This window comes from Sprattus sprattus, assembly GCF_963457725.1.
Source record: "Sprattus sprattus genome assembly, chromosome: 2".
NCBI classification, from domain to species: Eukaryota; Metazoa; Chordata; class Actinopteri; order Clupeiformes; family Clupeidae; genus Sprattus; species Sprattus sprattus.
Window position 1 is genome coordinate 65,284,138 of NC_137921.1, and position 72,089 is coordinate 65,356,226.

At 42.1% G+C, this 72,089-nt stretch overlaps 4 protein-coding genes across 4 annotated transcripts in view; 3 read left to right on the forward strand and 1 right to left on the reverse strand.

The window, feature by feature from the left end:
* The first annotated feature begins 3,631 nt into the window (after positions 1-3,631).
* mthfd1a (methylenetetrahydrofolate dehydrogenase (NADP+ dependent) 1a, methenyltetrahydrofolate cyclohydrolase, formyltetrahydrofolate synthetase) lies at positions 3,632-26,939 on the forward strand. The gene is made up of 28 exons (XM_080832286.1): positions 3,632-3,755; positions 4,011-4,120; positions 4,217-4,301; positions 4,997-5,056; positions 5,640-5,693; positions 6,782-6,918; positions 8,013-8,113; positions 8,903-9,039; positions 10,148-10,259; positions 10,754-10,881; positions 11,583-11,680; positions 12,861-13,034; positions 13,349-13,485; positions 13,683-13,729; positions 14,008-14,115; positions 14,531-14,605; positions 14,693-14,788; positions 15,068-15,208; positions 15,801-15,869; positions 16,739-16,850; positions 17,777-17,916; positions 20,150-20,250; positions 20,909-21,086; positions 22,782-22,889; positions 23,444-23,590; positions 24,600-24,685; positions 25,133-25,150; positions 25,605-26,939. Exons 2-26 carry the CDS (start codon positions 4,020-4,022, stop codon positions 24,669-24,671), a joined length of 2,718 nt encoding a protein of 905 aa, XP_080688412.1. The 5' UTR covers positions 3,632-3,755; positions 4,011-4,019; the 3' UTR covers positions 24,672-24,685; positions 25,133-25,150; positions 25,605-26,939.
* Positions 26,940-34,820: 7,881 nt separating this feature from the next.
* On the reverse strand, positions 34,821-38,349 carry zbtb25 (zinc finger and BTB domain containing 25; the record flags this gene model as incomplete). The annotated part of the gene is made up of 3 exons (XM_080860795.1): positions 38,233-38,349; positions 36,285-36,482; positions 34,821-36,027 (listed from the first exon to the last, which is right to left on the reverse strand). The coding sequence occupies exons 2-3, from the start codon at positions 36,455-36,457 to the stop codon at positions 34,821-34,823; spliced, it is 1,380 nt and encodes a 459-aa protein (XP_080716921.1). The 5' UTR covers positions 36,458-36,482; positions 38,233-38,349.
* zbtb1 (zinc finger and BTB domain containing 1) lies at positions 38,158-41,723 on the forward strand. Its single transcript, XM_080860793.1, has 2 exons — positions 38,158-38,287; positions 39,626-41,723. The coding sequence occupies exon 2, from the start codon at positions 39,630-39,632 to the stop codon at positions 41,667-41,669; it is 2,040 nt and encodes a 679-aa protein (XP_080716919.1). The 5' UTR covers positions 38,158-38,287; positions 39,626-39,629; the 3' UTR covers positions 41,670-41,723.
* A 16,158-nt stretch (positions 41,724-57,881) lies between these two features.
* LOC308382845 (carotenoid-cleaving dioxygenase, mitochondrial-like) overlaps positions 57,882-72,089 on the forward strand; it is a gene marked incomplete at both ends in the record, with an annotated part of 18,271 nt that continues 4,063 nt past the window's right edge. The window contains 4 exons of the mRNA XM_080860367.1: positions 57,882-57,954; positions 71,175-71,361; positions 71,464-71,675; positions 71,930-72,045. Of these exons, the coding sequence (XP_080716493.1) occupies positions 57,882-57,954; positions 71,175-71,361; positions 71,464-71,675; positions 71,930-72,045 (588 nt within the window). The remainder of the gene's footprint in view (positions 57,955-71,174; positions 71,362-71,463; positions 71,676-71,929; positions 72,046-72,089) is intronic.

Consider the following 72,089-nt stretch of genomic DNA (forward strand, 5'->3'; position numbering starts at 1 on the left):
CAGAATGACGTTGATACTGTCGCAAAGCGGGTGGCATGTGTGTTAGAGGGGTTTCAAACTGTGGCGACTCTGGCTCATTAATTCAAAGCTCCCGACCTGAAAGGTCAAGCAACCACATAATACCATCAAACGAAAATATCTGGCTACATCTCAAACTCAGGCACGTGCACAGATAGACCCCAAGTGGTGCTCAAGCACCAGCCCTTGTGCCCTGGTTGAGAAAAAGTGCCCTTTTTGGCTGGAGCCCAAAACATTTTTCATTCATCAATATTTTTAGAATACAAATTAGTCCCTCTGTCATCAATTTCCCCAAATGTGTTTTGATATCTGAGGGGGGCATTTATTTTAGTTCTTGTGAGATCTTCGCCCCGACATGCTCCGCGGCATAGACGTAGAATGCGTATTCTATGCCTACGTCCACGGTGCTCACAATGACGGTGTTTGTGCAATCCCCCGACGTTGTTTGTTATAAATTAACAACAACATTAGTGCCGCTGAAAAGATTACGTTTTAAAACATAACTGGTCTGACGTTTCCTAAAAAAAAAAAAAACTAACTTGATTTCAAAGCATTGTCCAGCTGTTTACTGACGTTTGTCATGTTTAATGGCATTATTTGTCTGAAAGTGCGTATTTTGTGTTGTATAAATTCCGTTTAGACAATTTCGAAAGTATGTTGAATTTATGTTTATAAATTTCACGAGAATTCACAGCTAGAAAATAGCAGGTAAACTATGCTAGCTCTCGGTGTCATGCTATCCTTGTCCCACATTGTATAACGTGATATTTATGTATCTCCTCGTTTTGCCTGTTTGACAATGATCAAACTTGTATGAGTAATTGCAGAGGGTGAAAAAGAGTAAAATAAGGGAAATGTAGCTGTCTAATCCTGCCAAAAGGAAACACAGGTTGAGAACAGCATAATTAGTGTAATGCTTCTTATGCTTTAACAATTATTATCCACAAATTTGATCTATCTCATTTACTAAATTTGCAGCATAATGCCAAAAAAAGACAGACTTAAGAAGCAGAAGGACAGGGAACTGCAGCAAGCAACTCCCTTAAACTTGGATCAGGCCATCAACGAGCCAATCAAATGAGGGAGAATCAGTTACCCTACCTGGTCCAGAGGAGACCATCACAGATGAGGAAGGATAGACAAAGTGTAGGACTAAGTTATGTTCAGGGGCAGCAACAGAAACAGTGTTGCCTGAGGAGATGAGTGAATAAGAGGGTGGAGTGACAGCAGCCCTCTCTACATCACAGCAAGGGCATGTGGAGGAAAGAGCTGAAAGTGAGGATGCGATTTCCAAAATAGCCACCATGCCATATCTTATAGATCCGTCCCATGTTGACGCATTTAACCTCAGGTGCAATGAGAGCTAGATAGCTATGTGCTGCAGTGTAGGGCCCTCTCAACCAGATCCCCCCCCCCCCAAAAAAAAAAGATGAAGGGGGGTCGTTCCAAAAGCATTGGTTTTCTGGAAATGGGTGGCTGGAGTATTCCCTCCACAATGGCAAGGATTTCTTGCAGGTTCTTCGAGGGAAAGCTGGAGTGGAACACCTTTACCTCGGTCTTCAGCTGGTCCTCATTTTAATTTCATAAATCATTTTTGCGATGGGTGCCCTTTTTTTTGGTTTGAGCACCTGCCCCCCAAAATGTCTGTGCACGTGCCTGCTCAAACTACATTTATAATGTCTGTAAAAGACGGAAATCTGTAGGCTAGACAATGGCTAATCTTTAAATTACACATAACACAAATTCCAGATTCAACAGAATCGAGGTCCCAGACGCATAACGAATCTTCAACAAAGAACAAAGACATCAGTCAGCATCTTACCAGTCTTGCCTGATCATCTTGACTAAATTCGTTTTGGCGTCCCGAGTTTCAAGGCAATAATATGGAGCACTACCTCCCTCTACTGGTCTCCTTCTCTCACTCAATAACTAGCTCACTAACTACAACAGGCATACTTGATTTTGTTTTCTTGGAATAAAAGATTAGTTTGTTTGTTTACTTGTACTTATGTTGCTAATTGATAAAGTCTCTAAACTCGTGCAATATATGCACATATGGATATGTATGTTTTATATGGATAGCTTTATGTTTTCCTAACTCTAAACATGGTAATACTTTTTATGTATTTAGTCTTTTCAAGCAGTACATTACTGTAAATACAAAATTGACAGCAACTGAAAGATCACATAAAACCAACAGAAAATTGCACTGCACTGCTGCGAAGTGCACAGTTAAAACCTGACATCTTATCTGCGCAACACATAGTCACGGGGAGGAAGTTGCCAAAAGCAACCTGTCACCAATGACCACCAACTAAATGCAACAGACCGTTGACTCTCTGTGCTGCTATACTATGTGACAAATAGTTTCCATCTGTTCTGTTTTTTGTAGTTTATGTAGATTTCCTTCCCAGAATATTAGAACCATATTTTGAGAAACTCTCTGGTTATGTGTTTATTTTTATGAAAAGTTTGACAGTAATGTTGTCTGTAGGTATTGCATCACTTCTAAAAGGAACCGTTACAACGTCAGTTTATGCGACAGTGTTGTGACGCAGTTCTTGTCACGTGCAGATTCTGCACATAATATGGTCAGTTGTTCACTTCACATCTTTACACGTTTTGGTCTTGTTTACAGAGAACGACAGACTCAATTGGCTTTTTCACATGGAGCTTCTGAAATGCTGTCCAAAAGGTGGGTCAGTCTGACCTAGTTCCGTAAACACACACACACACACACACACACACACACACACACACACACACACACACACACACACACACACACACACACACACACACACACACACACACACACACACACACACAGGTACCTTTGACATTGAAAAACACTGAGAAACTCCTCCCTTATGCCTGGACTCCCGCCAAGAGCAGGAGTTTGCTGGAGGTTTGTAGAGATTTGATTGGCCCATTGGGTAAAGGGGGAGGAGTTGCTTGTGCAGAGTTCACAGGGGTGCAATAAAGTACTCCATACCACAAAAGCGTCTCAACTCGATCGAAAAATCAACTTCTTTCACTGTCTCTCTTTTATCTTTCTACTCTCTTTCTTCCGCTGGACCTTCCCCACTCACACTCACAACAGAAACAGTCTCTGCTCTTTCTTGGAGGAGGCTGCCTACTACTCGCAGTATATTCGAGAAGGAATGTCACGAGAGACAGAGAGAGAGAGAGAGAGAGAGAGAGAGAGAGAGGAAAAACATGTTTGTCTTCAGCTCCAAGAATTCTACACTCCCTGCACTCCTAGCAGGATCTTGTGATTGGCTGCTGGGTAGCCTTGCAGCGGGACGGCCCACTTCCTGGTGAAGTCCAGCGGTTCGCTGTTTAACCTCTCTGCCCCCACCCCACCCCCTTCGGGCCTCCCCCCACCCCCACCCCTGCCAGAGGGAACGCCAAACAGTGTGCCTTCAGCCTTGCTTGGGAAGTGCTATTCCAAATCTACCTGGCTCATGTTCCGGCCAGAGCCGGCAGGAATGCTATGGGAAAAAAAACACACGTCATGATAAGATAGCGTCTGGGATCGCCAAGCCTGTGCGAAAAAGTTTGCCGTCAACTTTGGAGGAGGAGGAGGTGGAGAGGAGGAGTTTGCAGCTGTGCAGGAACGGCAGTGTGCAGTGTGCAGTGCAGAGCCAGAGCAGGGGAGAGGAGGACAAGGAGAGAGACAGCAGGACCGAGAGACACAGCAGGAGTCCAGAGCCTATCTGAGGCTGTGCTGAAAGGTTTGGGCTCCCCTCCCTTGCTGGCCATGTCTTGATTGCACGTCTTGCACGTACAGCCTTGTGGTGCTTTTGATGCCTTTCGAAAGCTTTTTGATCTCTGCTGATACAGTGATAAACATGTGACCATCTGTCTGCTGGCCTGTTAGCCAATTCATTGTTGTTCTCTCACTTCAACCAGGCATTGCATTTCTTCTTCTTCTCTCTCTCCCTCTCTCTCACCCCCCCCTTTTTTTCTGCATCTATTTCTCTCTCCAGAAACTCAACATGCTCTCTATTGCTTCCACCATCCTCCGGCACAGGGCCGTGAGAGGCTGGAATGGCCAGTGTGCCATGGCAACGGTTATCTCAGGCAACAAGACGTCACAGTGAGTTGGAGTGCGAGGGTCCCCTGGGTGCCTATACGGCAGAAGCATGACAGGGCCTTTACACAGAGCCTCATGTCTTTCTCTCCCCCTGTGCAGGCTGGTGAGGGAGAGGTTAAAGAAGGATGTGGCAGAGATGAGGAGCCATTTCCCAGGCTTCAGTCCAGGCTTGGTTGTGCTCCAGGTGAAGCCTTAAGTCTTCCTCATGACTTTCAGAGCTCTCAACACTCTTTTTTTTTTGTACTCTAACAACTCTTTTTTTCTTCACACAGTTATCTGGTAATGTGAACTTTGTGATGAGTTGATATTTGTGTTTTGGTTTGTGTCTTCTATATTAAATTGTGTGCGGTTTTGTGAATTGGCAGGGCTCCTAAAAACACACCTGCACTGTGTGTTGTGTGCTCACTGGGGACACACAGCTATGCTAAGAGGGACCTATCTGACATGCATTGTGCAAAACGTGTGTCGGTCGGTCGGCCTGCTGCCCTAATTAATTGACCCACGAGTTTCTCCGTGGTATCCCAAATGTTAGCTTTCCCTGATACAAATCTCAAAGGCTGTCAGGAGGAGATTAGACATGTTTGTCATTGGTGAATAATAGGTCTGACACAATAATATATTTTCATCAATCATAATTGACATAATTAGAACGCTGTCAGAGGAGTTGAGGGCACAGCATGCAGCATTTCAATCTCCTCAGGTGGACCAAGTGTTCTTTAATGATGATTGACAAGTCAGATTACGGATATTGTTTTGATGGGTTCATTCATTTCTGTAATTGTAGCCTACTCCTTTTGCCTTTCAATTATCGCTTAATTGCCTCATTCATTCATTCACTCACCCACTCACTCACTCACTCAAAGATGTTGAATGTCCTAGGTGGGCAACAGGGACGACTCCAATCTCTACATCAGTATGAAGCTGAAGGCCGCAGCAGAGGTGAGAAGGACTGAGAGTCCGATAAGGCTATCCACACATCATTGCCGTGCTTCAGCTGTTCAATGTTCACACAGGCGATGCCAAGGTGAAGGGTCTCATTTCTGCCGTCAGTGCCCAGATCTACTCGCTTTGGAGGAATGTGTCAGCAGATATATGAGCTATGAGATATATTTTGCCTTTCTAGCAAACACTGTAATTTAAAGCAATATAAATAATGAGGGCACATATTTTATTATTACATACTCTTAGTTTCAGGAGCAAAATGATCCAAATGAATATTGACAAATATTGTGATCTTGTATTTTGTTTACTTATGTCAGTTGCTGACTGGATGACTGGTTGTAATGTTATGTATTTTGGCACAGCAGACAAAATGGAACCATCTTATGCATTTTTTTATGTGATCATATATTTTTAGCCTATTTTTTTATCAACAGTGTATACACTTCTTAAAACTTGTATGAAAACAAGCTGCATGCTATACGGGTTGAATTGCTTTAATAATATTCCTAAACACAGAACCTTTCAGTTCAGCCATTCTCTCCCCATTCAATCTGCGGCTCCTTGTCTGTCTTTCACCCAGATTGGAATCAATGCCAACCACATCCGGCTGCCCAATACAGCATCAGAAGAAGAGGTAAGGAGCAGCGGCACAGTGCCCCCGCTCACAGAGCCCCCGCTCAAGCCACTTCATTATACATCATCCAGTTAGTCACAAAGTTAAATGTGGCACCAGCCAAGGTAATTCGTGCCAATCATTGCTCAGTGGAAAAAAAAACACAAACCTGACAATCTGATTATCTAGTGGTACTTTATTGCAAAACAAACTACATATTTGCAGTTTCTGGGGGAAAAAAAGCTTGTTTGATTGGATTTGGATTGGAATTTATTTATTTACATATAACCTGATTTGGTCACAAATGTTAGACACTGTGGCATAGGTGAATCAATAATCCAGCAAAAGCAAAAGATAATCCAGAAAGCAAAAGATGGTAGGCAGCCGAGTTTCTCTTAATAAACACTATAATATGGATGACTGCATTTGTATGCTGTTTAAGGCATACAAATGCCCTCATCCATATTATGCACTAATGGGTACTTTTGTTATGTTGACCTCCGTAATATGCAGCTTGAGGGACACCCCGACTTGTCTTTTAAGCAAATCTATTCAACTGGACAGGCTTCCATTTCTGTCTGTTCTGTTCTATGTTTCTCACACCTGTTGAAGGTTTCAGTTATTTCTGGAAGGAAACAAAGTCCTATATAAATTCCAATCCAAATCAAATCAAACAAGCTTTTTTTTTGCAAATGTGTAGTTTGTTTTGTTAAGAAGGCCTCTCCCCCAACTGTGTTCCCCTGAGGAGACTCACAGTGTCATACATTCAGGCTAGGAGCCATCAACTGAAATAAGGACCTATGTGGTTTTACTGAAATAAGGACCTATGTGGTTTTACTGAAATAAGGACCTATGTGGTTTTACTGAAATAAGGACCTATGTGGTTTAACTGAAATAAGGACCTATGTGGTTTAACTGAAATAAGGACCTATGTGGTTTTACTGAAATAAGGACCTATGTGGTTTTACTGAAATAAGGATCTATGTGGCTTTACTGAAATAAGGATCTATGTGGCTTTACTGAAATAAGGACCTATGTGGCTTTACTGAAGGGACAAACCCATTCAGGTGTGGCGTACTCTGACTGGTGGCTGTGTGTGGGTCCTGCAGGTGGTGCGTAGCATCGTGGCGGTGAATGAGAACCCTGCTGTGCACGGCCTGATCGTGCAGCTGCCCCTGGACTCAGTCAACCCCATTGACACAGAGAAGGTGACCAACGCTGTGGCCCCAGAGAAGGATGTAGATGGGTAAGGAAGAAAATGACCTCTATATAGTTCACCACGACAGCTTGTCTTTACATGACTGCAATTGTTTTTACTTGGTTTTATTTTAGGGAGAAACGTTTTTAAAAAAACGTACACAAGATAAACAATTTGTGGAAAATCACAGTTGAACATCATGTAACGCTGATTCAAAGAAGCCCTTCATTAAAGGCTTGTAACAGGGATGCTTATGTGAATATGCTCTCCTCTATGTGTACAGGCCCACTGTTAGTGTTAGTATGTGCTCTTCTTATGTGGATATGCCCTCCTCTATGTGTACAGGCCCACTGTTAGTGTTAGTATGTGCTCTTCTTGGCCTTGGATTGCCCCATGTGTTCCCCCCTGCTATTCACCCTATCAGATAGTAGTCCCGGTCTCTTCTAGTTGAGGCCGACTCCATTTAGTCTCCCCTTATCGACTGCTCAGCCATGACCAGATGGCCAGTGGCCGCGGGTAAAGACCAACAGGCGCTCGACATGAGACGCCCACAGCCTTCTGATTCATCCTCTGTTTGGTGAAGGATATTACTGTGGCAAAAAAAAAGAAGGAGACCGAATCATGTTTTTTGACGAGACAAAAGGCCCATACACCAGTCACGATTCACAACAGACAGACGGTTGCCCCTCTGCTGAACAGCAGCTGTGAATAACTGAATGCGTGGCTGTGAAGTGAAATCAGTAAAAGAGTGTTAATGTAGCATAGTATCATGCACTACACTTGTCACACTGGCGCAAGCATTGTGTTATGTAATATGTCATTTGACTTTATAAGCTTCTCTTAAAGGGGCATAAATAAGTCAGGGAGTTATAGGCCTGCTGCCAATTTACCTGGGTTAATCAGTTGGCAACACACACACACACACACACACACACACACACACACACACACACACACACACACACACACACACACACACACACATAGTAGACATTCCAGTTTTGACAGCGTGGTGAAAAGTAGACCGTGTTGACAGTTTGTCTAATTTGCTTGTGCTTATTGGCTTAATGTGCTTCATGATCTTTTTTATCATTCATATTGCCATGCCATGGATGTTTACCCGTTGCTCCCTGTCTTTACAGTCTCACCAGCATCAACGCCGGGAAGCTGTCCCGTGGGGATCTGGGCGACTGTTTCATCCCCTGCACACCCAATGGCTGCATGGAGCTCATCGCCCAGACAGGTGTGTCGAGTCACGCACGCTCCACCTTTAAAGCACTCCTAATAGCCTTGATCAGACTTCGTAATCAATTCAGTCCATGATTATGTAAATGATGCACAACATAGCACCAACATAAGGGAAAAGGCCCAGTGTGAAAATCTGGATGAAGCCAAAGTCGTGCTATGAAAGCAAAGCAGCTTACTTAAAGCAGGTGTCTTTCTTTGTCCTTATACAGTAATGTATGCTGTACTTCTGAGATGTCTATGAAGTATACTGCAGTTTACAGCACCAATCCTCAGTGCTATTGCTTCATTTGCATATAGATTGCAGATTAATTCACTTAACAGATGTTTACCCTAAAGAAGCTTAAAGCAACACTATGCAACAATTTGCCTTTTTTGAGTTATGTTTTCTTGTGAGCAACTACTTCTGGTATCATCTTCAAAAGATGTAAGATAAGCCTTCTCAGCATGACATTGCAGGAAGCATGGCCAAAAGACACCATTTAGTATGTTAATAGGTTTTTTTTCAGTGCCAATAACAGTTGGTGGGCTTTTAGAAGGCTTTTCAGATACATAGCTGGCTAGTTTTAGACCAAACTCCATAGTGCTTCTTCAAAATGCATGCAAAGGTAGCATAAAGGCTTCATCGTTTGCTTCCCATGAACTGAATCCTTGACCTTGGTGTTGCCATCAGCCTTATATTATTACACTGTAGCCAAGGGAATACCAGTATGACGGTGAATGGGTTTGTTGCTACCAAGAGAAGAATGAGGGGACGGTGATCATGGTGTTTTGTATTGGTACACAGGTGTGTCTGTGGCGGGGAAGAATGCGGTTGTGATCGGGCGGAGCAAGATCGTGGGAGCCCCCATGTATGACCTCCTGCTGTGGAGCCACGCCACCGTCACAACCTGTCACTCAAAGACCCGGGATTTGGCAGCACAGGTGATCAAAAACGGTCATTCTTTTCATCTACCGGTGTCAGTATATCCTTCTCAGTCTGGTCCTCTTTTTGTATTGCTTAAAAAACCTATATTCATCTCCCCCCTTTGTGATCTCACAAACCGCTTCCTCTAATTAAAAGATAAAACGAGAGGTTGTGAATAGTCAATGGTTCTTTGGAATTAGTTTCCCCTTAATGTCCCTCTCTCTCAGTCTTTTTTTCCTCCTCGTGCCACAAAACTTCATAAAGATTAAAAAAAACAAAAAAAAAAACAGACTTGTGCTGTAAGTACTGCTTGACATCTTGACCATTAATTAGAGGAGGGGAGAACAGAAGCTAATCATGCACATTATTCCCTGGCTGCTTGAGTCGAGGAGACATTTGACATCTGCAACGCCACCTCATATGTGCACTCTGCCCATTCTAGTACCTAGTGGTGTGCAATGATTTTGTTCTGCCATAATTACATGATGAAAAATGATGCAGTTTCAGCATACTTACTTTGTCACATTGTTGGATTCTCCACCTTTGAATCTGTTGTCAATGAATACTACTCTTTTTATCTCTTAATGTGCTTCACTGGTGCGGAATGATGGTACAGGCCAAGGTCAGCCGAGCAGGCAGAGATTATATAATATGACAAAATGGACTACATATTAAAAAGCAGGATAGATATAGGGGTTATGTTCAAATTATTCAATGGATCCTTTAAAATTCACATTCATAAACACACACACACACACACACACACACACACACACACACACTCCCTTGCACACACACACACACACACACACACACTCCCTTGCACACACACACACACACACACACACACACACACACACACACACACACACACACACACACACACTCGCGCACCAGTGTTGACAACTGCTAGACTATCAGGCAGTCTTGAACAGCAGTAAGCAGAAGAAGAAGCCTGAGGAGAAGATCACTCCTTTGATCACTCCTCTGCTCTACCCACTAACCACTACAACACCGAACGTGCCGCTCGCAGTGCCATACGGCTCACTGAGGGGCTGGAGGGGGGCTGTCATAGCATGTGTCATAATGACGCGGTGACGACTAACAGCACTTGCCTCTTCACAGGTGGGCCGGGCAGACATCCTGGTGGTGGGCGCAGGGCAGGCGGAGATGGTGAAAGGAGAGTGGGTGCAGGAGGGCGCCGTGGTGATCGACTGTGGGATTAATTACATACCAGGTCTCCATCCGTGCTCTTTCTCTCTCTGTGTTTTTTGACAATCAATCACATCAACCCTACCTGCTAATGCATGTCTGAGACACGTTCATCTGAAAGCATTTGTTGTTCGTTGAACTCATATTTTGTATTCATTTATCAATATTGCTTTGTGGGAACTGAAACCATTACCTTGATGTAGTTCACCACAGCTTTTCAATCTCCCTGTGTTGAAGTGTTTGAGTGCTCGTTAACTGTTTGAGTGCTCGTTAACTGCCTAATATGCATTTAAAATAACAGTGTGATATAAACAGTACACTGTCTAAGCATCACATACTGTATACCTACAGTACATCAGACACCTCTTTCCATTATCCTGACACCAGGAAAAGATTTTAACACAGAGTCTAACTATTGCCCCTTTTCTTCTCCCCCGTGCTGCTCCTGCCCCCCCTCTCCCCCGTGCTGCTCCTGCCCCCCACCTCTCCCCCCGTGCTGCTCCTGCCCCCCCCCTGCAGACAGCAGTAGGCCCAGTGGGCAGCGTGTGGTGGGGGACGTGCACTACCCCTCTGCTAAGGAGCGGGCAGGGTTCATCACCCCAGTGCCAGGTGGTGTGGGCCCGATGACTGTGGCCATGCTAATGGAGGTATGATAAGCAATACCAGACTGTCTTAGTCATCTTTTAATGTAGGGCCTGTGTATCGTCTCACTCTAACGTTAGCAGGATAGCCTAGCTCTCAGGTTTTAGCTTTTTTTTTTTTTTACCTCTGATGAAAAAAAAACTAAACAAATCAAGTGAAGAATATAGCAAACAAAACCAAGAGTAGAAGATTAAATTAACTCACACAGGTGAGAGTGTTGGAGTACATTCAGAAAACCAAAATGGTAGAATAAAGGGCCACAGTTTCTCTTCCACAGGCAGGTTGTCTTCAAGCCTCAGAGGTTCTCTGGCTGTGCTGTGACAGACGCGGCTGTAATTAAACATGACAGGGTTTTTACGGTTACCATGAGTCATCGGAGTGGCTAATCCAGCGGGAATCTTATTTAGTAGGACGCTTGAGAAGAAACAACATCCTTCAGGAACAAAATATATTCACCAGAGCTGCAGAAGTCAATGATCTGTCCACTGCAGTTCTCCAGGAGGCCTTCAATGAATTTATTTTGTGATTGATGAGCCTCGCAGAGTTCAGATGTCTCTTAAAAATGTTCACTCTCATACATGCTTAAAAATTGCATTTCTGTAGCCGAATATGCAAATGTTTGTTATTTCTGTTGATGTAAAAATTCATTTTGATGTGAAACTTCAAAAATATACAGTGTACACCTAAGTAATTTTCCTTTTGCTAGAACACAGTTCAGAGTGCCAAGCGGTTTCTGAAGACGTATCATCCAGGAAAATGGACCATTACATACACCGAACTGAGACCAGTGCATCCTAAGCCAAGGTTTACACATTTGATCCCATGACACTCACATTGCTCCAAGATATTACATCTGTTGAACAGTCAGCATTTCATTTTTGATATATAAATATATATCACACCTCTCATGACATGATGAAAAGAACTGCAAATACTAAGTTCACTGCAATAACTCTTGGTTTTCATCTTCATGACAAAACTGATATCTTCTGCATGTGGGTGGTTCAGCACTGTCACAAGAGAAGATATTAATCACAAGATCACTTTATTTATATAAATATATATACGTCACAGAGCAATGCTCTGGTCATGGCCATGCTGTCGGTTCAGTACATGCATAATTGTACTGTCTAGAGCTTAATTAGAGTGTTGGACTAATCACATTAGTGTCATGGGGTCAGTTTACTGGATGGTCCGTGTCAGCCAGATAGGATATTTTTTTTAATTACATTTTAGTATTGGTCAAAAAAGTATTGGTTGGGGACTTTCTACAGCAGCCAAACCTCTCACTGTACCACATAAGTACTCAACAATCTACTAGTATTATAACACAGCAAGGTACACTATAACCATCATAACGATAATTAACAGCAGCAGCAGCAACGACGATGACAAAGCTGCCTTTGTAAGCATTTCACTGGGGTTATCAGGATTGTACCTTCCTTTGTTAGTGTTTCATTGGATTAGGCCTAAGACACCCCCAGAAGGCTCAACAGAAGTGCCCCCCCCCCCCCCCCCCCCCCCCCCCCCCTCATGATGAGTTAGGGCATATGTCAATATCAGAGACAATAACAGACACAGCTCAATATACACTCGCACATTACTGAGAGACTTCCTCACAACATGATCAACATGATCATGATGGATGTCTCCATGTGGGTCAAGCTAGTTTTACAAACAGACAGGGTAGGTTCCAGTGAGCCAACACCTGACGTGCAGCTTCTGCCTACATCCACCCACTGATTAAGGTTCTGTGGAGTTCGCCGTACATCATAACTGGCTCCGACAACGAATTAAGACGGTTAACATCCATAGTCCACAATTACCTCCAACTAATGTCACACACACACAATCTCAACATTATTACATTACATTTTCTTGCTCTCATCCTCTTTTGAACCAAATCTAATACTGCTGACATATTTCCATTTCTACTGTGCTCTATATTGGTTTTACGTAATGACACTTTGTTTACCTCCTGCAGTGATGCCGCAATTTCCCAAGCGTGTGCAGCCAAACCCATCGTGAACCTCGCGAGGGAGGTGGGCCTTTTCTCCGAGGAGGTGGAGCCGTACGGCCGACACAGAGCCAAGGTGCAGCTGGACGTCCTGACGCGCATGAGAGCACAGCCTGATGGGAAATATGTGGTGGTCACGGGGTGAGGCAATAACCGAACTGGGAATCAAATTGGAATGCTCAGTCCGCATACAACTGATTATTCAATACTGACCGTCAGACAGCAGTAAGCCGTTCAGTTGGTCCCATGCTGAGCGGACTATGTTAAAATATCAGCTACATGCACATCCGATTCCTATTGATGATGGGATTTACCCACTGTAGAATATAAAAGTGTAGAATATAAAAGAATGCTAAATCTGCACTCAGAAAATGGTTACAATTGGGTGAGCACAAGGTTTACCTGAGGCTATTATTTGGCTGGTTTTTTATTTTGATAATTAATGTCCTCTGTAGAATCACACCAACTCCATTGGGAGAGGGCAACACCACCACCACACTGGGACTAGTTCAAGCACTGGGGGCCCAGCTGAACATCAACAGCATTGCTTGTGTACGGCAGCCAACTGCAGGCGCTACATTTAGCATCAAAGGTCAATAATTTCGCTTTTTCATCTTCAACATGGCAGATAGACTGTTTAATGACCAAAGTGTTTGCTTTCCTTGGGTCAGTATAACTCAGTATATTAGGGTCACCATACATTCTGTTTTTTTGTGAAAGTGTTTTCAGTTTCAGTATTTTGTCGTGAAATCACAGAAATAATAATCATTTCTCCTTCATTCTCCACAGGAGGGGCTGTCGGAGGGGGATATTCACAAATTGTTCCCATGGAGGAGGTATTCGACACTTTACCTGGAATAAATGGTGTCATTTGGGCATTAGTTCATGTTGTTGTTTGGGTTTTTGATGTTGTACATTTCCCCTCAGATCTTAGGCGAGCCTGCACCCACATTAACAACGTTAGTCTCATAAGGGCATTAGCTCATGTTGTTTTGGTTCTTGTTGTTCTTGTTGTACATTTCCACTCAGATCTTAACCACATTAGTCTGATAAGGGCAACAGCTCATGTTGTTTTGGTTCTTGTTGTTGTTGTTTATTTAAACTTTGATTTCAGGCGAGCCTGTTCCTCACCAGTGACTCTCAGGCAGTCTCCACAGCGACCAGCCTTGTGCTGGATGCTATCAGCTCTCGCCTACACTGGGAATCCCAGCAGACCCACGAGGTGACTCACCTTTAGGTTCCTGTGGGGTTTTCATGGTTGTGTGTGGCCGGTGTGTGTGTGTGTGTGTGTGAGTGTGTATGTGTGTGTGTGTGTGTGGCCGGTGTGTGTGTGTGTGTGTGTGTGTGTGTGTGTGTGTGTGTGTGTGTGTGTGTGTGTGTGTGTGTGTGCTCACATGTGCATGTTTTAATGTTTGCAGTGTATGTTTGTCTGTGTATATAAACTATATGTGTGTTAGCATGTGGAAGCTGAGTGTCTCCATGCATATGCCTGTAATAGTTTTTTAAGTGTGAATATTTTCTCAGAGCGTTTTTGCCTTTGATGTCTCGTTTACACAAGCGTGTCCATCTAAAGAAATTTCTTGTTGAATCCTGTTTTTTCTGGCTTGTGTTGGAGTGGCCTGAATTTCCTCTCACAGACTCTGTTTGATGTCCTGGTCCCTCTCCGAGACGGTCAGAAGGAATTTTCCCCTCCTCAACTGAAGAGAATGGAGGCAAGTAAACGCATGCGCCCAAAGCCTGTTTGACATTATTAGCATCTGCATTGACCTAAACTTCTCTGTTTACTCTGTGACCTTCAGAAACTTGGAATTGACAAATTGGACCCTCTGACACTAACCGACAAGGAGATAAGACAATTTGTGAAACTGGATATTGATCCTTTCAGAGTGTCTGTGGTATGTAGCAAACAAGAGCTAGATTTAGAACTCTCTGACTTTTTCTGACCTTTGGCTGTATGGGGCATGTGTGTGTGTGTGTGTGTGTGTGTGTGTGTGTGTGTGTGTGTGTGTGAGAGAGCGCGTGCGTTTGTGTGTGTGTGTGTGTGTGTGTGTGTGGTTTGCATACATGCTTGCTTGTGGGTGTAAGTGTATGTTTGTGTGAGTATATGTGTTTGTGTGTGCCATACAAACCACCACTCCAATTAAGTCCATGTATGTTTGGGTCTCTTACAATAGGACAAGCTGAACTTCTCCATAGGGAATGAAATCATGGCCATCTTGGCTCTGAGCACAAGTGTACAGGACCTGCAGGAGCGGCTGGCTAAGATGGTGGTTACCAGTGATCGCTCTGGAGAACCTGTCACCACAGAGGACCTGGTTAGTGTCTGAAGAAAGCCTGTGTATGTGTGTGAATGTGTGTGTGTGTGTGTGTGTGTGTGTGTGTGTGTGTGTGTGTGTGTGTGTGTGTGTGTGTGTGTGTGTGTGTGTGTGTGTGTGTGTGTGTGTGTGTGTGTGTGTGTGTGTACACATCATTGTAAGATTGCCTCTATTTGATTTTGCACACACAGTGGTTGCCTACAGATGAGTTTCCTTGCATGAGAGCAAGCATGTTTGGTAAAAACAGAAATAGCTTGCAGTGCTGGTCAATCGGAGCAAAACATTAATTAGATTTTTCTCATCCTTTAGCCTTCAATTACAATAAAGCCCATTCAAAAATGATTAATACTTAGGGAGCAATCTTTGTTGAGCATGTTTACCAAAGAGCTTGGTTTATTGCAAAAGCTTATCCCAACAGGCTACTTATATTGCACAAAATAGCACTCGTCGTTCTTTTATTTGTATGTTTAAAAATCTTTTTCTGTCTTTACCTTGGGCCCCTTGTTGGTTGTGGACACCATGACCCAGACGCAGGTCTCGTATGGTTTTGTTGTTATGGTGTACTGGTAATAACCTTCACTGTGTCCCACAGGATGTCACCGGTGTGTTGACCGTCCTCCTCAGAGATGCTTTGAAACCATGCTTGATGCAAACAGTTGAGGTGAGAGAGTCCTTGTTCGAAACCTTCCGTCTGCTTTCAAGAGTTCAATTTCAGCACGAGCTTCCCTGCAGGCTCGGTGCCCTGGGGTGGCCTGACTGAACAGATGTTGAATTATGCAAATCTGTTGCACTCTTTAGCGAGAATAAACACAGCGGTGATGACATCTTCTGGAAATAGGCACAGAGACGTGTGTGTTCGTGTTGATGTCTGTGTTTGTGTTTCCCTGTTTCGTAAGCACAGCAGTATGAATCAAATGCTGTCAGCTCGTAGTGGAGCTCAGTTCGTGGCTGTGGTAATTCAACTCACGACCTCTGATCTAAGACCAGGCTGTAACAGATCTGCCATAGCTACTAGATAGCACCTGAGTTTGGAGTGAATGATATACATCAAATCAGGATCAAATCTTCCACTGATCTGATCCTGATTGCATGTAGATCTTCCACTGATCTGATCCTGATTTGATGTAGATCTTCCACTGATCTGATCCTGATTTGATGTAGATCGTCCACTGATCTGATCCTGATTTGATGTAGATCTTCCACTGATCTGATCCTGATATGATGTAGATCATCCACTCCATCTCAGGTGCTTTCTAGTAGCTATGGCAGATCTGTTACAGCCTGGTCTTAAATCACAGGTTGTGAGTTGAATCAAATCAGGATCAGATCAGTGGATGATCTACATCAAATCAGGATCAGATCAGTGGAAGATCTACATCAAATCAGGATCAAATCAGGCCTGATCTGTACCAGAACTGCTAGAGTCAAATCTTCTATTTGACTCTTGTTAATCCTCATATTGTTATAATACCTCTCCATGCGTTTGTCTCTTGGTTGCTCTCTGCTCTGTCCACCTCTCCAAAACCCCAGGGGGCTCCGGTGTTTATTCACACCAGCCCATCTGTCGACACCGCCCATGGCAACTCGTCCATCTTGGCTGACAAGATGGCTTTGAAACTGGTGGGGCCTGCGGGCTTTGTAGGTGAGTCATCTTCAGTTCAATATGTCTTCCTCGAAAGGGTGCGATGTTGGCCTCTGGTTGATTTTGTTTGCTGCTTGCTCTCTCAAGTTGTCCACGGTTTGATTGAGAGGGATAATTTCCCTTCATCGTATTAGTATCGAGCAGAGTCGCAGGACAGCCGCAGGTGGACAATGTCAGAGTGACATTTTGAGTCCAAAATGAAAAAACTAAATGTTGTGGGTTATAGGAGCAACATCAAGAGATGTCTTTCATTTTTTTTCTTACATACACATATGAAGACTGAACACACTGTGTAACCAAAGCATTGGCGTATGACATAACTATGTATATGTACAGTATGTATAACATACGTAACAATATAAACTGCAGAACTGACACAATAGATATGCACAGCATCTTGCTGGCTCTCCTGTGTAATAGTCTATAGACAAGAGAGTCTGTTCGGATTGTTAGTCAATGTACTTACCTGTAATGCAGCATGATGGAATTTGATCCAAAACTAGCGAGCTAACTATCTCAAAATCTAGCAAACACCACCAACTGTCCTTCCCTACAGGCCAACTGGTGCAATTTGGCAATAGAGTTGACAATGCCATGCTGTTAAGGCTTTTCCTGCATTTTCACTGGGTGTTCCAACCCAGACCAGTTCATAGAGCATATCAAAGGCAGCTAGTGGGAAGGAAAGGTGTGTTTATCTCTCTGTCACATGACCATATGACAGGTGTTTTTATCCGTCCGTCATATGACCAGATGCCATCAGAATTAATTTGAGAATAATGCCAATAGTAGTTGCCTATAGAAACATACCTAAAAAATTGGAAAAATTGACAGTGTTGCTTTAAACTAGGTTCAATCAAAGAAACCACTCAACTGGATCGTTGTGAGGCCCTCACCGTCAGTGACTAACTCCTCACCCTTTCCCGCAGTGACTGAGGCAGGATATGGTGCAGATGTGGGTCTGGAGAAGTTCTTCAACATCAAGTGTCGATACTCAGGCCTGCAGCCTGATGTGGTGGTGATGGTGGCCACTGTCCGGGCTCTCAAGAGGCACGGGGGCGATCAGCAGGTAGGACACCTATTTAAATATTTAACTCCTGTACAGTTCACTTAATGAGGTATCATAAAATGGGCCATGAGAGCTAATGCTGTTTTTTAAGATCAGATATAATGGATCGAAAACGACATGGATAAGTTCTGAATGAAGCAACCATTTTGTCCGTCCATAAACTCGGGAGACAATGAGAAATATAAACAGATTCAATTTAATTCAATTCAATTTTATTTGTATAGCGCCATAACAATACAATTGCCTCTAGGCGCTAAACAGAGCCCAGAGCCTAAACCTGCTTCTCAGAGACTCCTCACCTCACCTCACAATGAGACAGTTGAATTTAGACACATGGTATGGGCCTAGTCAACAGTAAGGCCTTGGTTGGTGTTTATATGAGAAATGGTTTAATGGTAATGGTGAAGTTATGGTTGTGGTTAGGCTATGTTGAATTGACAAGTAGTTAGTTTAGGTCTCGAACAAGTTTGTTGTTGTTGAATACACATCTAAAAATAGACTCTAAGGGGATGAAGCAATACCACAGCTTGTATTTATATTTGTAGTGTTCTGCTTGTTTTGGTATGGTGACGCAGTTGTCCACGATGCTGGTTGTTATTAATAGTTGTTGTTTGTGGTATTGAGGTATGTGGAGCACATAGCTTGTTATACTTGCAGGCTTGACAGGGTGCTGCTGAGATATTCCCAATGAGAAACCTGCTTCTCAGAGACTCCTCACCTCACAATGAGACAGTTGAATTGACTTGTTACCCGTTTTCGTTCGCACAGTAGACCATTACTCTCCTGGAGCAAAAAAGGTAAAGCACGTTTCCTTAGGTCATTAAAATCTCTGCCTACCTCCAAGCCTACCTATCTGTTTCTCTGATGCCTGCTGCACTCTGGAGGTCTGTTGTGTGATGTGTTAATGTATGCCGGTAGTCAGTGCTGCCGGCCTCCCAGAGGGCTGTCAGTGGCGCTGAGGCTGCTGTAGGCACGCAGACACACTCATTATGGGGTTACTCACATGAGGATTTCTGTTTCTGCACAAAAACATTCATAAGTGTCAGAGATGGAGAGATGGGGGAGGGGGAGAGAGAGAGGGGGAGAGGAGGGGGGGGGGGGGGGGTGATACATAGATAGTTCTGTACATAGAAGTACACACTGCAAAAAATGCCCCTCTAGATTTAAGACAAATAATTACATATTTAAGCAGGATTTTGCTTAAAACAAGCACATTTGGCTGCCAGTGCGTTAAGCAAATTTGGCTTGTTAAGATTTCTTAAAATAAGTAATATTTGCTTGAAATAGGTAAAAATAACCTTACCAAGGAAGCACTAGGTAAGTACAATTTAGCTAGAAACAAGACCAACTAGATTTTTCATCTCAATATAAGAGTAATAACACTAGGTTAGAAAAGCATTTTTTGCAGTGCAGATCACAGGGACAGATTTCCTGGGTGAGCGGGACCTGAGGCACTTGTGAAGGCTGATGTGAAGAAGTCGAGTCACTCAAGGCAACCACAGTGCATCCTGGGAAAACTAAATACATTCAACCGTTCTCATTTCCAGGGTTAGTGAACGAGCAAGCGAGCAGGTGTGAGAGAGAGAGAGAGAGAGAGAGAGGAGAGAGCGAGAATGCGAGAGTTCGGTGTCGCCAGGGCATATTTACTGTACGGTCTGGCTTTGCATAGTTAAGATGTCTCTGCCACTGACCAGTGCTCCTTGCTAGAGGTCACAGCCTGCTTGACCTTACACAGCAGGAGTGCACAGCAGGGGTCATCCCTCATGAGTTTCTATGAGCAGACCTGATGAACTCCATAGTTGCCTGAGCTCTGTATTTCCATGAAGCATCAACACATTAATATGACATAAAAAGACTGGAGTTTTATCAGCTGTGATATTATGTATTTGTGCTTAATACAACATGAATGTTTGATGATAAATAATAGAAGTAAAAATGTAAATCACCATGAAGCACATATCAACATACTCTGAGATAATGTAATGGTAATTTCGCAACATGGTTTCAAATTGGTAATCAATATTTGTAGCCATGCAGTGAAGCTGACATTGACACAAACATGGAATTCATATTCAACATAAATCAGTTTAGATGTTGTTTTTAGAAATACGTAGAGATCAAGATTCACTTGAAGCAGATGTAAAGAGTAGAAAACTAGCATAACATTAGGACAGGTATATGTGTGGATTACACACCACAATGATGATGACATTTAGCTACATCTTTCCTGTAGAGTATCAACCTCCTTGAGTTCGGCTGTAGCCATTTAAGAGGGCAAATAGAACATGCAAGAGCTTATGGATTACCGGTGGTGGTAGCCATCAATACCTTTTGGTAAGTGTGAGTCATTTAAATATACCTGGAATAATACACACACACACACACACACATACAACACACACAACACACACAACACACACACACACACACACTTTTGCTAAAAATGGCACAGGTCTGCCTGTGTGAGAGTATGATTCACTCTTGTTTATTACTCATATCATTGGCATTTTTATTAAGTTTGCATGCCTGATTCTTCTGCTGTATTTAAGGGGGAGGTTCAGTTGAAGTTCAGATGAAATCTCATTAGCTGCTGTATGATATGCGTATTCTGTTAGTGTGACACAAGAGGTTTATGTCTTGAGGGCTGTGGTCAGGATCTGGTGAAACTGCCATCCTTGTTATTCTCAACTTCTCTTTAGCAACACATTTCATATAGTATCTGCTGTTATACTGTGTGGTAGAAGGCACTGGTAAAACTTGTCTTAGGCTATATTGGGTTTCGATGAAATCTACACCTATTTTTGACACAGGTGTGACACAAAGTCTACTCGTATAAACGAACTCTGTCATAATCCATTTTTACATTGTAAAAATGTGGCTCTTCTATATGATTTTTTTTTTCATAAGGGTTTATAAGGGTAGTCAGCTAGGACCAACTCTGTGTGTATTCCTGCACATGTGGAAATAAACATGTGTTTCTGTGTCCACAAAGCTCTGACTCAGAGGCTGATCTGGAGATGGTCTGTGCCCAGGCAATGCTAGCCGGGGCTTTTGATGTTGTGCGCTGCACTCCTTGGACTGAGGGGGGCGCTGGTGCTGTGGCACTGGGACAGGCTGTGCAGAGGGCTTCAGAGATCCCCCACCCATTCAAGTACCTCTACCCCCTGGAGGTGAAGAATGCCATGGCTTTACTTTTCTTCATTTCTCTCATATACTAACAGATGTGTGCAGTGAAATGAAAGAGAAACTTCAGAACTTCAGAGAAACCTGGTCTATCTCTGTAGGATCCTTCCCATGTAGTCAGACCCTTACTTGTATAATTACATTATAAACCTGTTTACTTTATCGCAGATGCATGCCCCAGGGCATTACATTGTAAACCCGTTTTTGCCGTTATTAGTTTTGCCGCATTCTTAGTCAATACTGGACTTCTATAGTTTTTGTCCCAAGTAACAATATGGACCCAAAAAGATGGGAAAATAGGGCAAAGGTAAACAAAACCTGAAGTTTCCCCTTAATTATCACTGATATGTAATGTCATATACTGACTGAATAACATATCTCAGTTGTCAATTCAACTATTGTATATTTTTTACAAGGTCTAAATTTCATTTGGTCAAAAACGACAGCAAATATATAACATGATTGACTGCATATTCAACCCCGCCAGGAAAGGACAACAATTATTTAGACCTCTGTTAGGCCTTGTCTAGACTGCCAGCCCAAATCCTGTTTTTTTGGCAAATCCAGAATGTATCCAGATTGATTTTTGAAAGTCTGGACAGCAAAAAATACACAATATTTGCAAATCACATCCAGGCCATATTTGGAGGTGGTTTGCAATGCGATTCTAAACGGATATCTACAGATGCCTCAGAGTTCGGCCAGTCAAATTGGATGTCAAAGTGTCTTTTGCGTCACAACGCAACGTACAATGATGATGTCAAATCTAGAGTGACGTAAGTGCTGCTCATGCAGAGTTCATGCTGCTATTTGCAGAGTGCCAAAAAACGTACTGACGTTGCCACTGTTTGTCGTTACCACAGCAACCCATGCAGATAGGTTGGTCATACACAAATCCAATCTGATCCCTTGCAAATAACAGTGAGGCCAGTCGTCTCAAAATATCTGGTTTGAGAAACAAATCTGATTGGCCTGCAGTCTGAACATAGCCTTGAAGTCTCTGTGTGTGTGTGTGTGTGTGTGTGTGTGTGTGTGTGTGTGTGTGTGTGTGAGTCTGTGTGTGTGTGTGTGTGTGTGTGTGTGTGTGTGTGTGTGTGTGTGAGTCTGTGTGTGTGTGTGTGTGTGTGTCTGTGTGTGTGTTTGCGTGTGTGTGAGTGTCGTGCATGTGTGTCATTGTGTATCTTACACTGTGGGGGAATCAGCTACATGCTGTCTGCATTGCAGGGTTGGTTACTTAACTAATCCAAAGCCATATGACCCTCACACTGATTCCGACTATACACCTGCTTCTCATTCACTAATGGCCTGGCAGACACAGCACCCACTCCTACTCACACAACCGCAGCTGTTTCAACCCCTTAGCTCTTAGCGCACACATGCAATTAGCACTCGCCGACTAAAACTACCGCGGCACCTTAATACACCTGAGTGTGAGTCTCATCAACTGAGCCTGGCACCTGTTATGGCTGATGAAGACAAAATACAGTTATTAAATCTTAAATGTTTAACCTGGGGATATGCCATCTACAACAACTGGTTATTCAACCGTTGTCCCTTCACGGCTGTGATGCAAAAGAGTGACACTGAATATGTACATCGAACTGTTCAAGGGAACCTTTGAGACTTTAGGTTTAAAAAGGCCTATTACTCAAAGATCCTAAGAGGTTCTGATCATTTTCTAGATGCCCATTGAAGAAAAGATTCGAACGGTGGCCCAGAAGATGTATGGAGCAAAAGACATACAGCTTTCGGCTGAAGCACTGGACAAGATCACACTATACACTAAACAAGTTAGTGACCATTTTGGAAATAAGCTTAACACTATTAACATGTATCAGTTTTTTCTAATGTGTCCATTTGATCTAAGAGGTTTCTCTTCCAGTCCTCGTCTTATCACTGGTGTGCTGGTTGTCAATGCTCTGCCCTACAAAGCAAAAAGGCAGTAACTGCATTTTTTGGGCGAAAATGAGTTATTGTGTTTTTCGTAACATTCAAAACATTCTTTGTCATGTAACAAAACATCTCATCTCAAATGTATGTCGTTGTTGGGTGTTTGTACAGTAACTACAAAAACTGCTAGTAAAGCAAAGCAAAAAAGCAGTAAACGCCATTACTGTAAGGGGGTAAAATACCAAAAAAATAAAATGACTAATATCTGAAAAGAATAAGGTTATATGGTGTAACAATACTGCCTCATGTCCAATAATCTACCTACAACTACTTGGGCTGGACAACAAGATAACTTTAAGGTCATTTTTCTCAGTTTAGTGCTCTGTGCAGTTACTGCCTTTTTGCTTTGTAGGGCAGAGCTGTGCTCTTTAATGACTTTTTTTCTTTCTTAAAGGGATTGGCTAATTTGCCAGTCTGTATTGCCAAGGCCCACCTGTTTCTGAGCAATGAGAGGGCGGGCGTGCCCAAAGACTTCACCTTACCAATCGTGGACATCCAGGCCAACGTGGGAGCTGGTTTCCTTTGCCCTGTGGTGGACACCGTGAGTGCACTGTCTGACACTGTCAGATAGATAGATAGATAGATAGATAGATAGATAGATAGATAGATAGATAAATACTTTATTAATCCCGTGGGGAAATTCTGGGATCTTGCAGCTCTCACATATTTACAATAATTACAAACAATATATACAGACATTACAAACTATACAATTCACCTATGTACATTGTGTAAAGTGCATAATAATTAAAGTTTCATGGCAGCTGGGACGAATGACCTCCTATGTCGCTCAGTCCTTGCAGCGCACATGTGGATAGATGAAGATTAATAAGCCTAGTGGGCTTTATGAAATATGTTTTGGTATAGGTGACACATTATGAAACATGATACAATGATACGATTTTTTTTAAATTTGAGAGTATTTTTTTCAGTATTTTTCAAGTATTAACTTTATGAATTGAATTTCAAAGTGAGCATCTCCTTTGTCAGCCATGTGACATGTAGTGGGTATGGAAAAATGGTTGTGAAAAACATCCTGTATACCTATATGGTATGGAATATGAGAAGGTTGTTTGGGAGACATCTGTGCGATAGGAGTGGGCATGGTGTTTTCCATACTGAAAGTAGTAGTTGCTAGGTTGCAGAGCTTTGCTTAACATAAGTGTGAATAACACATGCTTTGGTTTAATCAGGTGCTCACCTTGTTTGCCTGTCTTGTGTGTTCATCTGTGTGTGAGTGAGTGTGACCGAGAGAAAGAGACAGTGAAAATGGACTCACTCACACAAAGAGAAAGAGAGAAAATATCATTGAAAATAATATGGCCCCAAGCCATGCTGTTGCATTGCATTTTTTTCAAAGGCTTTTTTCTTGTGCACTTTTGTGTCTTGTTTTATCTTTGTTGAGTTTTTTTTTGCCTACATTTGATCACATATTTGTGTTTTTCAATTGGTGTGAATTTGAAGCTATAGTTGAACAGAAGTAATCACTTAATCCTCACTGTCCACTACCATCTTCTCCCCTCCGCCCTCTATCGATATACCTTCTCTAGACAATGGCACCATCGCACAGACCAGTATGGCCCTGTTACCATGACAATGACCTCTATTCTGTCATGCAATAGGTTCACATCCCGAGGTAAGTGAGGGAAAAAGTGTGAACTACCGACTTGTTTAACTGTGAAATAACATCACACAAATTAGATCCTGTTATTCTGTCCTGCCTCAGCTTGTTTTGAAATCTATCCCCTCATTTTCATTTGAAAAGGACCTGAGCCTTTACATAGTAACCTCATCAGTACACCATAGAGCCATATGGCGAACCTGCAAAGTAAACACTCAATGCCGGGGACCTTTAATCTTTATCATGGATCAGATTGCGCTTTTAAAATTGTTTTTAAATTGCTTTTGCCTTATCTAGCTTTTCTCTCCTTCTCTCTCTCTCTTCATCCTTCCTTCTCCTAAATCTTTTCTCTCTCTTCATCCTTCTTTCTCTCTTCATCCTTCTCTCTCCTCGCTCGCTAACTCTCTTCTTCTCTCAGTACTCACTTGATGCTGTATACTCATTCAGTCTCTTTTCCCCTAGGTGTGGTCAGCCAGGGAGGTACAATTTTCCCACAGACACACCAGGCACACACACACACACACACACACACACACACACACGCACACACACACACACACACACACACACACACACACACACACACACACACACACACGCGCACACACACACCAGGCACTTAAAGACAATGGATGGATCAGCACTATCATCTGTACCTTGATTGATTCACAATGAGCTCAGACCTTAGCAAGCAAGCATGGCTCATGCTTTTGGAAGGCTGGAAGACCTTTACCGAGACAAACGCATTCAGTGTGATTTTGTGAAGTCACCATCCCCTACCGGCACATTTTATACGTTCAAAGTTCAAAGTACTTTACTGTCATTGTCATTATAAGCTAAAAATGTGGAAGTAGTTGAGAAAGAAAACATATTTTGCCGCATGCATTTGGGTAATAGAGAGCGGTCCTACTATTCCCTTTTGTTTCCCCCTCAGTGAGCATGTTTGCTTCACCGGTACGTCTTCCTCCAGACTACGCAAGATAGCCTGTTGTCATCACATGTTGGAACCGACTGACTAGCCCTCAGAGGTTCCCACTCCCAGAATAGCAGCAACATTTCTCCAGAATCAGGATTCTCCACCGTGGATCTAGCTGCTTCGATGTAATACCCTGCTTGTCTGTTGCTGTTTCAAGTGGAACTGAAAACTGTGAAGGTCAAAATACTATGTTACCCTGTTTTAAGAGGAAACTGATTGCTGTGAAGGAATCCATTTTGGATCATGCTGTGTTCCTGTCATCAGTGCAAAGCAACAAAAACAAGTTTCGGTTAACTCAAGTCTGCTTGTTTTCCATTTGATGGATAATAGAAAACACTAGTTCAAGGAAGATGTATCCATGGCTGTGATGAAGCCCTGCTTACCTCCAATAGGCAAAGGTGAACATAGCCAGGGCACAAATTGTGGTCTTATACTTGATGACGATTTGTAAGGTCCCTCTTGCAGCCTAGGGTGATATGATTATTAGTATCTGAATCGAACAAGGTTGCTGAGTGATGTGTTGAAATAGATGGACTCATCAGTTCAACACATTGATTAGTGTTGACTTTTCAAGAAGACAATATTGCAACTTCTGTGAACAAAATGAAGGTACTGTTCACAAAGCAAAAAAAAATGTCTAATTGGTCTTCAGCGTAGGTCACAAAACACCCTTTGTGGTGTCATCTTCTATCGGTAGTGTCTTTTTTTCCCTCAAACTAATTCTGTTGGTGACCTTTGATGAAAATGATTGCTGTTGCTATGACTACAAAGCAAATGGTGTGATTGTATTATTAGACCCAGTTCATTAGTGTCAGTGTTTATTTAAAGATTGCTTACAAGAACATACTGAGACCAAATGCACAGCAGATGGCGAGTTTTAAAGACCCTTGGGGAACACACATGTGACATGACATGGCATGATTATAAGTTAAATGATGTGATAACCCTGAATATTGAGAGGGATAATCACAGATTCTTTGTCTCTTGCAATAATTATCAGACCACATGAAGTGGTCTTTCTTGTTCCTTGTTAAAGCTGATGACAAGTAGCTTTTATAGTTTTGCTTTCATCAAATCTAAGCACACTTGCGTTGTAGAGTATTTTTGACTTGACTTAAAAATAAATGAGAGTTACTTGTGTGGTGCCTTTTGTAATGACAGATCTCTTAGAACATGTCTTAATCCATTTGTTTACAACTAGCTTTTGTGAAAAGGGTTCTGGGGACTTGCCCAAAGACTCGCTTTTCCAAATGAAAATAGATATCATAACTAAGTTTTGTCTCCATTGCCACTCTCGCTATATTACTGCTCCATTTTAATAATAAAGACATCTTCCAAATGAAATGTTTTGACTAAATCTTTATCAGAGGTTCAGCGTCTGTTAGTGGGTTTCTAACCGTGTGCTAGGTGAAAAATCCCTCTACTCTATAAGCCTCTCGACACTTGCAGTGCAGCCAGGGAGCACCAGCTTCACCGCGTATGTGGGGCACTCATTGGCCAGCCACTGGGATTTCATGTCACTTCACATTTAGCTGAGTGTCCTGAAGCCAGAGTTAGTGTTGCATATGTATCCTATTGAGATGTATTCTCATGCAGCAGTAGTAGGGATAGGCGCGCTCTACTTCAAAAAATATATATAAATACGTTTTCGGGTGCGAGTAAAAGAATGTTAACTATTAGTAGAATAAAAACCGCACTCTCAAGCTTTTCTCTTTAGAAATAAGACCAGTTTATTTTCGTACAGACGCGTTTCGGCCTTACGCCATCGTCAGTGTTGATGGCGTAAGGCCGAAACGCATCTGTACGAAAAATAAACTGGTCTTATTTCTAAAGAGAAAAGCTTGAGAGTGCGGTTTTTATTCTTCTCATGCAGCAGCACACTTTGTCTGTTATTTGTCAGAGTCTTTTCAACAATTTCAGGAAGTATCTGGTGAATTGATTTCAAAATGAATGCATAAAGAAGTGATGTGTGCTGTAATCCTCTGAAGATTTTTCTTCATTTAAGTAAGATATGACAGAGCCTGGTTGTTGAACTGATGAACATAGACATCTGCTCCTTGTTAACGGAATACAAGTGTGAAAAAAATCCTCACAGCTAAGGCTGCACTTTATATTGATTGCTTTTCTCCTGTGGCATCAATCTCTGGGTGCTTTGGTGACATAAGTCTATAGGCGTGAATGAAATAGCCAGTTTAGGCAGGCATGTCTCTGCAAACAATAGCAAACCTCCAGTCAAGACGTGGTATAATTATGACAAGGAGAGCACAGTCTAAATTGGTTTGCCGTGCAAAAACACTGTAGGTGACCCATTCTAATTTGGATCACAGTAGGAACCCAACACCACAGCTGAATACTAAGAGGTTCATCCTTCTTTTACCCATAAACCCCTGCGACCCACTACACACACACACACACACACACACACACACACACACACACACACACACACACACACACACACTCTGTTTACTGGATGTGAGGACATTTGACAACAATCTCAGTTTCAAACACTGAATGTCTATAAGCCTCATACCAGACAATACTGTGGGGATGGTTTGAGATCCCCATGAGATCAGCTATAACCCACCTTGCCATCTGGAAATCATAACTTTGAAATATTTCTGACGCCCGTGTCAGATGGTGAATTTAAGGCTTACAGCACGTCACGGTTGACGTCAGGTGCCATATCCTTCCCCATCTTACCCTCTGTCATTTTTATTCGACAAATAGGGAATGAAATCAGTCTCTGTGCAATACAATAAAGGAAAAAGATGAGTTGTGCAGTACTCTAGTATCAGGATGAGTTATGTGGTCATAGTAAATTGGATTCATTTAAAATATACGTTTCAATAAAGTTATGATAAGCTGGAAAATGCTGGTTATATTTTTATTTAAAGTGGTTTGTCTGACTGTTTACATTGTAGCTGACGTAACAACCTTTTGGATCAACATCACACATCCCTGTCTGGAGTGCATCTTTTTCATAGTTTTCTCAAAATAAAGTGCCAATCAGCAGGTTACTATGGAAACTGGGCAAGATGCGACTGCATGTTGGCGGCAGCGACCACTTGGGTGTAGACGTGCTGGTGGAGGGAGAACATTCCCCACCTCCCCTGGATATTCATCTTATCACGAACTTCAGTACATTAAGGTATGTTCTAGACATTTAAATCGAGTCCAAGAGTTTTCATGTCAAGGGATGTTTTTCATACATTGGTATATAACTTCGAAAATATTTACTCAGATGCGCTTGCACTTTTAAGGTCAAATCCGGTGCGAATGATTGAAAATCTTCACGCGCGTGCTGAGGTCATCGGTTGAGAAATGTAATACTGTAAGGTGAAGATTTCTCTTCAAATAGACTATTCAAACCGTCAATATATATATTTTGGATACACGAGGCTGCCAGATATTTCTACCATTTTTATTGTATTCGGAAAGTATTTGAAATCTACTAATCTCCCGAACTATTTTGTCAGTTAATATTAAATTTTCAGTTGGGCAATTTATGTTGTCATTTTTCATAAGTAGCTACTTACGTGTAATAACAATAATATCACGCTTCATGACGTGTTGCACAGTAGTAAGAACTCAAGTGATCAGTCTATGCTCTGGTCATTCACCAATTTTCCCCTGTAATGTCAACTGCTGCTATAAAAGTAGTCGTTATGAGTTTTTATGACTTTATATACTGCTGTACAACCTATACTGTTGTGTGCTTTGTCAGTCATTTACATTTGCATGTACATTTAGTCATATAGCAGACGCTTTTATCCAAAGCGACATACAATGGAGAGAACAAATGATATACAGACTATACTTATTATAAGTTATATAACTTATAAGTATTTTAAAAGTGTAAATAATAATGCATCTGTTTTTTCACATGAAATTATTTGACCAGCATGTTCAGAAGGTCCCCAAAAATGCATTTATGTGCTTGTGCAAACTATCATTTCTCAATTATGAAACTGTAATGCTTAATTTTTTACATGCAGGGTACCTTTGACGTGGGTCCAATTTAGAGCCATGGCAATGCATGACACCGACACTGGCCAAGGACAGCATAAGGTTGTCTTAAAGAGGAAACTGACAGGTCCACCAAGACTTCTCCTTGGCAAAACCAAGACCGTGAACCAAACCGGAGAGAGGTCAGACGCACGAGTACTGAGACACCAAAGAAGAATGGACATCAATGGAACACCAAAGGATTCCACTCCTCAGACATCCCAGGACACATTGGGTGAGGAAGGTATAACGTTGGGGCTGGCTCCTGAAAATCTTCAAACCAATATAAAGGAGGAAACTGGAGGAAGCCACCATACAAGGCTCCAAAATGACTGTTCTGCCTGTGATGAGGAAGATGCAGTAAAGAAGCAACACGTTGATGTCAGCAGGAAGACAAAACAGACCACTAAAGATGGATTGGGATTAAAGAGGCTTTTTCCGCATGTGTTTGGGTGTGTCAGGAAGAAGCGTGACAAACATGGTGACATTGAGATGCAAAAGGAGAACGCAATGACTCCAAAGTTTACGGAATGTACCAGTGATGACACACCAGGTGACACGTGTCACTCTGCCTCTGATACTGATCCAGAATCTGGAACTGGAACTGGAACTAGACTAGAGAAGAGTAGGACCAGAACATTTTGGTTCCCATTAGCTGGCTGCCGTGCAGGCAGATGCCTGAACAAGTCTCAGTCATTATCGAAAGACCCAGAGGCACGAAAAAAAACATTTCGAAAAAGAATTCAAGGTTTCTTGACCAGACGAAAGAAAACAGTCTCCTCGAACCAGTTTGAATGTGGCAGCACACAGACACCACAGCCTGAGCGTGTTGAAGGACAGGTAGACCGCCATTTGGCTTATAATGAGGACCTGCCCAGAATCCATGAGGAAGACGTCTCAGAAGGAGATGGTGATGGGCAAGTAGGGTGCCCAGAGACCATGACTATTAGTGCCGAGGTGACTGCCGCCAGTGTAAAGGGTACTGAGTGTGAATCCAAAAAAGAGACCAGTGAAGCTAGCGGCCAGATCTCAGAGGATTTGACCTCAAAGGAGGATGAAAACAAGCTGGAGAACTGGGTATGTACACAGGAGCCTCCCGAGCTGGATCTGAAAGAGTCCACAGGTCTCTCTGACGGTGTTGTCACCTTGACCTGTGTTGTTGAGTTGGACGCAGGCTTTAGACCACAAATTGATATTGCCATCTCCATGGATGAGGTGTTCGAGAATGGGCCAGATGAAATTCAATTGTTTGAGAACACAAACAAGATGACGGGTCCTGACTGTGACAGCCTTGCATCTTGCAAGAACCCCAGCAACATGTCGTTCCTAACTGTGCCAGTTGATGGTTGCTGGAGTCCGTGTGAGGCTAACAGCACAGACGTGAAACCCTGTTGCAACACATTTGATTACAGCCTGCCACCTGAAGACACAAGCCTGGTAAGTGGTGAGAGCCTACTGATACTCACCGCTAACTCCCTGGTACGAGCCGCCATCAAAAGTGCCCTGTGTCAGCTCTCAAGGGAAATACAGCCTCCCCTAACAAACAGCCACAGTGATGAATGTTCACATGTGGAAGACGCCTGACTTAGAGTTAGTTTATGGACATGGATATTATGGATATTCAGTTGTAGGATATTACATATCCAGAGATATTTTTTCCTTACCTTGTGGACTTTATATGGATTAATTTGTGTTTGTGTCATTTTACAGCCCTGTGGATCTAGATGTCTAGTGATCACGTTTATCGTGCTAAACATTCATAGTAAGAATAAATAATGTGATGTTTTGTTCTAACACACAATATGAATTATTAACACTCCAACATGACATTCAGAAATGATGTTACATTTTCAAAATATTGTGTGTGATGACTTTTGAAATAAGGTCAAATGTGTTACAGATTGTAATTAAAGAACAAAACTTTCCCTATGTGGTCTTTTTCCTCATTAAAAAAATATAAAATGTGACATATGTGTCCTCCCACAGTAGGATATTTTTAGCTCTGATTTGTGACATTATCTCCTGACTAGAATAAGATCTAGTTCCTATAGCAATGAAGAACCCACACTTACATGAAAATCACACAATCTCAAGGCAAAACCTTCCCCTTGTTTTTGACTGCTTTTCTTTCTGGCTCGCATCTCTCTATTTATTTTTCTTTCTAAAGAAATGCATAAAGCTGTACCTATTTCAATTGAGACCTTCTAACACTTCTTTAAATTACAAAGGATTGCTACAGATTTAGCAAATTCAGTAAAATAAGACGGAATAAAAAATACATTATTAACATGAAATGCTCCATCAAGAAGACCTTTAGTGTCTCTCAGTGGATCTGATTAATCATTAAGTTTGAAATGCCACATAGGAATGCATAATACATTCAGCCTCACGGTTCTGTAGCCGAGGACTAGAACTAGTGATGCTTCACCTAAAATGCCATCTCTATCAATGTTTCACATGCTCTTAAAGGCACCCAGTGCAACATTAGGGCATCAAAATGGAAATATTCTGGATAGGACAATCTTTATGAAATTGAGATCTACTTCTAGCCGCAAGAGCGTAGCCCTTTATTTATTGGTGCCACCAATAAATAAAGCAGGATTCCAGTCAATGGAAAAATGGCCTCTCCCCACCGGCGATTGTTGTTGTTTACAATTTTCTATCAGTTCTCATCTTTGCTCCTTGAATGTCGATATGTAATGGTATGGAGTTATTGAAACTTACTACGTGTAAAAAAGACTAGAAATTGAATGTTTATTTTTCGAGTCTCAAGCCTATAAAGTTGCCCTGTGTGCCTTTAAGGATCTCTAGTGTGGCACAGAACTCCATAGCTCTTGCCCATCTGATCTCTTCTAGCCCAAACTGGGTTTGGGAGATTAGCTAACTCAGTTGGAGGTGGGCCTCCTAGATCAGAAATCAGACGCTCTGACCTCATTTTTAGTATAGGAGACAGAATTCAAAATGATATTCTAGAGCTGTAAAGCCATTTGTTAAATGGTTCATGAATAGAGCCAGATATCCAAACTCACAACACACTGCCATCTAGTGGCATGCAGGAGCAAATGCTTTTCACATACAGTTTAGCAGATATGCTGTTCACTGTCACTTTCAAGTAAGGCAATATACAGTACACGACTGACTCAGAGACAGATATTATTGTAACTATTGATTAAACTTGATCAGAAGTAACATTTTAAAAAGAATACTGACCGGGGCAGGGTGAATTTTGGTAAGGCCTCTTACTGAAATAAAAGTTCTTAATTGAGATGAACATATAGATACATATCGTGTGTAGATATTTCACAAGATTCACAATAAATCACAAGATATTTCAGCAAAGACATTATTTCAGGTGGAGTGCCTTGGACTTTGCATTCATTTGGACAAGTAGTGCTTCCTACCACTTCATCCACACCCTACTTACTAAGAACATAAGATACTATAACATAACATAACACAATATTTTCCATTTTGCTGATGCCATATCATTTTTGGAAAAACAAGTTTATTACCAAAAATATTCTGAAAACGGGTGCCACGTAATGATGTATACTTTATACTTACTGGCAAAGTGAAATTAATACAAACACACCATACTGGTCACAAATTACACAGATGAAAAGCACATCTGTAACTGTTACACAGGTTCTACAAACCAATCACAGCACACTAAACATGAAACTGACAAAACTGCAGAAACCAGCACATTCCAATAGCATGGACCAACCAGTACAATGGATTATTTAAGAAACGGAACTACTTATATTGAAATCTGGAACCCAAATATGCTTAGCACCATCAACGCATGTTGTCCTTGATATGATGGGGGTACTGTAGTGCCACATGATTCAAATATACTGTGGATTGAAAAAAGAAGTGGTGTGTAGAATGATTTATCTACACTAGGCATGCTGGTCTCAGTTACTGCATCATACAGTCAATATGGCTCCAGTACGGTCATCTCTGGCTGTCGATTATAAATTACTCATCTGACACCATCTTGAAGCATCCAGGGGGCATGACAAATGAAATTTCACCAGCTATCAAATTAGGCCATAATTTCAAGGCTGCTCTGTCTAGCACAAATATCAAGCTCTTCTGGGTCAATGAGTTCAAAACAAATTGAAAGTTGACATTTGAGACGAAACATTGAGACTAACGCCCAGTATAATTAACGCCCAGAAGAAAAGCTAAAGCTGAAGTTTAACTCGGGTTTCATTTTGTGTCAAGTTGTACTACACCAAATAGGTGCTATACTAGCTCTAGGGGTGTGTCAGATCAGTTTACAACCTGTCTTCTGACATTTGTGAGAAGCATATCGTGGGTTTTAGATTTGTATCGTGACTGCTGTGTCTTGCAAACACAGCAGCATTAATCTCAGGTGAACAAGCAACTTGTGTCAGGTCAAAAGGCTGCATTACGATGATTAAAAATATATATATTGTTTTTTTGACAAAACATGCATTGTACGACTGTTTTCAAAGAAATGTTTTCACCAAAAGCTTTGTTGTCAGAATCTTTTGAACATCACATGAATTACAAAACATTGGCCAAACTTGCTAAGTATTTGGTCGAGCTTTAGAAGCTAGTGCTTTTGTTGGGGCAGTATGAGTTTTATTTTATTCTTTATTCTTTTTTCTTTTTTATAAAGTATGAGTGCAGTATGAGTTCTTGGACTAAACCTACTAAGGCACGGCAAACTTGTTTCATTTCCATATTCGTTAGCAAGTAGGAAGCACTCCATCCAAAGTGACGCAAATATTATTTAAAGATTTAAAGATCATTTGTATTAGGAAAACAAATGGCGTAATCCAAAGTAAATTCATGTTTTGGGATAGCATTATATGCCGTTTTTAGTTATACATCAAATAAAACATCACAACTTAGACAATGCTGAAACACAAATACTGTAAGCACTAACAGTCCAACATACAGTATGAGGACCTCCGACATCATGATGATACTCATGATTATACTCATACGAGAAAAGATATTCAGGCTACTGGAGACAGCCAAAAAGAGACAGGAAAAGAGTGAGAGAAGGCGCCATTCATTTCCTTGAACAGATCCTGTCTGTGTGTGGAAAGAGAGTGCGTATGCTGTTTGTATTGTCTTTTGTCTTTGTTCCCTACTCTACATTCATAAATGTATTATTTGTTTTATTCGCTATTCAACAGCGACGGCATCGACACTCTCCCGCGACACCTCCGAGTCCAGCGAGTAGCAGGAGCTGCCGTTGTCCTGTGTTGCCCCGCTCTCCTCCGCCGACCCCTCCCCCGGTCCTGCCCCCGCACCTTGCGTGCCGTCACCCATGCCCTCGCACGCCACCTGCAGGAGCTGGTTGCAGAAGCGGCTGTAGCGCGGATGCTGGTGGCGCGGCGGCTTGCCCACGTGTGAGAACATGTGCTCCTGCAGCTGGCTCTTGTGCGAGAACCGCTGGTTGCACACGCCGCACGCCATCTTCCTCTTCCGCGTGAACAGACCCACCATGGGGGGACTGGCGGTGAACCCCCCGATCCCGACGCCCCCCGCACCCCCTCCACGTCTCAGCTCGGCCGCGATCTCGTCGGCCAGAGCCTGACTTTGTCTTAGGGCCTCCTCTAGGCACCCGGAATCCAGGCGCTCCCTTGTGGTCCGAGGCTCCTCTGCCCCAACCGGCCCCCCCAAATCAGTATCCTCAGAAGGGGTCCCCTCCATTAGTGGGTCTAGGGAACAGGCTGCATGGCTGATTAGGTGCTCCTGAAGTCCCTCGGGAGACAGGCAGCGCTCTCCACACCGCGGGCACAGAAGAGCAAGGGTGGGCTGGCAGGGGTTCCCCTGCGCCGGGGAGTGTGAGGAGCGAGGAGCCGGAGGAGGGAGCGACGCCATGTCCCCTTCGGCCTGCTCCTGCTCCTGCTCCTCATCATCCAGGCGTTCCTCTTTGATCCTGGTGGAGATGTCCGAGTCATCCCCGGAAGCCACAGAGGATAAGGGCCGCATGCCGCAGGGCGGCTGGTGGTCAGAAGAGATGCCCTCCAAGCCGACCGCCTGAGAGGATCGTGCATGGGAGTGCTCAGCCCAATCCACCCGTCCGCTGGAGCGTGATCCCTCAGGGTCCCGCTGCCCGCCAACCTTCAGCCCTGTGCCATCCTTTTTGGGGAGCTGGGAGGATATCTGGATGCCGTAAAGGTTGGACATGCGCAGGTCAGAGTTCGCATCTGGACCTGCATCGCCCGGTTTGTGGCACAGCTGGTAGGCATGAAGAAACTTGATCCCCTCTTGAAGACGGCTCCTGTCCACGGGCTGTTTTGGCCCCATTCCAGTGTACATGATGTGGAGCAGGTAACTGAACACATCGGGCTGGATGTCTGTCGGTTGAATTTTGATGCACTCACTGCAATCATTCACAAACACAGATGTAAGTTACATGTTAGCCATTTGAAAATCATTATGTCATTACATCATTCCAAACTGAATACAGATCTCCTGAGGTAGCAAATGGAAGTACAGAAACAGTAAATGCAAACCATGTCACAAAGCACAGAAAAGGATGAGGAAGCTCTTATAAATAAATAATAAGTCTTCAGTAATAGTATCGTATTCTGCTGCAGCCTAACTTGTATGGGGTAGTGATGAAACTGATATTTGAACCTGGTCTGATGGATGAAGATCATCTTGAAGTAGTTGGAGAAGGCCGCCAGAACTGCCCGGTGGGCTTTGAAGTACACATTTCCAATGGCAACAGTGCAGTCACACAAGAAGCCAAACTCTCTCTGAACATTCAGCTGCTGTAGGAGGTACAGGCTGTGGCTGGACACATCCATGGCGCCCACTCTCAACCTGTTACACCTACACACAACAAAGACAGGCAAAGAGATAGACAGAGAGATAAATGTTTAGGACACCAACATAATTCAACACAATAAAATGAAATAAAATATAGCAGCTATTGTTGCATTACTTGGTCTTTGTTCTTCACCCTCCAGGTGAGTGAATCAAATACAAAACATTATCTTCACACAACAACTAAGAGAAACTCATTTTACTGAATATGGTGACCTCTAGTGACAAACTACATTTTTCTTTTCCCTTCCATTTTTTGGACAGTGTTTGAAACCAACAGACCTGAGGTTTGCCTCTGAATAGAACAGCAGCCTTCTAAATGTGCCCTGCCATAAATCCAACAGACTGATGCAAGACCTGTGTGCATGCAATTACTGTATACATGGCTTGCATATTAGCTCTTTTAACATGTCTTGCAACATCTCACAGCAAAGACATACATACAGCTAACTCGAAACCATGTCAGACTATGGAACATTTGACAAGAAATAATGTTTACTATTCGATTACCTTGATGCAGATTTCACAATAGCCGATAACAGTATAAGTGCATTGTTATGCTGAGACTACAGGTCCCAGCGGACCTAGACATTCGCTTACGGCACTGTAGATTTCTGAAGCTGACGAGACAATACCTGGGATACTCCATTTGCTACATTACCTGTATTAAATGACGATTTGGACGTATATTACTCGTTAAACACTATGTGAATTTGGAGAAGCATTCTATTGCATATGCACGATATTACCGACTCGTTTTCTTTAAATTTGCCTTGGCTAGCCTACGTGACAATCACAGTTCACGACAGCATCATGTTAATTCGCACTCGTTTTAGCCCACCGAGTCAAGTGGGCTGTCGATTTTAAATCTAGAATTTTGGTTAATGCAATCTGAGATAAACTGCGTGCACAGCTATTGTAAGTACCTGTGCAATCAAGTCAATCTGAAACACAATCGAGGAGTGGTTCCTTACCATTTAAATGGGTGAAATTGTTTAGATTTATATTTGTTGCTGCGGGTAAAAAAAATCTCGTGTGGTCTCGCGCTCCTTCCTATGCGATTGTCAACTAAGCTTGTTATACGTCACGTGACCATACTGTACATTTTGCTGTCTCAAACTGATTGTTTCTTTTTCTTAAGGTCTGACTACTCTTGTAAAGTAGGTAAAGAAATATCCGCTCTTGCGGAACAGGGTGGAAAAGTATTATGCTGGTTTGCACAACAGTTTATTTTATATTATACTATACCACTCATATGTATGAAGCCTATATTGTGTACAACTGGAAGAAGCTTGCACGAATACCGTAAACCTGGCCGCAGCTGCCCTGTGAGGTCATGCATGAGTTAACATGCTTCACCTCGCAGCTTTAAAATGGTCTGCCTTCTGTACTGTGCTGCAACCTCTTCCAAACGAAATACAGTTTCCAAAGCGTTGTCCCTCAGGAAACTGGTTTAATATCTTACGTTTTTAACTTATATGTTAACGCTGGTCTGTTGACGCTGTCGTTTCAGCAAGGTAATGTGCATATTTTCATGTACGGTTGCATTCACACTGAAGAGCCCCGTCCTATGGAGGGTTGGATTTGCGTGAGTGGGGCTGGATCTAGCGCAGGCAGCCTCGGTGCGGTGATAGAGCTCGCAGAGCGGCTGTGCGGAAGTTCTTTCATCCGTGTAGCAGAAGGGGCTTCGCCCTCGCGATTATTCTCGACTCAACTTCATGCTTAGATAAAGGCAGAAAAGGTGGAACTTCTTTACCAGTGCTCCTCAACTTGAGTTTTTGTTCATTAATTGGCAGCACCCGTTCTTTTCGGTGAGTATATCCTGTGGCTTTGAGTATAAACATTACAGTGTTAAGCGCGAAGACCTTTTTTCCCCATAGCGTGAATGCGGGAAGCAGCGCGGGGGTGGCAGTGCGTGCTTGCGTGAGATCAGAGACAGCAGAAGCGGTTGGTCCCTTACACTTTCGATACCGACAAAACCGTGTACAACAGCAGATAGTTCATCAAGTCGATGAATATAATGCTCACAAATGTTACTTTTATGACATACACAGTTTAAAATACTTTTGAGGGTATGATTGACAGCCACAACGCCCGCACGCTTCTGTCTCCGAATTAGGCCAATGAAAATGCGTGGGCGGGATGTAAACCTCCTAATTTGAGATGACGACGAGTCTCAACAAAAGGAACTGCTTCAGCATGACTGTAAATTTAGCCATGCGGGCAATCGTACTATGACTTGTTTTTACACGTTGACAGTCTTCTCGATGTTTAAAGCTTTGCTTTCACGGAAATCGAAAACAGAGTTACATGCTCCTCAACACTACTATTATGTTTGGGAATGAAATAAGTTTGGAAGTGATTAATGTTTGCGATGTTTATGTGCCTGGCCCACCTTAATAATTCGCTCATTTTTGTAAACGAGGTGAAGTGACTTTTCACTTTGAAAAGAGAACACCCAAAAACGTTTCATATTCATGACACCTGTCCGCAGAGCTACTGACTTATGGCCATCTTAAAGTCACAGTCCATGAATCGGTCTCGGTTTCGCGAACGGTTGTTGATATGTGAGCTCAACAGCCAATCAAAATACACGTTTCCCTTCCGTGATCCTGAAGCACTGTGTTGATTGGTTTATGATTCGGTCCGAGCCACTAGGTTAAAAGAAAAAAACGCAGGTGTACATATACAGCCCTTGCGTTGCAAACAGGAAACAAACACTAAAAACAGACCGCGAGGACCAATTTGCTTAATTTGACAACCAGTGTAAGGGTCTACGAACGTGGAATGTGCCTTTATTTGAAGGACTATTTTCTGTATTTAATTTGAAATTTAAATTAATTTTTACTATAATCACATTTGGAGACAGACACTCCTTTGAAACTGATACTCAAAATGTATATGCAGTTATCATTCATGTTTGCAGTGTTTTTATAATGATTCGCCTAATATGTATTGTGTTACTGTGACTACTTACCACCAATACTACTACTACCACTACCACCACTACAGAGCCTGACCGTACTTTCACCATTTTAGAAATTAGATTTTTGTCTCCTTACATTTCAACCCAAAAAATTCCCATCCTCATTTTCAGTTAGCTTCGAGCCATGATCTAATGTATCTTTTCTCCATTTACACATTTCCAGGGTGATGGCGAGGCCAAGTCACAGTGAGCATGTCCTGCAGCAGCTCAACAACCAGCGTGAATGGGGCTTCCTTTGTGACTGTTGTATCACCATTGGTGATACATACTTCAGGGCCCACAAAGCCGTGCTGGCTGCCTGTAGCTCCTACTTCAGGATGCTGTTTATCCGGGACCAGCAGTCCACCGCTCGTTTAGACCTCAGCAACATGCAGATCAGTGCGGAATGCTTTGACCTCATCTTGCAGCTCATGTACCTTGGCCGCATCATGGTGGGCCATTACGAGTTTGAGGAGCTCAAGGCCTCCATGGCTTACCTGCAGATGTATTACATCCCAGACTCGCTGGAGGATCTGCGGGACATCAGAACCTCGAACCTGACCCCGTCATCTTGCGCCTCATCCTCGTCGTCTTCAAGCTCATCTTCATCAGCATGCGTGGCGGCAGGGAAGATGATATTTGGCGTTCGTATGTTCGACCAGAACAACAAACCCGGTGCATCCGAGCCTGAGCTTCCATCCAAGGTTCCTGCTGTCACCGCGAGACAAAGCTTGAACGTGTCAACCGTCAGGCCAGTGGAGGATGTGGCTCCACCTCTGCCTCCGCTACCTCTGGACAGTAGTGTGAATGAGCAACCATGTGACCTGCGGAAGAGGGGTTCCGGCAGGAGCTCCACCCTGAAGGAGCGACCTCGATTTGGGCGCACCTACACCTGTGACGACTGCGGTTTTGTGTTCAGCTGTGAGAAGCTGCTCATTGAGCATATTCTTACCTGTACCAACCGAAAAGCCTTTCAGCCTCCCAGGGTTAATAGTGAGGTGGATAATGACTCCAGCAAAGCAGAGAGCTCAGCCTCAGAAGGACCAGAGGAACACAGAGTGATGTGCAAAGGAGAGGATGACTGGCCAGACCAAAAGTCTGATTCGGAAACTGTGATCAGGTCTGTGGGAACGGGGACAGACAACGAGGCTATCCCCAGCCAGAATATAACAATCAAAGTGGAACAAGATGACGATTCAGAGCCCGAGATGGCAAGCATCAGAGTGATCAAGGTGGGGAATCACAGCATCAAAAGCTGCAGTGTACGCCTCGGATCTTACAAAGACATAGCCAGGGACACAAAACGCTTTGACAAAGAAGCAGCTGGTGTTTCCGCTATGGAAGAAGGCACAGAGGGCTCGCTAGTCAGCGGAGATGAGACTGGTGCTTCAAGTTCAAAGGTCCTCAGGATTAAGGAAGAGAAACAGGATGAGGACTCATCACCCTGCGAGCTTTGTGGGGCTATGCTGACAGAGGAGGAACAGTCGGCCCATTACATTTCCAACCATATGGGCCACATCTGCGCGTGTGGGAGGTGCGGCCAGGTATTAATCAAAGGCCGGCAGCTGCAAGAGCACGCCGAACGCTGTGGTGAGCCCCAAAGTGTTGACCTTGACTCACCTGAGGAAGACTCCCCTCCTCCAGATGATGCTCAGGCAATGGACGAGGGGCTCCTGGAGGGCTACCGTTGCCCTCTCTGTGGCCTTGTATTCGAGAGTGAGAATTTAGCGGTGGAACATACGCTAGTGTGCCCTGAGCAAGAACCCTTTCGTCCCACCCTGCTTGATGAAGGGGGGGAGCTGGACCACAGACGGAAACACTTCTGTGCCATTTGCGGGAAGGGATTTTATCAGCGGTGCCACTTGCGAGAGCACTACACAGTGCACACCAAGGAGAAACAGTTCACCTGCCAGACATGCGGCAAGCAGTTCCTTCGCGAGCGGCAACTACGGCTTCACACCGACATGCACAAGGGCATGGCGCGCTACGTCTGCCCAGTCTGTGACCAGGGCACCTTCCTGAAGCACGACCACGTTCGTCACATGATCTCGCACTTGTCAGCAGGTGAGACCATCTGCCAGGTGTGCTTCCAGATTTTTCCCAGTGGGGATCACCTGGAGAAGCACATGGATGTGCACCTGTATATTTGTGGTGTCTGTGGCGAGAAGTTCCGTCTCCGGAAGGACATGAGGAGTCATTATAATTCAAAACACACCAAGAGACAGTGAATAGCTACCGCCATGTGTGAATTGTATTATACTGACCAATGAAAAAGAAAAAAAAAAAAGAAAAAAAAAGCCATACTGTAAATGTGAGAACCAATCTATGCACTTATTTACACCAAAAATAACCTATTCAACATGCACTTTCAAACTGTATGCATAGTCTCAGCGTATTTGGGTTTTGTGGAGGGATATAGTGCCTCAAGCTTACAAAATGGGTTCAAGGCCTCTTTTTCTACCTAGCAAGTACTGTATGTGCACGATTAGAATGATGGAAGACATAATTATAAGTGTCAAACAGGTCAAACGGAGTATGTCAAGCACCTTGGGTTTTTTCTAGGTTTTAAAATGTTGTAAAAACATGTTAAATTTGTACGGTTTTCTTTCCTGGATATTCGTTTCCTCTGTGGCCAACATATGAGACCTCTGGTAACCTTTATGTCATTATTAATTCGCTATTTGGTGCTTGTCTTTTGTAGCAGTAAGAGGTCATGTGTTGAGACGTCTTTTCTGTAGTTGCGATGTCTTGGTTAGCTGAACAGGTCAATTTAGGTACTGGAGGACTCCAGTAAAGTTGCATTACAAGGTACAGGCACTAAATGTAAAACACCAAAACACTAGTGTGGTTGAACTTAAGTAGGCTAAACTATGGAGAAACACTCTACTCTACTGTTCTCCACCAATTTCTAATTTTCATATCCATCATAAGCACCAGTGATGTTGTTTCTGAACACAATTAGAAGTTCATATTTAACTATGCAAGCGTAGAAAATCACAAATCAAGCTGTTACCTATTTGGTCTTTCACATTGTTGTTTTGAAATGTGTCAGTCATTGTGTCAGGCATCAGTCATTGTGATGTAACAATGATCAGGTGAAATGGTTTAATATACATTTGATCCCCTAGGCGCACTTTTGAGCATGTTTGATTTTTTTTTAAACAAAAGACAATCTCAGTTGCCTCTTCTATGTCTTAACTTTTGAATGTTTGTCTAATGCGGGATAGTATTACTTGGGAAGTTATTTTTGGAATACTTTATTTGAAATCTATTGTGTTTTTGGTATTAAGTTTTAATGAGTGCAAAACTTATACTGCAGTGTGTCTATATTCAGGTCAATATTAAACAGCCTACCTTTGTATTCAAACTACCAGTGAAAGGGCTGCAAAATTGAATACTTTTTAATCTACATTTAGTATTATTAAGAAGTTAAGGTTTTTCAAGCAAACTTCACGAATAGGGAAAGCAGTCATATTCTGAATGCTTGACACATTCTAATCAGATTAGATTTAAATGCAGGTTTAGGATTACCCTCAGATAGTCAGGGGGAGTGGATTATTACTGTCAGGACAATATCACAATCTGTTTTGATGCTTTTTTTTAGTCATTACTGTTGATTCTCTCTTATTGTCTTAAGACTAAACTGAATTTAAGTACATACTCTCCATTGAAGGTAACGGTTCAGAAACGCTGGGCGGGGGCCACACTAGATTAGGTCGTTGGAGATCGGTAGATACGTTGGCTCCAATGCTGTTAAAATTCAAAATGCAACGATGCAGTATTTAAAATGTATTTCTTTCTATTGGGCTTGACAGCAGTGTTTTTCTGTTCTGATCTTCACATCCATAGCTTTACAGATGCGCCCCACCATGGGTTATTTAAAGCTAATGGTGTTATTGGTGTCAGCCAATTCCATGTACATAACCTTTTTAATGTGGGCTGTTCCAAGTTTTTTTCAAGCCATCCCTGGACAGTTAAGTTATTGGACAGTTCAATTCTTGGACTTACCAAACACTTTCAGTCATTTATAGAGAACTCAGGATTTAGCTGTTTTCTATAGGGAGCACCACAATTAAATATTTGTAAGTCTTGACTACAACTGTGTGGCTTATCAAAACAATCAGGTTCCATCTAAAACACATAGGTTGAGAGAAGAGTTAGTCCTTAAAAAGGTATGAATCCATGTGTTTGTTGGATATTGTTTAATTTCATGCTGTTTGTAAGTCATACTATGAAAATAGGCATGGATATTTCTGTTGCCAAGACAATGTAACATCCTATTATTCTAGCGTAGACATACCGTAGAGTAGCTGTGTGGAGAGAGTGTAATTTAACAGGGTGATTGGACGATTTGAGAAATTTCACACAATTAAGATGATGTCTACATTGCAGTAATTGTTAATGTCTTGTTTAATCAGTAATTTTCAAAATGTTGTCAAGTAACTCCAAATGGATATGGAATGGAAAGAGTTCTGCATCATGATGGTTGTATGGCTACAGGCCAAGGGTCATATGCTCTAACAACAACAAAGATGTCTGTTAATGTTGACCTTTTCAATAAAGCTTTGTTTTTCAAGATATAAAATAAAGATACATGGATTATCTTGGGATGAAATCTATAGAGTTTATTTGCACTTGTACTGAGTATGAATTCATTCACTTGGGGAATTTGGTGCAAAGATTTTGGGTCGAATTGTAAACTGTTGCAGTGACATCTCAAGGCCGTACTATCAAACATACCACTCTTAACAGTTACTCGAGGTAATGGAATGTTACTTGTGTTTGTTCTGTACACAACGGCCAGGCTCATGGCATCCTGGTTCACTGGCTCATCTCTTACCCCAACACACAAACTGACAGAATTTAAGGGTGTAGTACTAATCTAGAGTATTGCTATTTAGAAGGCAACAGCTCACTCTACATAGGCATAATCCCCGCAGGATTAACTCTGATTGGAGTTAATTTCCTCTGTCCATGTGCACACAAGACAATACTATAACACTATAATGGCTCAGCTCCATCAAAAGTAACACAATCAAATATAAATGAGTCCACCCATACACAGCAATAGCATTCATGTATGTACTTTTCCCTTAAAGTACATCTGCCTTTCAGGCCACATGCTTCGCAGGTAGTGCTGTATGGGGGTTGGTTTGTATCCCTGAGGTTTATATCTTACCTGTCCAAAGGTGAACTATGCTGAATCAAGCTCCTTTGAGGGAGGATTCTCTTAATCCAAGACAATAATTTCTAAATGTTTTAAGCATATTGTGACAAGGTAGACAGTGCTAGTTAAAATAGTATGAAAGGCATAATCATTTATTGTTATTTTCCTGTCACAATGATCAATGAATTAATAGCTACATGCACCATTTGAGACATGAAGTCTGAAGTATGCTTTCAAGAGTGGCAACATGCTTTAGCTCTGGATTTAAATACTGTATGACCTTTGACCTTTGTGTATTTGCATGTGTTTGTGTGGTCAGCCTGTATAATCCATGCTCAGTGGAGGGATTAGACCAAAGCCATGACGGAAACATGTTTGCAAGGCAAATATTTTCAGGTGAACTTTCTTCTGCCACATAACATCTTTTGCTGTTCATTTTAAAATACCCATATGCCCAGACCAATTTTTACACAACGAAGGGTGGATGATACTCGTGTCGCTTTGTTTTCACATTTTCTGTACTGCACTTCAAAACTATTATATTGCTTAATTTCTGCTGTAGACATGTCTTATGCATTCATAGTCTATTTAAACATAACTTCATGTTACAAAGGCTACAGACTTAAATCATATTTTGAGTGTAGCCTATTCCTGTTTTCCTTATTTAAATCAGGTTCACTAGTGTCCATCTGACAGATAGAAGTAACTTATATATAAATTAAGCAAATACACAAATTAAGGCCTAGAGCAGTGGTTCTCAAACTGTAGTACGCAGCTCCCTTTTGGTGGTACTTAGACAGTTTTCCATTTTTTATGGCTAGGATATTAATCATTAAATATGTATAAAAAATAATAATTTAAACAACAATTTAAGTTTGTTATTTATCTGAGCCATGCTCATTCTCCTGATCAGGCATTGCAGTGAGGTAAAAACACTTAGCCTAGTTCCTATCGCGCGGCATGCTACCAAAGGTCAATGATAGTTACAATGGTGATACTTTGAAAGCCAAATATTTTCTGAGGTGGTACTCGCAGTGAAACGTTTGAGAACCACTGGCCTAGAGTATACAGGACCTGTGTGCTTGGTGGTTTTGATTTATGTATCTTCATCGGTCATCCATGATTTGACTCACTCTAATTGGATGCCTAACAGCCAATCTTGACTTGGAAAAAGAAACGTGGGAAACAAGAACACATTCAAAATATGGATGTATTTAGAGAACATTGCCAATTTTTTGACTCCCTTGTGTAGTTGTGACAAATCCAAGAGCCTTACACGTAGGAGAAGACACAGCGTGCAGCGTGAATTAAAATAGTCCTTATATCCTAAAAATGGAGTTCTGTGGAGGTTAGTTCTAAACAATACAACTTTTGGTTTTGTAGGCTAGATGACTATCCAGCTAACTAAATATACGACCTCTAAACAAAGCACTATGCTGTCTCGTCATTATTTTTTGGAAGTTACAGTTCCTAACTATTGCGCGATTGCTGTTTGCTCTTTTCTGCTAACTAAATTTGGGTATAACAAAATACAATGTGGTTAACCTAAGTTGCAGTGTGGTTGTGGCTTGCTGGCTGCTAGTTCTGGTTAGCTAGCTGACATAATGTTAGGTTCAGGGAGAGGGGCTTAGCTTTACAAGTTCGTGGGAAAACATTATCTGTGAAGGTTATAATTAATGTAAGCGAGTTTCATTCTTCTGTCAAGGTTTGCTTCGAGTTTTGAGTGTATGATGCTGTAAGCCTGCACACGACTGTCTATGTAGTTAGTCAGTTAGAGTAAGGTTTGTGTGTGTGGCATTGGCAGTTCACTTAAAGGCTTTCCCCCCTGCCTTCATAGTCACCAAGAATGGATCGCAGCGAGAGCCGTGTTCGTGCATCCTCGCAAATATGGATGAAGACGATGTGGTCATGCATGATGTTGACTGCAGTTACTGTGATGGAGGCTTTTTAGAGGTCAGTATTACGCCACGGGCAAGGCAAAAGTGTGGCTTACCTGGACAGTTTGCAATGAGAGCTGTGAGTTTGTTCAAAATTGCATTACAATTACGCATTTTATGATAAAGGCATCAAATTTGGCAAATAAATAAAATAACAAAGGGGTCAAATCAGATTTAGAAATGGAGGTACCTGAAACAGGACTCATGGGGATTGTATCCCGTGTTAAGCCTAATGGGATATGAAAATAGAATCCACAATAATGGAAAAAGAATACACAATAAAATAATGGTATTCATCCATGATCAAGCCTATATGGCTATAAGAATAGAACACACAAAATCATTAATTCATGTTTAAAGGTGAAGTGTGTAGGTTTTAGTGGCATCGGGCGGTGAGATTGCAGATTGCACCAACTGAATATCCCTCCCTTTTCAAGCGTGTAGGAGAGTTTACAGTGTGCCAGGAGCAACCTCCAAAATGATGTAGTCATCTACAACCGCATCCAGTGGCCATAATATGAGATGCAATCAAAACATTCAGAGACTATGCCTATAGAGAGCGATTTACCGTACCTGATGTAAATTTGGCTGCCATGACCCCTGGAGGGCTTGTCGGATCAGGGAGGGGTCGGCAGGACAGTTTCAGGCCCTATTGCCGTAGCGTCAGGTTGTCATGTTGTTCTATAGAGCAGTACGTAGTAATGGATGTACTAGTACCTTTCCCACAAATGACTGTAAGGGAAACTATTAGACCTCTGTCCACATTACCTGATTGTGTCTGTGAGGATAAGAGAAGCAGACAATGGCAAGATACTCAAAGACCTCCATGCCTTGAGCAGCACAAACATCTCTGGGTGGTACCGAACTGCCTACACAAGGTCCAGACCTCTACCTGCCAGTGTCTCCATTTCTTCCATTGTGGGGAGAGGGGTAGCACACAAAGAGCCCCTGAGATGGACAAGCCCACCCCATGACCAAACCCCTCAAAGCCCATTCCAACCAATGGGAGGAATTGAGAAGCAGACAGCTTACTACCCTCAGTAGGCATCCAGAAGTCCAAAGGAAGACAGTTTGCTTCCTACCTAACCTCAGACTTAAGGGAGTATTCTAAACCAGAGGGTTTGTTGTAGGCTTAAAGGCACCCAGTGCAACTTTCGAGGCTTAAAAATAAACATTCAATTTCTAGTCTTTTTTACACGTAGTAAGTTTCAATAACTCCATACCATTAGATACCGACATTCAAGCAGCAAAGATGAGACGTCGTTGTGTGGTGAGAACTGATAGAAAATCGATAACAACAACAATCGCCGCCATTTTCTTTATTTTTTGTAACCTACAATAAATAAAGCCGGCTTCCAGTCAATGGAAAAATGGCTTCTCTCCACCGGCGATTGTTGTTGTTTACGATTTTCTATCAGTTCTCACCACACAACGACGTCTCATCTTTGCTCCTTGAATGTCGATATGTAATGGTATGGAGTCATTGAAACTTACTACGTGTAAAAAAGACTAGAAATTGAATGTTTATTTTTCATTGAATGTTTACATAAAGTTGCACTGGGTGCCTTTAAACTATTGCATTTTTCTTGCACTTCCTCTGTGGATGGTCGGAGTTCCCTAACAGTTTGTTGAGGAATACCAGAGTAGACCTAAGAACCCCTTTTTTTAGTTGTTCTGCCAGATATGATGCTTTTGTCATAAAAATGCACTATTGTTATGCTGCCTCACTTCTAGAATGGTAAGGCTGTTCCAGATATCATGAAAAGTTGTCTGCAGTCTCTCTTTGTGTTCTCAATCTATTCTTGCTGTCTAAAAGCTGGGAGCTGAAGTATTCATATTTCAGAACATTGCAATGCTATTGAGTTCAATGACAGTACTAAATTGACCAGTGTATACACAAAATCATGCTCTTATAATACAGGCATCCTGGCAAAATCATCATGCATTTAATTAGTTACAGATTAAGAGCCTGTCCTACATAGTGAATTCAACTTGGGTGGGGGAGGTATACTGTATAGAAACAGAATATAAATAGTGTCTCTTCTTTTTGTTTTCTAGACTGCTTTTCTTAAAGATAATGAGTGTGACGATGGCTCTTGCCTGTCGTTACATGATGTTGAATGCACAGCTGAAGAAGATGATGCCAAATTCAGGACTGAGGAGAAAGGGAGTGTGAGGTGTGAGGTTTTGGAGGGGAGGGAATCCCAGCTGGACAAATACATAGCTTCACTGCAGACAAACAATGTCAGAATAATACAGCGTTTTTACGTAAGTCTCAATGCCTTTTCTTAAAAAAAAAAAAAAAAAAAAAACAAACAAAGAAAAAATGAACTTGTAAGCCTTTATAATAACCTCATAATGGCATTTTGGCAGGAGGTCCAAGAGGACAAAAAGCAGGCGGAATGGAGGGATGAAGGATGGAGGAGGAACATCGTCTCCCTTAGGGTGTCATTTTCACCACTGAATGTGAGAGTTTCATTTCATTAATGTGTTCAGAACACCACAAGTTAGCAGCATACATTACATTTGAAATGTGTGACGCGTAGGATTGGGATATGAACGTATTTCCAAAAAACACAGAAAAAGAAAAGAAACGCACCTTTTGTTTATGTAGATGAGAAATAAGATGGCACTTCTAAAATGTGTTGTAAGGGCTAACTGACTCAAGCTAAAGGTAGAGATACCCACTGGAGCACTTGGAACTAACCTCCATCACTGTAGGGATCACCAAATAATCCCATTTATGACAAGTTTACTGTAAATTGAAAATAAAATTGAAAGCCTATTGTCATTGTATTTGCATACAACTTATGCTACTTATGCTTATGTGCTACTTATGGGGGAACCTGATGAAAAGGCATTGGCAATAAATGCGCTTCCTCAATGCGTCTCAGCTGGTGCATTTTCAGTGACACATTACCATAAGGCATTGTAGTTGAAACAGAACCACCATCCTGTGTCAGTATTCATAACTGCCCTACACAGCAATTAGTTTTTCTTCATGAACTATTATTACAGCTCTGAAACATGAACTGAATCAAGGATTCCCCCCCCCCCCCTTCGAAATAGGGACATCGCTCTGTGTCATTGGTTGAAGAAAAGAAGAAGAAGAAGAAGAAGAAGAAGAACAGAAGAAACAACAGGGAGGTGATCATTTCATTCTGAGGTATGCCATTACAGCTCGCTAATCACAAAAATGACAGTTCAGGTGATGCCTACAGTAGGTGGTGCTTAAATGTCTTGAACTAGAGATCCTCTCTGTCATTCCAAGGTCTGATTCTTTTAGCATTAAAGCTAGACATTAATAACATTTCAAAAACAAAAGATGTTCGTTAAGTAGCAATTTAATTCAGCGTCTGTAAGGTAACATCAGGGGGTAGGGGCACCCTTAGGTGAGGGTCTCAAACGTGCCTGAAGAGGATCCATAGAACCCATCTTCAGTCTTCACCATAGGTTTAAGGACCAAAGGACTAAGTGTCAGAGTGATTGTATTGCACACTTAGGGCAATGTACAGTCCTGATATTAAGTACAGCAGGAATCAGGTGCATCAAAGTCAAAGTCAAAGTCAGTTTTATTGTCACACAGCAGGACCCACAACACCACACACATGCATTTTGGCGGCGACACAGGACACACACGGACACACGGACACACACACACACACACACACACACACACACACACACACACTCAAACAGCAATGAGTATAAACGTTACCCCCTAAACAGCAGCGTGCATGTGTGTGCCTCTTACAAAGCCTGACTGAAACTGAAAAGGCCTCTGCTCGGTCTCCCCCAGCTTGGTATGTGGTGCAGCGGCGCTCACTCTTGCTCTCCATCCTTGGAGTGGCTAACAAGCTTGTGGTTTTCCCAACCGCCATGGAATGCCTGGAAACCTCTTGTGGTGAGCACAGTGACGCAGGCAGTCCAAATGATGGCCAAACGCAATGAGAGCAATATGTGGGCTAAAAGAAGATTGTACACACACAATATCACAAGCACCCTCTTCTTGGAAGCTCAGGATACATGTGTAGTGTGTGTGTTTTGAAGTAGCAGTAAACTAGGGGGAGGCCTGTTTTGTCTTTTTGTTTATTTAGATCTGAGGGAGACAGATCTCAATCTTCACAACTGCCATTTCATGGTGGCCTGCTCCATGTTGAAATTGTTGTTGAGTGTGCAATTATGTGTGATTGCTGAAGGATAGAAATTCCTAACCAGTCTCGTTTGGTAACCGCCTATTTGTGTAGTGAAAGGGAATATCATTAGTTGTGCTACTTTCACATGGATCCACTAGAGGGCGCTGTTGCACTTTGGACTCAAGGAAGGATAAATTAATCAAAACTACATAAATGTAAAACAGTCACCTGAAAATTAAAATAAACATCCATGATGCAAGCCAGATGAAGTAATACAGCTTTTTTTTTTAACCAGTGCCTACACCAATACATGATGTGATATTTATGTATCCATGATGTTTAAGCTCTCAGTTGTTCTATATTGCTGGGTATATGCTTCCAGATTTATACACTTGGAATGTTTTTCAGTCGTATAAACGTTACAGTAGAGGTAGTAGTATAAAGTCATTTTTAGTGGTATAAACATTACAGTATCAGCTGTGCCTAGAGAGCACCATATGAATTGTCTGTGTTTGACGACACACCCATGTAATCAAATTCCTGGCCATTAGTCCTAATTACATGTCTTCAGAGAGAGGCAGAGAGCATGCTATTTGCTAGAGATCATGGCTGATACTAACCGAGTCTGTCAGCCAGGCAGTCCCCCTCTGTTGACGCTGTGTCCCTTACAGAGTAAGCCACTCTTTTTCTGACACATCCCAGATCATGCAGTCCCCATAGGAGGAGGGGGGGGGGGGGGGGGGGGGGGCAGGAACTTGACCTTGATTGATGGGGAGAGCCCCTGCGGGTGGCATGGAAACAAGGCAGCCTGCATCGATGCTGCCACTGCTGCTGTTGCAACCAAGGTTACGCAACACCCCTCCGCCCTCCTCATCCATCATCCTCACCCGTAACAAGGATATTAGCAGGATGCTTGATGTTAGATCTCGTGATCACAATATCATCTCTGTTGCTCTAGGTGTTGACTCTGCCCACTGTTGACTTTCATACAGTCTGTTGGGTCTTAAAAGGTCTCTGCCTTCGTTTTTGTGATGTCTAAGTAATCCAACCAATCGTTTGCTTACTTACTATTATTATCACAAAGCACTGTTCATGTGTGTCAGAGCCGCGTTGACATTACATTGCAGCATTTATTTGGAAGTGTTGAAAGGACAGGGAAAAAGTCCTTTCAGCCAGACAGCTGTGATTTACCGGAAGGATCTTAGAAGCCCAGTTTCACCTGCGATACGACGCCTCCTTCAATTCCCTTTAGCTCATCATAGCCCTATGACATCATCTTCCTTGCTGTAGAAACTGTGCACACATACACCCCCTCCTCGACTCCCATCAGAAAGTAATTTAGTCGGTTCGCTTGCATAACCTGGCCCATAAACGCCTGAGCTACAGGCCATGCCTCATCCTCTGCAAAGGTGCATTGTGGGTCTGACTGATGATTTAAACCCCCCTTCTTCCCAATCCACAGAGCTCTGTTCCATTAAATTGATCACAACCCTTCTCCCTGATTGGTCAAGTTATTCCCTGAAGAACAGCCTTCACTCAACTGTAATTTATCCTCAAGTCTTCACAGTTCTAGGTTGTAAATGTGCAAGACTGAAAAGGTTGCATTTTGAGTCTGAGGAAAGAGAAACCCACTGGTTTACATTGGTTTATCATTTTGAATCCCCCTGAAAAGGCATTAGGTTACTATAAATGGAGTCAACCCTGAAGTGTCACTAGTGATCACTAGTGATTGTGAAAGTCTCCCATGTTACTCGTGCGCTGGCACTATGGTGCAGGGAGTGAAAGTGAACTGACGACGCATGGGAGCGATGGGAGAAGGGGACATGTGCTTGAGTTACTGGAGTGCTTTTCACATGAGAAATGAAAAGCATTAGCTCCGTGTTGATCGCACCACTGCCATCTGAGCTACCCCCCCCAGGGGAGTCATCTCCTCCTGTCATCTCTTCTCTGTGCAATGGGAATGGAGTGATGGAGGCGCGACCTTGGGCCAGGGGTCAGAGGGATTGGTGATGCCGCTCAATTCACTGATTGCTCTCTCAGTCTTGTTAATGCACTTCCTGTTCCAATAAAGCAAATGTGTCCGCTAATGCATCACAACCTAATGGACTCCGGAGGCTCAGACTAGAAGTCAGATTCCCCATTGAATGTTTTTTTTTTTTTTTTTTTATCATCATGGACATCTGGAGACAGCTGTGGTGAAATGTGGGCAAAACATGGGTGGGAACATTTCAAATTTGAGTTGTAACATCTTTGCAACATCTTTGTAGTGTTATAGTATGAGTTAAACTATGTGAAGGCATCCAGAGATACAGTCCCAGCGTTACAGTCACAGATTCATATTTAATATAAACCCACTAATTTAATTTTAGGTTAGTTGAGACAGTTTGACACTGAAATTAGAAAAAGGGGTCTGAACTGAATACCAAGTCAGTTGTCAAGGTCTAAACACCAGGAACAGACATTTGCAAGGAAATTACAAGATGCGAATAAAATGTTTCATTTTGTTTTATGCAGGGACAGAGAATCAGAAGGACGAGTCTGTAGCAGTAACCAGTTTTCATGTGACCTCTGATAAGCCAAATTGAAAATGTGAAGTTAGTGAAGGTAATCCTGGCTGGACAGAATAAGACTTTAAAATAATAAAGAATGAACATCATGAAGAGAAAGCCTGTGTTCCGTGTTCTAGTCCTGTTCATTTGTTTGAATTCTGAAACATCATTAATTAATAGGTGGTGAGCAAGATATATACAGATTATTAAACATGTATAATATATTAAATATGTAATACATGGAGGTGAAGTGCATAGAGCTGGAAAGGGGAGTGTATATATATATAAGGGTTGTATGAACAGTTTAGACAAAAAATGTACAGTTGGTTGTATGTACACTTATAGTAGTAAGTAATAGGATGTGAGGGGTTCATCTTGCGCAAGAATGAGCAGTGCAAGGTACTGAGACAATGCAGTAATAAGTGCAATAATGCTGTCTGTGGTGTGAAGCTCTTCAAAGGCCTGCTGGTGCTGGAGTGCAGGTTTCTGTAAGATTGCTGCCAGATGGGAGGAGAGTAAATAGTCCATGGTAAGGGTGGGGTGCATCGTTGATGATTGTTTTAGATTAGATTAGATTAGATTCAATTTTATTGTCATTGCACTGAGTACAAGTACTGAGACAACGAAATGCAACCAGTAAGTGCAAAATAGCAATACAAGTGCAGAGTATGTGCAAATGTAGGGTGGACTAAGTGAATAAATATGATATGTACAGTAAAAGTTAGAATATGACACAGAATTGTAATATAAACAGAATTGAATAGCAGCAATTGAGGTAAGAGTGAGGTATGATAAGTATATAAAGTGCAGGTGAAAGTAAACTGGTGGTAACAAGTGAAATCAAGTGAATGAGGTGGAAAAGTACAATCAATACAGGTAATGCAGTAAGGTGGATACAGTATTAAAAAGACGTTATGGTGCAAATGTTCAGTGGCTGGAGGAGGGTGTGTGGCAGTCAAGCCAGGTTTTGCCCTGCAAAGGCAGCGTTTGTGGTTAGTGTTCTCAGTGGTGGGCAACCTGATGCCGGTGATCCGTTGGGCAGTTTTCACCACCCGCCGAAGGGGCATAGTAGTATGATGTGGAGCAATTGCCATACCCCACTGAGGTACAGTTATTGAGTGAGTACAGTGAGTATGCTCTCATTATTGGTACAGCCTGAGACGGATTGAAAATGCCTTTTGAAGATCCCAGCCAGCCGCTCCGGACATGCTCTGTGCACACAGCCAGGTATTCCATCTAGGCCAGCTGCCTTCTATACAGTCACAATGCACAGGTTGGAAAGTTCACCAGATGGGAGATCCATTTTGAGGATGACCACCTTGTTTCCCCAGTCTAAGCAAGTGTAGAAGTAGTTGAGCTCATCGGGGGGGGGGGGGGGGGGGGGGAGAGCTGGATGGTTTGAAGCCTGTAATGGTCTGTTTGCCTTGCCACATTTGCCAGGGGTCCGAGGAGTTGAAGGGTTCTTCGGTCCTATGTTTGTACGAGTGCTTGACCTGGGATATTCCCCTCATCAGGTTGGCCCTGGCTGAGCTGTAAGCCTCCCGGTCTCCAGACTTGAAGGCTGCATCTCTGGCTTTGAGCAGGAGGCGATTCTTTCTATTAATACAGGGGTTTGTGATTGGGAAAGCTGTTTGTTTGTTTGTTTGTTTGTTTTTGTGCTGTCACTCTGTCCTGGATCACATCAATAGGTGTGTGGACAGAGTTGGCAAATGAGTCGATGTTACTCTTAGAGTCTGAGGTGGCACAGGCAGCAAACACACTCCAGCACTCTTCAGCACCAGTTCCAGCACACAGTCTGCACTCTGGAGCCAGATCCTGACACTCCCGCTCCCGCTCCCGCTCCCGCTCCCGCTCCCGCTACCGCTGGTTTCACATGTTAAATCAATCAATCAATTTCAATTTTATATAGCGCTTCTCTATGTCTATACCTGAAGACGCTTTACAGAGTAGTCCGGTCCAGTCCATTCATTCAGACAGTCATACCAGTGGTGGTAAGCTACATGTTAAATGACCAGGCTGAACAAGCAGGAACAATAAACGATGGTTAGACTGTCCCGGGGGTGGGGGAGGGGAGTGGCTTTGTGGGGGTCGGCCACATTTGCGTAGACATGATCTCAGGTTCTTTGTCCCCTTGTGGCGGCGCATGACACATTTCGGTCAATCCTGAAAGCATGGTACGTAGGATGCAATGATTATTGAACAATAAAGGCCCCATCTGGACGCAGCGTCTGCTGATGCAGTTAATGTCCCACCGGATGCTAACGCTAGTAGCCATAAAAGACCTCATTGCTGCTATTAGGAAGCTACAGTGATGCATGTACATGTAAACTCTTGGTGGTACATATCTGTCTGGAAGGAACATGGATTAGTAGATCAAGCATGATGTACACTCCATAAAAGATGAATGAATTCATAGACTTCAGCTTTACCAGACTACTCCCATATAATTTGTATATCATCTGTCTATGACATATCACAGGCAAGTCTCTGTTTAGAATTATTCTGCCTCGCCCTTAGATCAAAGGGTGGAGAGTCCACTGAAATACTCACTGAATACAGACCACATACATTTGCAGTGAGTCTGGGGCTTTATTGTATTGATTTGAAAAGCTCAAAGGTCTTTAGTAGGTTATATTTCAAAGCTCAAGTAGTTACTTGATCTTCCAGCACTGAATGATCTTGAGGTATTTTCAGTCTGCAGCAGTGGAATACAATCTGGCGTATTCTCCAGAGCACTCTTCTCTCACTCTATATACCCCCATATATACGTATGTGTGTGTGAAGCAGGCTAGACAGACATCCAGTGTTGCAGTAAAATCATACCCCTCTCAGATTTGGTTAGAGACTAATGATGGTGCAATCAGTTACTTCTGTCACTGATTTTTTTTCTTTAAAAACTCTGATGGCAGATGATTGATGCTCCGGCGGCGTTATATGATGAGATTGAATCAGCTAACATTTGCATCAGCAGCTCACCCTCTCACAGCCGTCCCTCCCTCATTATTCCTCCGCTTCCCTCTGGTTGCAGTTCCCATATCTCATCAGGCGAGAGTGCTTCAGGCAGGTATGCCTTCATCCAGGCTAGAGTGCTTTAGGCAGGTATGCCTTCATCCAGGCTGAATGGAGGGAAAAAAAATGTTTTTCATCAAGCAGATGTCAGTTAGCCACACCCGTTTATGTGCAGCTTGTTATTGCCTGGTTATTTTAGATAGAAGCGTATTTACATAACATAAATACACCTCTGCATAAGCTGCTTATTTGGAGGTGAGTGTAAACACCTTAGACAGGTATTAGTGTACAATTTAAATCTTCTTTTAAACTAAAGCTGGGAGTGTAGTGAGCAGTAGAGTATAGTGAAAAGGGAACAGCGCTGCAGTATTTTTTAGTGCATCAGAGGGTTTTTCTTGACCTATTACATTATGTCTTGCAGCAGGAGCATTTGAATACCACACCTGATGTGGGAATGATAGACGTAGCCTTTTGGTATTTTCCCCATAAACGGTCCCCTCGTGTTCTTTTCTGCTCTTCCTCCTGGGTCCTCATCTGTGTGCTGGAGGCACCTCTGGGTCGCTGCTGGAGTCTATACATAACACACACACACACACACACACACACACACGCACACACAGAGGCTTGCATTCTGAAGGTCCCACCTGACACTGTTGTCTCGTATTTGCAAGATTTGAGCAACCAACAAGGGCCAGAGAATGTCAAGTGATGAATAAAAAGCCCCAGGGATCGTTATTCACACAAGGACACGCAGGGAGTCTGACAGATTCTGGCCCCTGGCCCTCTACGCCAGCTAAGTGTAAACAACAGCTCCATGGCATTCGGAAGGCAAACTCCTTTTATTCCTTCGCAGAAACAGCAGTGCCTCTGCCTGCCTTGCTACTTCAGGGTGTTTTCAGATCGCAGGTTTACTGTGTCATATTATAACTGTATTAACAGGATTTTTTTAATGATGTAAAAAAAGAAGATATGAAAGATATGAGCATATGAAATTGATCATTTGGTAATAACCTATAATAGCATATGCACTCACAAATATAAAACATTTCCACTGACTTCTGTTGCATGACACTTTGGAAATCAGTAAATGCACACTTATTCGACACCACCACAAGCTGATCAGTTACCTCTGACAACCTTACGTTGCTCCCAATGGTGCATTATGGGTCTCAAGTGTCATCTCATCTGCCAAATATTCTCCTGGAACAGGTCAGCAGATATCGCCTTCCTTTAACTCCCCTTCATAAAAATTCAAGCAGCAAATGCAACAATGTTAGCTCGAGACACGCCCATTTCTTATATATACACACTTTTTACAGACATATAGAACAAATAACAATTAGGGATTCAGTACAAAAGCAGTTGGATAGCTTTCAGAAACCAACCAGCCATAGCTGTCCCTGTAATGAAGATTAAAGTTGAACCATTATTCAAGTATTACTGGAAATAAAGACATTAAGGATGGTATTTTAGCCATAGGTATTCAAGGCCTCAACACCTTGCATGATAACAGCGGAAGTCATTGTATCAAATGCTTACTTGAAACTACCAATAGAGACGAAGCATGTATTCACAGTCCTCTGCCTAACACGCCTTCTAGACTCTCCATGTTTCCATATTCAGTACCTTGTAAATCTCCATAATGGTGGTCATGATTGTGACCGTTATTGAATTTTGCTCTGGGTGCAGGGAGTCCATCGTGGTCCGTTGTCATGGTGAGGAGGAGACGGCTCCACCTGCTGCAGCAGTTTCACTTACTTTGATCAATTAAATGAGAAACATCCAATACATAATTGATCACCACGTGTATTTGTACACAGAAGGAATACACTATAACATGTTAATATAACCACAAACTGAAGAGTTGTCAGAGACTTATTTCCAATTCACTATTTAGAATCAGTTATTTACACAATCATTCCCAACATAATTTCCATAGTTCATGTTGTGGCACAGCCTAGTCGCTGAAGACTGTCTAAGAGTTTCCATTTTCAGGTGCGTTCTGGTTCTTTTCACTCGAATATCAAAGTCGCATGTAGATCAAAAGGCAATCCATAGTAGCATGGTCTTCCTTTGATATGTGCCCCTCCCTCTATCCCTTTCTCCCTCTCTCTCTCTCTCCCTCTATCCCTTTCTCCCTCTCTCTCTCCCTCCCTCTCTCCCTCTCTCCTACCAATCTGCTTCTTTTCACTATAGAAGACTTGAATTCGAAATCCAGTTCAGTTACTGCAGTTTGAATTGGAAAAGATATGTATTAGCTTACCTTGAGCAAAACATTGTAATGCCTCGTCTCCTGCTACTGGCAAGATGCAACTGTGAAGATCCAATAGCTTACATGGAAACATCCTAACTATATCACATACAGCATAAAGATACAAAGATAGAATCATATGTAATATTTGCTTGTGACCGCCATTCAGAAAACAAAACTGGTGACATGCTTTCCTCTTGTTGGCTATTGCGCTTTATGTAAAAGTTTTTCATGGGCCACTCAGTGGCAGCTGTGTGTGTGCAGTTGTGTGTGTGTGTGTGTGTGTGTGTGTGTGCACGCACGCACACATCTATGTGTGTTCATGCCTGCCAGAGCTCTTTTATGGGGTCAGTCTGGATTATGTGTTCCAATATAGCCTCTCCATCAAGTACACCGATAAAAGAACCGGGGAAGACACTTCTCGCCATTTGGATGTTAATTAATTTGCATGTTCACAGAGTAAATCACTTACTGGCGGCGCACACACTTCGAACTGCAGGATGGGAGAACTGTAGACCATGTTAATTAAGAGAGTCTCTCAAGGGAGCTACCTTCTGATTACATTAACCCCCTCCCTCCTCCCTGTGTTTCTGTCTTGACCTTGTGCTTTGCCTTAACATGCCACAAGAACATGTTGTTGTTCAAATCTGGTGGTTTACAAAGGGTGCTTGCCTGATACAGGAATACGGCACAGCAAAATATTGACTGGCCATGACCCACCGTTACCTGGGGCCTCTGTGTGAAGGAATTATTCAATTCTATATAGGAATTTATCGTTTATGGTTAACTATTAGTATTCTCATTTATTGTAGGCATTTCTTGTTTCTTTGTGTGTTTTCTTGGGAAGATGAGAAAGTCTGCTTTGCCTGGGAAACAGGGGCCTGGATAACTTACATGTCACAGACTGTTTCAAGTTATCTGAATTGTGAGGGGCTGGGTAACTTACATGTCAACAGACTGTTTAGGTTATTTTGAAATATGGTATGGAGAGGAACTAAGCAAGACTGTTTCTAACTTCAAAGGGAACAAAGGACCTGGGAGGGGTTTCATGTTAAACTTGAATATGTGAATATTAATTTCAATAAAGAGCAGACATTTTGTAGGAGAGGTTAGTGCCTTGCGTGAAGACAATCATGCAGGTCACTCCTCTGGGGCCCAGAGTAAATGTCTGTATTTAATAATATTCTCGGGTGTGTGAGTCTCAATTCTGAGGTAAAGAATACAGTCCTAGGTTAAGGGTTATTTCCCTGACACTCTGCTCATTAGTAAACATCTCAACTGCCTAGTGTGGTGGTACTGGCTCAAACAACAACAACAACAACAAAGCATAAATGTTGCCAGTGATTAAAACAGTAAAACTAGACCACTGGCAGTTTCCTTCTATTTTAAGTTGTTTAGTGTAAGTATGTCTACATGCTGTACATATTTGTTACGTTCATGTCCAGTGGCAAATGCTAGTTAAAATATAGTTCCCTATTCTTTAAATTGTAATTCAGACTTGGATGTATTATACAGACATATTTTCAATCAATAATGTTTATCACACTAACCTACAGTAAGAACTGTACTGCCATACAGTTTCTGTAATAAAATGTTCATTAAAACAGAGACTATGACGCTTTAGCCACAGGTCTGTTTGCAAAGTGCCTCGTTATGTCAGGTCTGCATAACAATAAGACATCCAGATGTGTGAGTATATAGATACAGCGGAAACACTGTGATGTACAGTGTCTTCTAAGGTTCTTCCATAAAAACATAAGAAATTAAAAACTAAGGCATTTTGAACAGGTAAGAGGCTGGATATTTTTCACACATTCAGCTCAAAAATACTTCTAGGTATTGGTAAGTGATAGCAGAGAATTCTGAGATTTCTAGCCACTAGCAACTGAGGCCCACTCCATTGTACATGAACTATGCCTGCAGGGAAAAGGAACAATATGGAGTTGTTGAGGATGTGAGATGTGTGTCCCAAGGTGTCCTGATGAAAGCTGTGCCACCTCACCAACTGCGGCTGCTGCCATGGAGTATGTGGACACTCCAGAGACCCGTCTCTGAGTGACTGCCCTGCCCACGCACAGCAATTACAACCTTGGTGTCAAGCTGAGGTCAACCAGTTTTTTTTTTTTTCTGACACAGTGGGTTTCAAAAGACATGAAACATGTTATTGTCCTTTATGCCTTTCACTCTTTCACTTTCCCACTGGTTTACGGCCCTTTGTCCTCCCAGATTTATATGAACAGAAGAATTAACAAACACGCTGAACTCAGCAATTTGGGACATGACAGGAGCTTTGAAGCAGATAGATTCATGCCTCATTTCAACAATGCAAATGCATTGATACAGAGACCACACTGGTCATTCATATAAATCTGAAGGTCAATTCATGTTATCTGCAAAAAATAACAATCTGATCATTTCATTGCATCACTCCTTTAATGTGAATGTGTCCTGAATTTTATATTTAATTTGAAAACTGAATGTACTTTTCTTGGACCGGTGTCATTTGTGGTTTATGTATGCTGATGAAATGTTGTAAATTCAACCTAAGGAGTCCAATGGTCAGCTTGTATTCCTCATCTGTTTTTATTAAGAACTGTTCAAAAATGACTTACTAAAAAACAGTGATGGTACAACATACTGACTGACTACAACCGTAGGATTTGGATGACATTATTTGCTGTGTGTATGTACAATTGATATTGCGGAAGCCTGAGCACTTATATGCAGTGTATATAATGAATATATATTCATTCAAAACTACATTTATTTCTATCTTTATTTGTATGCATTGCACATTGTTTCATAAAAATGAGGCTACATAATTTGGCTAAAACGTCAACATAGGCCGGGGGTAATGTGCTCTATTGCAAAAACCAGCTACATTTTATTTATGCCCTTCTTTCTGTATTTACAGTTATACTGTAGACTTGTACACATACCTGAGTGGGACTACAAGTTTCTCTTTTCATTCGACCTACCAGTACAGTACAGTACATAACCCAAAAAAATTACTCCCGATCTTAGTGGACATCGGTCAAGCATGGCTTTGTCTTAGTCGCTGTTTAACAGCAGTCTTTTCTACACATTTAGTCCACAGATGTCCCGCCTCAATTCTCTAATATAGTTAATGTTACAGTGTGTTCACCAATGACAAATATATTGTCTTTTCAATTGTTGATGCTGAAGAGAGGTGGGAGACACCGTTTTACGCACTAACATAAATCAATGCTCATCACTGTCCACAATAGACCCCGTGCTAATGCTACGCGTCGTAGAAGTTTGATCATTCCCTGCAACCTGCGTGGCTCTGGCAGATGATGCATCCTCTGTGGTATGAAAGTCCGATGAGATGAAAGCGGATCCCTCTGTGGATTCCATGTCATGTGTGTCTGTGGAGAAGAAATGTCCATGAGTGTACCTGACTGCATTTTGCGAAGAGGCACCGACCACGGGTCCTTGTGAACCTGTGGTAGGCGACGTTGAATCCTCCTGCTCGGGCGTATTCGACACAATAAATTCCGAGAGAGCGCGTTCCTCTGGGTAATTCATCCCGGATCCGTCTGTTATTCCCTCCTCAATCCCAGTTGTTGGAACTGAGTCAACATTCTGAAGTGAGACATTTTTGTACTGCGTATTATCTGTAACGTGCGTCTTGGAGTTTAGCTCGCTGGCGGCGCTTTCAGACGTCCGTTCAACTATTTCTGTACCAACTGATTCTGTTGTCGAGGGTGTCCTGTTTGTCGCTGAATGTCGTACATCAGTTCCACTATCACTATGCTTTTCTAGAAACGTGTCCTCTGATACGACTGTTGGGCCTGCATATCCAGTTTCCCTCTGGGGCAGTACCTCCGAAGGGGCACCTGCGCGCCCTTGTGATGTTGTCCACAAATAACCTTGCGATGGACTGTCGGTTATGCTCTTATTTTCTTGAGGACTACTGATGATATTCATGCCAGTGGTGAGAATATCAGTGGTGGCTGCGATGGTCACCGGTACATCTGCTCCTCCTAACAGCGGTGTTGAGCCAGATGTTGGCTTCCAGATCAGGCTGTAGTATATAGCCAGAATTATCGCAGCAATAGAAACAGACAAAACATACGCAAAGACAGTAGCCAGTCTCACCCACTTTTTATTTGTCTTCGCAGCCATTTTAGCCTTTTTGTCCCCAGTATATGTGGCGGGTTTCCCCCGCTCCATATTAGGCATGAAGTCTCTGTCCTTCATGTGGCTGCGATTTCTTATATTCCGTTCTGCGTCTCCCGTCTTGAACATATAATCTGATTAATCCCAGAAAAACGATGCAACGTGCAAATCACACTCCCTTTTAATCTTATAATAAACGATTGTATTCGTCATTCATCTCGCAAACCCGCCTCCCAGTGTACCAGTATCATAACAAAAACTAGGCTGGTTTAGCCTACTTAACGCTCGCATAACTGTTTCCCAAGGTCTCCATCATTGCCACCAAAACCCCATACAAAGACCGTGCAAGTAGGTTCCGCAGTCTGGCAAGGAGATGTGTTGTAAGACTTGCTCAATGAGGTCAGAGCGTACACATGGTCGTCCTCAACGATACTCAGCAAATGAGGCAGCGGTTTTGCTTTCAAACCCAATAAGAGAGGCGGGCATTCAAATACACAGCATCGTGGCGTCACTCACCGTCTTGCAAAGACTATTTCCGTTGCAGGTGCCGTCATGTTTCTGTTGTAGATGCACCGTCTGGCGGTGGCCTTGCCAATGAGTATGACGTCTGTAACGGAATTGACTTGTGGTTCGTTCTTAAAACAAACAAAATAAATATCTAGATCCACCCCTGTTGTAACTTGGTGTGGCGTTTATATGTGATTTAATGAATGTGAAAGGTGAAGGTGAAATAATAATAACATCCCGTTGGCCTGCACAGAAGATTCGTTTGATAATGTCGGGCAGAATAGGCTACTGAACATCTAAAAAGTGAAAATGTTCAAAGGTTAATTGATTCAGCATTTTGGATAGTTATTTAAGTAAATCTGGAGTCATCTATTTCATAAGTACACACTAATGTTTGAGATTGAAATAGAAACATTTGGCACAGTTGTTGTGGTCAACAAAATCATTAAATCAAGAATCATCACTATTTTTTACTGGATTTCGGTTCTATTGGATCTTTCTGAGTCTATTAGGTATAATCAGAGCCATAATGAGGTACAGTGGGGAAAATAAGTATTTGAACCCCTTGCGATTTCACAAGTTTGGCCACTTGCAAAGAAATGTGTGATCTATAATTGTAATGGTAGTTGTATATTAACAGTGAGAAACAGAATATCAACAAAAAAATCCAGAAAAATGCATTTTATAACATTTATGACTTTATTTTCATTTGATGCAAAAAATAAGTATTTGAACCCCCAAAACTGACTGACAAAAATGACTTAGTACTTGGTGGAATAACCCTTATTGGCAAGCACAGAAGTCAGACGTTTCTTGTAGTTGGTCACCAGGTTTACAAACATCTCAGGAGGGATTTTGGTCCACTCCTCTTTCCAGATCCTCTCCAAATCTTTAAGGTTGTGTTTTCAATGGAATGAGGGAATGAGGTTCAAGCCCAATATTCCACGTTACATGGCCCCATCCATAGTCCCCTTGATGTGGTGGAGTCGTCCTGTACCCTTGGCAGAGAAACAGCCCCAAAGCATAATGTTTCCACCTCCATGCTTGATGGTGGGTATGATGTACTCTTGGGGTCATATTCAGCATTCCCCCCCCTGTCAAACACGGCAAGTCGAGTTGATGCCAAAGAGCTTGATTTTGGTATCATCTGACCAAATTCTGACTCCCAATCCTCCCTAGAATCATTCAAGTGTGCAATGGTAAACTTCAGATGGCCCTGTACATGCGCTTCCTTGAGCAGGGGGACCTTGCGAGTGCTGCAGTACTTAAAAAAATTACGTCGTGGTGTGTTGCCAATGGTTTTCTTGGTGACTCTGGTCCCAGCTGCCTTGAGATCATTCACAAGCTCCCCCTGTGTAGTTCTGGGGTTATTCTGCACCTTTCGAATGATCACTGATTCCGCACGAGGTGATATCTTGCATGGAGCCCCAGACCTAGAGCGGGTGACAGTTGTTTGGTGTTGCTTCCATTTATGAATAATCGCACCAATAGTTATCTGCTTCTTACCAAGCTGCTTGCCGGTGGTTTTGTAGCCCATTCCAGCCTTGTGCAGGTCTACAATCTTATCTCTGACGTCCTTGGACAGCTCTTTGGTCTTGCCCATGGTGGTGAGGTTGAAGGTGTGAAGTATGAGTCTTTGGACAGGTTTCTTTTATACAGGTCACCAGTTGAGATCAGGTATACCTTGTTAGACCTAATGAGGACTAATCTGTGTGCTTTTTGGGCACATAACTGGCCATTGGGAGCCAGAATTCTTGCTGTTTGCTTGGGGGTTCAAATACTTATTTTTTGCATCAAATGCAAATAAAGTCATAAATCTTATAAGATGCAGTTTTCTGGATTTTTTTGTTGATATTCTGTTTCTCACTGTTAAAATACACCTACCATTACAATTCTAGATCACACATTTCTCTGCAAGTGGCCAAACTTGCGAAGTCGGCAGGGGTTCAAATACTTATTTTCCCCACTGTATATTGCAGGTTTCTAATAATGCTTGAAAATTTCTCTGGCAGAATTATTCCCTTTAAAAGGTCATGATTCTAACCCAAAGCACTTTGTCAGCAAACTACTTGTTAAGGTCCTCTTGCAGTCTGTTCAGTGTGTGCGTTCACATAAACTCCAGTGTAGTATATGTAGTACTGTCTCTAAAAAGTAATGACGTGCAGTTTACATTCCCCAGAGATTCACATGGTGATCAGAAGAAACTGAAAACGTGCAAAGATTTTGAGTATACCTCTATCTGCTGGACATTACTAGTAGTGCAATTTTGCTAAATGGCATTTCAGTAGTCTAAATATTAAGTGAAATCAGGCCAGTAATCATAGCTTTTCCTTAATAGGCTGCAGTACCAGCTAGATCAATAATTTACTTTTGCTTTCCTTATGTTTGTCATTCATTTTTAACAAATACAAAGCAACTTTCCATTTCATTCATATTTATTTTAAAATTATTTTGAATGCATTTCTTATCTCTGACTAAAGCCAAATACCAGCAAGCATTACATGGACTAGACGGTTAACCCTTTCAATGGTCGTTTTCTCTCCATTGACATGTGGTATACAAAATGGCAGAGCAATACAGCATTCATTTCTGATTGTGACCGTTTCAAATTGTATATCCAAAGTTGCTGCTAGTATTATGCTGAAGCACACTCCAATCAAAATGGTCAATATGTGTAGTCAGTTAGGTTAAGGAATTCTTAACCTCCCACTTATCCTTTTTTCCTATTTGTCATCTGTTGTTTTTGTGTGTGATGGTTAGGTTATTTAGTTGTTGTTTTTTTTCCTTTCTTTTATCTGGTGTTTGTATGTTGATTTCTTCTTTGTTATGTGTATTTTTCCCTTTCCTTTATCTGTTGTTTGTATGTTGATGTCTTCTTTGTTATATGCTTTTCCTTTTTTTTTAATCTGTTGTTTGGTACGTTGTTTTCTTGTGTGGACCCCAGGAAGAGTAGCTGGTGTCTTTGGCATCAGCTAATGGGGATCCGAATAAAATCAAATCAAATCAAATCCTTACTTGCACCTACAGTAGTTACATTCCTGCACCTTTTTTTCTATTTCTTATGAAAAATAGTTTTACTGTTACTCTAGGTCTCTATTGCTCGTAGCTTGACTGTTCTCCCCCTTGTATGTCGCTTTTGGACAAAATGTTTGCTAAATGACAATGTAAATGAATTGCTCTTGGTTGTGCTCAGCTGAATTAGGCCTTGGTCTTTGTAATGAATCAGACCAGAGGAAAGAAAACATGAAAGCCTAGAGAATTAGCGGGGATAGATGAAGGAGTAATATTAGATGAAAAGAATGAAAACGAGGATGAGGAGATGAAGGTGAAAGCAGACAGGAACAAGAAAGGGTGTACTGATTCATTCAATGCAGTGTGATTGAGTGTTGAAAACCACACACCCGTGTTTCATGTAATACTCTCAACACCTAAAGAGATATGAGGTAAACATGGTGCTAGGAGAAAGCCTTTCAAATGCAGCAGAAATGCAAATTGTGAATAAATAAAAGAGTGTAATTGTGAGCTCCATCCATTAGGACATAAAAACATTTATCTACATTTACCTTTTGAATTACCATTGTAGTGGTACAACTATGCCATCGTGGGGAGTTAGGGATTTTCCAGAGCAGGAAACAGTGTGTAACATGCTCAATGATGAGCAAAATAAATATTAGACGTTTGTGGTTATGCACTAAGGGGGCTCAGGCTCTGGGCTCTGTTAAGCGCCTAGAGGCAATTGTATTGTTATGGCGCTATACAAATAAAATTGAATTGGTTTGTTTCTTACCTGTAGTTGTCATGTGATAAGATGGAGGTTGCAAAGGAAGAAAAATGTAATTGAATTCTAGAAGACTTAAAACATTTTTCAAAGCACTATTTAGAGTAATTTTGTTGCCTCGTGTCAACAGTACAGTAAAGAGATGATAATGTATGAGAAAAAAGGATGAAAGGAAAAGAGGAGGGGAGGAAGAAAGGGAAAAAAGCAGAACAGGTGAGCCATGGGGACAACACTGACCATCACATATGGAGAAGAATGCTGGAGGGCAGATGGGATTGAAAAGATAAACATCTGTATCATAATTCCTGCTGAATTCAGTCCCCCAACTAGGTGATTAGATTATGAAAATACTTCAGCACGTCACAGCGTATAGATGAAGCTACAGATCAACCTACAGAAACCTACAGAGCACAAAGACATTCATAAAGTATTTACGTCCCTAGCCATGACCACTCATTCTCTTTAACATTCTATTTCAATTCAAATATATGCGATGCTTAAAAGCTTACCAAACCTACCTAACAATTTTATATGGGAAAAAAATAATTCATATTAGTTCATCTAGAGTTTGCTTCAAAGCCACAGCTGACATGCAGTGCCTTTTTCCTGTCCTGAAAAGTTGGAAAAGTTGCATAGAAATGAATTTATAACAAGCATGGTTATAGTGTTGAAGCATTCTGTATGTCGCAGGTAGTCTATTTACTTCACTAAAGCAGACCTGAATCTAATAACTGAACCTTCTTTCTTCATTTGAATGTTGCCCTTGCCTTTCCAATTCTGGCTCGGACGTCCTCCTCCGTAGACCTGAATCAGCTGGCATAGTAAAACAAGAAATTTGGTCACTCCCTTTTTCATTTCTTGACCGTTTCTTCTCTACATGATCTGGACAGCCTCATCGCATTCCATTTCGAGCTGATGGAACCCTTCTTGTGTATTTCTGTGCTTCCAATTAGATAAGCAGTTATGGTAGGCTTCTGTTTCTGTACAGGGCAATCTTTCTTGCCCGTACTCCATTAGCCACGTAAATGGTTTGTTTGCACCTCCACCATCAGCAGAATCTAACCTAAAGTCTGATAAATGGCATCTTCTAATAGTTAATTGGTGTAACCCTGCTAACAAATGAACGGCACTAAAAACATGACCTCCTTGGCAGAGGTAACAATGCATTTCTACCCATCTTTTAACATCTGATGACAGTGGAAGTCAATTATGATGAGGGAGGATGGGTGTGCAGGGAAAACAAACAGAAGTGGATGAACAGAGTACTAGGGATGACTCCCATTCAGGAAGGATACGCTGCACTGTGGTCTGGTGGTCAGTGAAGGATCTGTTCTTATGAGCGGTTTCAAGACAAGTCTAGATGCTGTGCTCTTGCCCAATAGGCCTATCTATTCCTGTGCAGAGAACGCACACAACCAGTCCACAATCCGAAACTGCTTCGTGTCGTCGGTCTCCCTCGTCTCTTCCTCTTCCTCTTCTTCTTCCTCTTCCTCTTCTTCTTCCTCTTCTTCTTCTTTTTCGTTTTTATTGGCGGTTGGCAAGCAACGAATGGTGTGCATATCACCATGCCATCTTTAAAGTGCATGTCCAGGTGTCTCACATCCTCAATCAACCACGTCATCCACCACATGACAAGCCATCACGTTATTGACGCCGCATTCATCACAATATCAAAACATATTTGGAGGAATAGAGAGTAAATATCTGGAACTGGGTCAAAAAAAAAAAAATCACCAAGAATAATCAGTGTTTCCAGATAGATAGGGAGTAGGCCTACTCAACGTGAAGACAAGGAGGGGTTGGGAGCGTACACAGCTGTCGGAGCTCTATAAAAGGCGTCCTTTGTCGATCAGAGAGACACAGAGTTGTTCGTCCAGGAAGTCACTGCACTTCCACAAGTCCACCAACCGGCTCGGCCTCCCAATAGACTCAAGAACCGAGAGAATGATGTCTGCTGAAGCAGAAATCACTCCAGGTAATTATTTCATTCTGATACTGTCTGGGCAATAACCAGGGGTAAGAATGAATGAGGGTGATAAGACTTTTTCAAAATGTTAAATCTCAAATTCAACACACACTACACAACATGTACTGTCATCGCATAAAGAGATGCATTCTTTGTTGTTTGCAAAAACAGTATTTGTACTTCAGTTTAAGATCCCATGACACTTTTATTTGCAGAGATATGTGACATTTAATAATTGGTCTTTGAGGGACGTTCAGTAAAGCGAATTTTCACGTTACCTCACTTATCACCTATGGCGGTCAATTCGTGACTTTCGCAACCTACGAAGGAAGCACGGTCCGCGTCTGTGGGTGACCGCTATTATGGGCACAAAACGACGTGGGTAATCGGCTGTGTTTTCTGTTTTTCAGAAGAGATGTCGAAATTTATATCATGTCAATTTCCATGACCAGTTTGCCAGCTCACTTGCTAGCTGACTGACTGAGGAAACGTTAGTCTGAGGAGTTCGTCTGGAGTTGGTTGATAGCCAGCTATTGACTCAGCCTCATCACTTACTAAACTGCTCAGATTTAGTAAAAAAAAAAAAAAAAAAGTAAAAATAATAATCTGAGATGTGTCACTTTGTTTCATTCTCACTTCTTCTTATTCTTCGTTCGTCTCTACTAGTATTTCAAATCCCTCCTTTGTTTTGAGCTGTAAGCTTATGGTAACAGCAGTAGCTAAACAATCAATAGCAAGGTCATCATTGAATATTGAAAACCTCATATTGAAATGGTATTCAGCAGATAATTCGACAGGCAACTAGTAATATGTTGTGATGTAAAGTTTTAAGCTTGTACAGCTTTTATGCTGTAGAAAAACGAATCACAATGAAATTAGGACCAAGGTATAGGACATCACTACTACATAAAATGTATAGTAGATGTGATATAGCTTGTCCGTATGTAGTACACACTGGGATATTGATCTGATATTGTGACATAAAACAATTGACATAAAAATGGATGAAACACTAATGACTTCCAATGTGATGGCTTGCAATAATAGGATCGTTTTTTTCCTTTTATGTGTCAGGATGTCTGTTGTTCCAGCTCATCTGAGGGTAGAGAAGTGAGTGAGGATGCTATGGCAGCAAAGAGAAGTGAGGACATGGGGGGGGGAGAGGAACAACGAGAGGCCTGATGAGCGTAAGTAAGCTTCAGTAGGACAGAGTAGGTTTCTCACTGACGGAATTGAAGATAAAAAGTTGTCAGCTTACAAGTGGTGGTGTTTGTATAGGTAGTCTGACATTAGAGTCTGTAGTCTGACATTTAGATCCATTACTACCCTGTGCCCTCTATCCCAAACCAAGATAATCTGCCACACACCCCTCTATTCCTGTTTATACATTGAATGCTAAACAGTATCCTTTCAGGAAGTCACAGAGACACCTAATCTTAATACCCCATCTGACAGGTTTCTTAGGCATATACTGTTTCCAAAGTAACATGCCGTCAAATTAATCATGGCCTCACCTACTGAAAGATTTTTACATGGTCAAAGAAGTTTAAGGACGTTCTCCTGGAGGACACACATGCAGTTTTTTCCGATCACTTTTAAACTTGTGTCAATACCATGTTCACTTTTTCCAAACTCTTCGCACAGTGGTCTTAACAGACGCACACCTCAGCATATCAGTTAACTTTTGGTGCAAAATGCCAAAACACTTCATACTCCACCCAAAAGTGAGACATGCTGCCGTAACTTTAGCAAATGTTCTCTCTCAGATTACAGTGACCTAAAAAAACATAAATAACTTGAAGCATTGCCAATTGCATAAAGTATAACATGTTGCATTGCATCTTGGAAATACATCAATCCAAGCCAACTATCCGACGGGGCCATCTTGTGGTTATTTGAGGAATCGCATTTTTTTAAAACTGGGTTAATGGCTGAATTTGTGAGAAAACGTTGGTGATTGCGTTCACGTCAACTCTACAGAGATCCTCTGGATTAAAATAATTATAATGTATTGTCCGGCGGTCATGTCATTATCCAAATATGAATCCCGACGGGACGAACAGGACCCTGACGCACACGAACCTTGGTGTCTTAATTAATTGCCTTCTCAGTTTTAAAAACCATGTGAAAGCAATAACAAAATCAACTTATTAAAATCTCAAACGCACATATTTAGAGGATCATTTAAACTAGAGTAAAATAGCATTTCATTTGTAGTTTTGTACACTTTTGTAAAGAAGCTTATCATCTTATTTTCTTTTCTTTTTATACATATATATTCTCTTCACAGCCCCAAATAAGCGCAAAAATCAGCATTTCACAGACGTGCATGGTTTGCCATGTATTGAAAATATTGTGCGCACAGCCGATGAGACACTAGAGCCTTTGCAGACCGTCATTCGTGGGACCATTCCGACCTGGATCAAAGGCAACCTTCTAAGGAATGGCCCAGGCAAGTTTGAATTCGGAAAAAATAAGTGAGTACAAATATTAATTTTCTTTTCTTTTTGCCATTTAACACATTACTAGAAGACTGTTCTAGTTGTGTTATGAATGTTTGTCCATTTTATTTATTTCAGCTTCAACCAATGGTTTGATGGAATGGCCCTGCTGCACCAGTATAACATTGAGAATGGGCAGGTGACCTACAAGAGCCGGTTCCTCCACAGTGACAGCTATAAAGCTAACAAAGAGCACGGCCGTATCGTTGTGTCAGAGTTTGGCACCGTTGCCATGCCAGATCCCTGCAAAAACATCTTCCAGCGCTTTCTGTCATACTTTGAAATGCCAGGTAAGTATCTATTTCCCACTATAATGTGCTGAGAGATGTGCTGTAGCGCACACACGACAGTGAAACAGCCACAGTCAGACTTAAAATACGTTTTAGTCTGACAAAACCACCATAACCATATATTAGTTTTTGAAACTAAAAGTGTACCAATTCCACACTGCAGGCTTTTGAATTCAGAGGTAAGCATATGAAAGAATCACCTGCACAAGTGAATAAATTATTTAATGCCATGGCCACTCTCTTTGTCTTCACAGAGGCCACCGACAATGCCAATGTGAGTTTCATCCAGTATAAGGGTGATTACTACGTCAGTACTGAAACAAACTTCATGCACAAAGTGGATCCAGATACACTAACGTCCACTGAGAAGGTGAGCCATTGTCTTACCCTTCACCAATCTAAACCGTGTGAAGG

Bases quoted from the DNA above. Each gene is read 5' to 3' on its own strand.
- mthfd1a (XM_080832286.1), top strand. From the start codon at position 4,020: ATGCTCTCTATTGCTTCCACCATCCTCCGGCACAGGGCCGTGAGAGGC. The intron at 5,057-5,639 runs GTGAGAAGGACT...TCTTTCACCCAG, and splicing joins AGCTGAAGGCCGCAGCAGAG to ATTGGAATCAATGCCAACCA. The intron at 21,087-22,781 runs GTGAAGAATGCC...ATCATTTTCTAG, and splicing joins AGTACCTCTACCCCCTGGAG to ATGCCCATTGAAGAAAAGAT.
- zbtb1 (XM_080860793.1), top strand. From the start codon at position 39,630: ATGGCGAGGCCAAGTCACAGTGAGCATGTCCTGCAGCAGCTCAACAAC.